Below are 72,089 nucleotides of genomic sequence, written 5' to 3'. Positions count from 1 at the left end.
AGTGAGTGAGATTGGAGAGGCCACAAGGCTGGACCCACAACAACTGTCCTCTGCTTCTCCTGGGTTGCTGCTGGTCCCTCCACACCTGCTCTGAAGCCTGGCTTCCCTGCAGGTGCCTCTTTCCTCAACGCCACGAACGGAGGCCTCTCCTCCCACCTGACGGCGGGCAGAAGGAATTTACTCACACGTGTAACCATTGCCACTTCCAGGCCATTGGATAGCATTTCTAAAACAAGCACTTCTTGTCCATGTAGAAGATCCCAATTTCCAGGACCTCAAAGGACACAGCTCCCTGCTGGGACAACTCCCCCCTTGGTTGGTGCCTCTAGTTCCCTTCCTTCTAGCAGTAATGCCCACATATCCAAGCCTCAGCCCCCTTCAAGTTTCAGGGCACAGCTCAAGTTCTCGCTTCTACAAAGCCTTCATGTATATGCTCAGAGGCATTCTCCTGCACTTTGCCCTACTGTCTTTTTTTATTGTGTTTCTTATGAAGCCTTGATCTGACTGACCTCATGGAGAAGAGAGTCCTATGGTGGCAGCATCTTGGACATTAGGCATTTGTTACATTACTGGATAAATGAAATGGGGGTGCATATTGCTTCTCTGGAGCAGTATTTTACAGCTGTGGGTGGGGACCCATTAGTGGGTTGTGAATGATAACCATCACTAAAAGCAATGGGACATGTCAGAGTGGATCACCTTTAGTGATGACAGCTGTTATTTCATGAGACTCCTGTCATTATGCATGTGTGTGAATGTGTGCACTGAGAATTAGAAACACTATTCTAGAAAATGTTGAGGTAATAGAAGTGCAGTAAAGACTAAGTTTTTACATCTAACTGAGGATAATGTATTAAATGTGGATATAGTGTTAAAAAGTAGCAGTGGTGGGGGGCAACATTTCATAGGGACACATCCATCTACTTTAGGTTGGATTTATCAGACTTTTTTTAATTGCAGGGAATGTGTGTAGTCCATTAAAGCAATCTGACACTGCATAAATAAAGTGGCTAGAAATAGATGCTTCTGCCATTTGGTTATCTGGGCTGAGCCACTTCCAACCGCCCCATGGTTGTCTCTGTCCCATTAACATCAGTGAAACCTGAGTTATCTGACCATCCTGGAGACTCTCAGCTCTCAGGGTCAGAGAGTCATGAAGTGCAAGGAAGGATGGAACTAAGCTCAGGTTTCTCAGGTGGTAAATATTTCCTGATGGGGTATATGTGACAAGATCTTTCAATCCTAATTCTGAACAACTCCAGAGATAGCCTCTGATACATAAAAGCAAAGTTCCTCAGAGACTTAGGAATTTAAATTAACTTTAAATTGGAATTTAGAAAATCGACAAATATTTGAGTCTTATATGATAGAGTACCAGATAATCTTGGACTAGGAATCAGAGGCTGAAATTGTAAGTTAGCTTTGTTCCTCTCTAGTTGACTAACCTTGAGTAAGTCACTTCTCTGAGCTTCATTTCCCACCCCCCCCACCCCCCGCCACCAAAAAAAAGATAATACAATTTGCCTCTCCTACCTCACAGGGTGATAAAGACTTGGAATACCTTCAGGATACCTCAAAGGAATAACAAGTAGATTGGGTTTTGAGAAACCAATTGCTTATTGATTAACATTGAGAAGATGAATTAATTACTTTTGTGTGGACTGGAGCAATTAGTTGGTAATTTACACCTGTAATTAAAAGACCATCCTGGATATTCAGTTTCTAGGACATCAGCAACTTAAATTTTCCACATTGATTATCGTAGAACTCCATTAATTTTTCTGAAAATGGTAGGAAATAGGATTGGTGGTGGTGATCATCTCTAATAATAAATGTTAAAAAATTAGGTGAGGATAAACAAAAGAGTGCCCTGGCCAGTGTGGCTCAGTTGGTTGGACATCGTCCAATGCACCCAAAACGTCTCTGGTTCGATTCCCAGTCAGGGCACATGCTCTAGTTTTGGCCTTGATCCCTAGTAGGGGGTGTGCAGGAGGCAGCTGATTGATGTTTCTTTCTCACATAGATGTTTCTCTCTCCCTCTCTCTCTAAATCAATAAAAACATATCCCCCCGCCCCCAAAAAACCCCCACAAAGGAGCAAAACCATTTGTTTAGGAGGTAGGTGTGGTTATTTCTATGGTTTAAGCCTGTACCCATTTGGATGCATCACTTGATCATCCTCCTCATCTTCTTCGTTTCTTAGAGAATCCTGCTCAATGGGGACTTGCTCTTCACCCTAGAAATCAAACATTGGAACAGAGATGCTATAAAGAAAATCTTAGGCATAATGGACCCTTTCTGGACTGTTGCCTACAATCAATCCAAAGGCAGCAAACACTTCTTCCTTATGGACTATGCACCTATCCCACAACTTTCTTTGCTTCCCCTTCTCCTGCCCCACCCCTGTCTATAGCCAATGTAAATTCTTTTAACACAACTTACATCTTTCTTTCCAAATTCATTGTATAAAAGAGCCCCCTTGGCCTCAGGATGGTGCTAATGTTGTCTTGTCCATCTAGCTCCGCTGGTGGTGGTTTGGTCTGGGTGCCCCAGGACCTGGTCCTTTTTTGGGCTGGCACATGGCTCAATAAACCCTTTCTTTCAGAAAATCTGTTTGCCACAGAGATCTTTGTTTAACAGTTTTATATTCTACTAGAGGCCCAGTGAATGAAATTCGTGCACTAGTAGGGTCCCTAGTGGCTGCTGGCCTGGTACTCCCTCCCTTTCCCTGGCAGGCCCCGCCCCCCTGGTTGAACTTCTGGAGGAACTCCTGGTTGAGGGGACAATTTGCATACTATGCGTTTATTATGTAGGATGGGTTTGGACAAGTATTTAATAGCATGTATCAACCATCATAAACAGTCATTTCACTGCCTTAAAAATTCTGTTCCTATTCATTCTCCCTCCCCTCTAGGCAACCACTGATCTTTTCACTGTCTCCATAGTTTCCCTTTTCCAGAATGTCATAGAATTGGAATCATACACTATGTAGCCATTTCAGATTGGCCTCTTACACTTTGTAATATGCACTTAATGTTCCCCCATGTCTTTTCATGGCTTGACAACTCATTTGTTTTCAGTGCTGAAGAATATTTTATTGTCTGGATGGACCACAATTCATTGAACCATTCACCCACTGAAAGACATGTTGGTTGTTTCCAAGTTTTGGTGATTATGAAGCTGCTATAAACATCCATATGCAGGTTTTATGTAGACAGAAGTCTTGTTTTCTCTTTTTTTTTCTTGAATAATATTTAGTGAAATGAACACTTTTTATAATATAGTAAATAAAATAGACAGTAATAATATGTATAGCATGATCTCAATTAGGTAACATATGCATGTGGATGTATATAGTATTTGCCTTATTACAAGATTTTCCTTAAAATGGAAATGCTTTTGTTTAGGCCATGCACTGATTTTTTTCTGAAATTACAGGTCACTTTTTTTTGTCTTCCAAATTTTGCTGCAATAATTTTCCTCTTTTTTCCCTAATTCAAACAAGTTATTCTTTTTATCATGAGAATAACTATCCCCCAAGAAATGGCTCCATAGTAGGCAATTACTATAGAGCCAGAATTACTAAAAAGAACAACAAAAAAGGATGACTGACAGGGAGAATTTGCTCACTTTTAATAGCAGAAGGCTTTCTTCAAATGAGATCCTACCCAGATCCAATATATAAGAGAAACAGAAGTGGCATTGTGATGGAGCGCCTCGGACTGCTATGTAACTTAGGTGTCATTGAGGAGCCCCAGGGCTTGATGGACACAGTTTTAGAACCACCTCTTAGAATCTTTCTTGTCTGCCTCCTTTACCTTAAAATTAAAATGCTTTTGTTTAAGCCCATGCTTTCTGCACAGGATGGAGCTTGAAACCTGTAGTAGTGACATGTCAGAGAAAGCCTGGGTACTCGCCCCATCAGAGAATTCTGAGGACAGGTATGTAAACAAGACCTTTATTTGGGCACGAATGTTTTCTTCATGACTTGGTTTTATACACTCTAATTATCTCTTAACTCATTCCTCTGAGTGCCAGCTGAGCACCATGCTTTCTGTCCCCATAGCTCTCAGGTGCCTGTCACACAGTGGTTACCATGGTAACAGACTCACTCACCAATCTCGGGCCATACCTGTTTGGCATTTACATGTTTGCTGTTTTGCACAACTCTATTCCTTATGGAGTTGTTTCCTGATGTGTTCTGGTTTTCATTAATGTCTTCTTCATTCTAAAAACAAAGTACAGTTTGCAAAAATAAAATTTCAGAGCCAAACAAATATATGTTCTTTCAATGAGTGGTGCCTAGAAAACTTGATTTTCTTTTTATTAAAATTGGAATGACATTGGTTAATAAGATTATATAGGTTTCAAGTGTATATTTCTATGATACATGATCTTCATATTGCATTGTATGCCCACCACCCAAAGTCAAACCATCTCCCATTACCATATATTTGATAGCCTTTACCCTTTCCTACTCCCTCCATCCCCTACCCCAGCCGTGGGCAAACTACAGCCTGCGGGCCGGATCCGGCCCGTTTGAAATGGGGGGTAAGAGATCAACCGAAGGACTTGTATGCATGCATATGAGCATAACCAATGGACATAAGACACTGGGGGGTAGGGGAAGCCGGGGTATTGTCAAGAGCGGGGGAAAAAAAAGGACACATATGTAATACCCTTTGTAATGCTTTAAGCAATAAAAAATTTAAAAAAATTGAAATGAATAAAACTAAAAAAAAAAAAAAGACCGTACCCTTTTATGTAATGATGTTTACTTTGAATTTATATTAGTTCACACAAACACTCCATCCATGCTTTTGTTCCGGCCCTCCGGTCCAGTTTAAGAACCCATTGTGCCCCTCGAGTCAAAAAGTTTGCCCACCCCTGCCTACCCTCTGATAACCACTTCACTGTTGTCTGAGTGTATATGTTTTTGTTTGTTTGTTTTTCTTATTTGTTCATTTATTGCTTTCAGTTTTATATCCCACATATAGTGAAATCATATGGTTCTTAACTTTTTCTTTCTGACTTACTTTGCTTGGCATGATATTCTCAAGGTCCATCCATGTTGTCACAAATGGCAATATTTCATCTTTTCTTATGGCTGAGTGTATTCCATTGTATATATGTACCACATCTTTATCCAATCATCTATCAAAGGACACTTGGGTTGTTTCTACGTCTTGGCCATTGTGAATAATGTTACAATGAATGTAGAGATACATATGTTTTTGTGAACAAATGTTTTCAAATTTTTTGGGTAGATACCCAGAAGAGGGGTTGCTGGGTCATCTGGTAACTCTATTCTTAATTTTTTGAGGAACCTCCATGCTGTTTTCCGTAGTGGCTGTAGCAGTTTACATTCCCACCTCCTTTTTCTCTGCAGCCTCTGTAATACAGCACATACATAAAATCTAACTTCCAGCACATACATGACTTATGCCTAAGTCTTGTTGCCAAAATGCTCTTTTGTGTTAGCTGTTTATATCTTACTTTAGCATAATTCCTTGTGCTTAGCAGACACGAACAATTATTTGTTACATTAATAAGCCACAGTGATTTTAATGTTGCACTAACTGGTACAGCAATGTAGTATCTCTTGGTATTTCCTATCAAACCTGATAGGTGTGCAGGGACAATATGTATAATAAAAAAATGACAAAATATTGCTAATTGCTGAAGCTGGCTGATGTGTACTTAGGGACTCATTTTACTATTCTTACTTTCATGGATGCTGAAATTTTCTTTAATAAAACATTAAAAATAAAATCCAACAGGAGTTGGTAGAAAAATGGGACACAGGTAACATAAGGGGCTGGTCCCCAGGGTCCCTAATTACAAGTGTGACCCTGGGCAGGTCATATCTTTGTAAGTCTCAGTCCACCCATTTATACAACACAGTTTCTGACTTGGTGTTCTCATGGCTCCTTCCAGAATCCTGACATTTTCTGGTTCCATGAGGAACTTCAGCTTCTCGATGCTGATTATTCCTGCCACCTGGTGGCAGAATCTGAAGCTTCCTTGTGAAACACAAGGGTGGAGCCTGCCTTTTCAGAGTTAAAAAAAAAAGAGTAAGGGGTGTGTTTGGGGGGGGGAGCAGGACGGAGGGAGTGGTGGTGTATGAGGTGGGGGTGCAGAGTGGGCATGAATGATGACAAGGGTACCTCTGAATGTATTTTGTAACATGTAATGGGGTTGTTTTACCCCCAGTAGAGTGCACACCTTAGTTTTTTAGCATTTTCAGGAAGAAAAATGCATCCTATTTGAGGATTTCCAACAGAAATAATGGGAGTGTTGTGTGGGTGTTGATTGGTTCCTGAAAAATAACCCTTAAAACACATGCTTCTCAGCTTCTTTTCAAATTGGAGTTGTGAGGCTGTAATAGGTGGCTCATAATTACTTCTGAGCCTATTGTTTTCCCCCCATCTATTTAGCAATTCAGATTACTAGCAGTTTAGTAGTCTCCTGGACTCCTACAATCCTGGCTGTGTTCTAAGTGCAAACCTGTCACTCCACAGAATAGTTACAACACAGTGTGTGTGTGTATGAGCTTTTCTAAACAGTTTGCAGCACGACACATTTCTCAAATCAACGTTCACTGCGGGAATCCTGAGGGTGATGATTCTGGATAGAGCCCCCTCTGAAGGACAGATCCTTGACCAAGGAGTACATGTGCCTGGGCTTTTCTCTTTGACGTTGCATTCTCCATGCTGCTGGACCAACAGTGGGTGTTACGGGGAGTATAGATGGACAGAGACCTTTTTATTGATTTCTTCTTTTTACTCAGTTTCGAAACCATATTATAACTTCTAGAATATAGGAAATTATTGAAATCATTCCCTCCCCCTAATCTATTTGTGATTTTAGCTGAACACATGGCCACCCAGAATAAAGGCTACATTTCCTAGAGTCCCATTTCACTAGATTCTGGCCAAGGAAATGTAAGTACAGTAGGTCCTCGGGTTACGTCGGAGATCCGTTTGTACAGCGCGACGTAACGCGATTTTCGCCGTAAGTCGGAACCCACCTACATAAGCACCTACGTCACTCACATGGAGCACATACACAGCAGTAATGAAGTGAAACGGTAAAAAAAAAATTAAAAAAAGATAACAATTCCTGACCTATACTTGTGGTGAATAAATAATAAAAAACATAAAACACATATGTACACACGTCAAAATGACAGAACTTTTTTTTTTTTTAATAAATAAATGGGAGATGGCCATATAACCACGAAACAACATATGTCGAGTCCGACGTAACCCGAGGACTGTCTGTAGAAGTGGCAGGTACTCTTTGTCCCCTTGATCTTTTCTTCTGTCCTGCTGCCTGGTGTGTGGATGGTTCCATCTGGACCAAGAATCCAAGGGCCCATCCTAGTGATAGCAGAGTGGTGAGTTGGGGTGGGGGGGAACTTGAGTCCCCGAGAGCCTTGAGCAGTGCTCCCACCCCAGCTCTGTACTACCCACTTCCAGCCTGTTACCTGCAGGAAACAAACTTTTCCTTTTGTCTCTTTTGGGTTTTGCTTTTATTCGCACCTAGCCTGATATACTAGGTTAAACCCTTTAAAAGTTTTGTTATTTGACCCTAAGAGGCCTGTGAGATGGGTTTCCTGGTCTGTAAAAAGTTTCCTCTTTTTACAGATCAAGAAACTAAAGCAAAAATAAGTAAATCACTTGACGTGGTTTGCACAACCAGAAATAGCTGAGATGGGATCTCAGGCCACATTGTGTCTGCAGAGTTTTGCCCTTGGGCCAAGGCCCTTTGGCTTTGGAGAGATGCAGACACAGTGGTATACCTACAAAGTAAATTCCCTTTTGATTAGGAAACTTGATTTGACCCTAGACCTAAAAGACAAGAGTAGAAATGAAAGAGGTGGTGAAAGATTCCAGAATTGCTCTCGGCCCCTTTTGAACAAATTTGGGCTCTGGAAGTCATTTCTCAAGCCAGAATTTTTCAAGCCCCACGGTACAGTCTGATTTTAAGTAGATTCTATCTTTAAACGATGTGTGTGGACACTCTTGCATTTGTGGACATGTCATGTCTCTGTGATTAGTTTGACATTTTTTTTCCTTCCACTATGTCTGCTCCACTCACTCAGTCTCTCCCACCACGGTGGCCCAGAATTCACAACGTGACTTCCATTTCTCAGTTTTGTGGCCAGGATTTTTCTATTGTGAGAGGAGAGCCTCTGTTCCCCCTTCTCTATAGAAAGTGCTATGGCCTGGCGTTGCTCTGAATGTATGAATGGCAGAGGGGATACAGCCGGGCTTGAGGACTGGGGAAGAATGGCAACTGATACCCCAGGGGGACTTTCATCCTGACCTTTGGTGGGACACAGATCATGTAAGTTTATGGAATATGGGGATGGCCCAGTGGGCAAATGCAATGTGGACATGGAACCTGAGGAGTTGCTATGAAGATGTTCAACTGGTTTTAGCACTTGATACTTCACAGTGAATTCTATGAGGTGCTTGATAATATATCTTAGCTGGAAGGCATACCACCAGAACAGATTTAGATTGGTGGTTAAAGTTGTTTATTGTATTATGCATGTATGTGTATATGTATGTATGTATGAATGTATATATGTATCTGTCTAGCTATCATTTACACTTCTCTGTATACCTTTAAAGCAATCTTCCTAGAAACAGTCAACATGGAACATACTGAGAAGGAGTGATGCCTTAAATATTGCCAGGGATGTCAAAGTCTCAATCCCCAGATCAAAATGGGGATATGATATTAGTTGAACTTGGGACTGTTTAAGTCTATATATTTCACCCACTCGTCTGTTAATCTAAGAAGCCAGATCTTTACTTTGTCCCCTGTGATCTGCTGAATATCATGTGCCCAGACATAGAAATGCTTGATACTGTTTTTGAATGAATAGAGAAGATATTCTCAGGGGCTGTTGAGCTGATTATAGTAGCAGCTGAAACAGTGTCTCTACAATTAAGTAGAGACCAAATGGTATAGGACTGCTTTCTCTATTTCTCCACAAGGTTACCTTATGTTCTAATATTTTAAGCCTTAGGTATATAAATAAAAGTGTTGGAAATACATCTCTAATTTCTGTTGTTTTTTGGAGCTTCTTCAAGTGATGTAACCTCTCTGTGTTCATTTCTCTGAACATGAAATGAGACTAGACTAGAGCAACTGCCTCAAATAGTAACTTAATTCCAAAATGCCATGTAAAGAGATTGTAGGGAGTGGCTCAACTTATGCCTTAAGATGACTGCTGTTTGGAATATTGATAGCTTACCTATATTAATTAATGCTGCATTGCAATATAAAGCTTGGGTTCCATGGTCAGACCTGGGTTCTAATCCAGCCTTAATATTTTGAGGCCCTGTACCCTGTTATACGGGAATGTAGCACTCATTACTTGCCTGTGGGGCTGTGTAGCTGTTGCAGAGCCACTCATAGTCAGAGGTCATTGACTACTATGTTATATAATTTTATGGTTTAGTTTGGTACTTGCTTGCTTGCTCTGCGGCATGTACTAGTACAGTCATTTTGTTCTCTATTAATATTTGGCCTGTAAAAGTCAATATCTGTTTTGTGAATCTGATTTCTCCAAATTGTTTGAGATCATTCCTTCCTTATTTATTTATTTATTTATTTTTTCCCAAAACTATAAATGTCAAATATTTTAAGTCAATTTCTCTATAATGTTGTTCTCTAAATTGCATGGGCTGTACCTTGAAGGATTGCACTTCCAAAGGCAATATAGAGAAATATTCCAGAAGCCTTTGATCTTTATCTATTGCTCCTGGCCTGCTTGGTTCACATAACCTTCTGACACAGGTCTTGGGTTTATGCAATCTTTACTGTGAGTTAATGGGCACTAGCTAGACCCTTCTTCCCTGCGATCCTCCTGTTCTTCTTGCCGGCTGGTGAGGTTTGAAGACTGGGTAGGGAGCAGCAGTGCTGTGGGCTGAAACCACCTGGTAAGCCTGGGAAGCACTGTTACACTTGCCTGGCCACAGTTCCCTGTCATCTCTGAATGCTCTGAAGGGAGCTTTGAATTGGGTGCAACATTCTCCCCTTGTGATCATGTGAGCTTGAGGCAAACCAAACCATGTAAGAAAATGGGAAAAGTGGCAGAGTTCTGTCCCGAAAGGAGAAAAAGGAAAGGTTTACAATCATCAGGTTAAAAAAATAAATGTAATCTATGAGTTCATTTCTGTTTAATCATTTATTTTGTTTTTTAGATTCCACATATAAATGAAATCGTATGGTATTTGTCTTTCTCTGTCTGACTTATTTCACTTAGCAGAATTCCCTCTAGTGCTGAGGTCCAATCCCAGCAGGTCCAGGGGTCCCCAAAGGTGTGGACGGAGTCGGCGAAGAAGGAATGACACGAAGACAGCCTTCAGTTGGTCAGCAGCCTAGTCAGGACCTATAGCCAGGATCTCCAGCCAAAGTTCTGGTCGGAGTTCTGGTCAGGAACTGATGAGGATCTGACGTTTATTGTCTTATTACATCCGTATTTATACCAGCCGATTCCAATCCCGTCAATTTCTATTACAAGGGTTAAGGTGTTTCTCATCTCCATTCCAGGGAGTAAAGACCATGTAGCTTAATTACCCGCCTGGCACTTAATTAAGGGGTTGTATCCCCTCCCTAACCTCAGGGAAAGATCCCCACCTGGGGAAACAACCTTTCTCGGAGAGGTGACCTTGGTTAAAACACATGGCGCTAAAGGGAGCAAACATATTAAAAACAGTATGCTACATACGCCAGGTCCACTGAAACACATGCTGTGCAGATGCCTCTTTCCTGCAGCGACTGCGTCAAGCAGCAAGGATGGACCGGCCTCCGGCACTCTAGGTCCATCCATGTTGCTGCAAATGGCAACTGTAATTGAAAATTTTTTAAAGAAGTATAAAAAGTTTTAAGTATGCATATACTCATAGAATATGGTTTCTATGACCTTTCTTGAAAATACTGTTAGAGGAAGAACTTCAGCCAAACAAATGGTAGATGGAGAAATTATGGCAAAAGGAGTGATATTTTGGATCTAATTAGTGAAGTAAAATAAAAAACATTTCCAGGGATTCCAGAACAAATTTTAAACATTCTATCCCTGACAATGTAGAAAGATGACCAGAAGGAGAAGGAAGGAAGGGGGAGAAGGTGAAGTACACAGGTAAAGTACCATTTCCTCATCTGTTAATTTCTGGGAAGCTGAAAGAGATTATAAATAGCTGTGTTTAAGATAAAAAGGTAAACACTACAAGATATATATTCAGTTAAAATCAAGTGGTGGAAGAGAAAGAAAGAAATTATGGAAGGTGGAAAACATATCAATTTTGTATTACTCATAGTCTTAAGCTGGTTATGAAAGGAACCATTAAGACAAAACAAACAAAAAACCACACCAGTCTTCCGTAGAAACCAAACAAAAATAAAAGATACAAACCATACAGTGAAAAGATTTTTTAAAAGCACAATATAAAATATGATGAGAAGAGCGAAGAGCAAACACATATACTTGGAAAATCAATCATTGGATGTGATTGAGTCATATAGCAAACACACCACAAGCATATCCTGAAGATGATCCAAGAAGACGAAACATGCAGTGGTCATGACCTTAAGCCACCAAAGCTGAATACAGGACAACCGTCCCTCCCCCCCCCCCCCCCAACAATAAGCATGTCCAAAAAGAAGCAATGGGGGGGATACAATCTCATGTTTTGAGATGTACAAATGTGATAGATTAACATAAAGGAAACACAGAGAAATATCTAGAAATGCATTTAGAAAGAGTTCTGTCTATGACAGATCAAGTGGGCAAAGGTAAAGATGAAGACAAAATAACAATGAATAATAGGAATCTAATTAACATCTATTGAGCTCTATAACCCGGAAAGAAAATTTATTCTGGCCAAGATCGCTAGTTGTCCCCAAATCTATTCTTCCTCATTTCCTTTAAAAACAGAACTCTGAGTTTTACGGAGCCTAAGATTTCCCAGAATAAAGATACATTTCTCAGGCTCCCTGTGGCGTTGATAATGTTCTGCCAGTGTGGTGGATGCTGGGAGCAACTTCTCGGAAATGTTCTCATGCAGGATAGGTAGTGGAGCCTCTAGACCACTTTCTAGGTGTTTTAAAATACACAAAATTAAATATATAGGATTCAAAGAAAGCCAATTATATTGAACTAGTTATTAAAATAAATTTGTGATAGAATAGTGTATATGAATCTTTATCAACACATTTAAAAACAAGGAAAAAACCCAACCAGGTCCAGTGAGAAGTTTTAATAACTACCTTAATTTCAATGCCTTGAGATAATTTTAAAATATTAAAATAATGAGGTGATAATTTCAATATTTTGAGATATCTGCAACAGATATGAACTCTTTGTACTACTTGTATGTATTAACTCCATGGAGTGAGGGTGCTTTTGCACCTTGAACGTTCATTTCAAACTAGGGGTTCTCCTCCTTGTGGTCTGTGGAATAGAATGGAATGTGTCCTTTCCCGCCTCAGACTTATGTGGAAGTCCCACCCTTCCTTCACCCAAAGTATCTCTTAGTTATGAGGTAACTATAAATGGGTACATTGGGAGAATATAGATCTTTTTTCTTATTTGTAATTGGATATCTTGGTTTCATTTATGGACCTGTTCATAAATATAATATAAGTGGGGGAAATCAAATAATACCCAGGAGTAAAGGCCTTAGCATCGTCTTCACGTAGATTTTTGAAATAGACAGCAAATGAGTAATGTTTAAGCATTCTGCTTAATTGTGTGTTAGGCTGACTTCCATTGATTTCATCAGAGTCCCGAGTTCCATACAGTGGTTCTCAACCTTGGCTGCACATTAGAATCACCTGGGAATCTTTTTAAAATCCTGATTTCTGGGCTGCATCCTCCGGAAATTCTGTTTCTTTGTTATGGGGTGGGTCCACAACATTAGTAACAAAATCAAGATTTTAAAAAGATTCCCAGGTGATTCTAATGTGCAGCCAAGGTTGAGAACCACTGATTTAGAAGATGAAATGCAAATTAACCAATGTAATTTGGGTGCCAGCCCACGATAGTGGTTGCTGCAAGAGATGTCCACTTGATGGCACCACTCTACTAAGGCTGTAAGATTCAGCTGCCACGAAGGCCAATGCTTGCCCAATTTCTGATTGCAGCGGTATGTTGGCTTTGGAAGCAGGTACCTGATTAAAGCATTAATATGCACCCTGGTCGGTGTTGCCCAATGGTTAAAGCATTGGCCTGAGCGGGGAAGGTTCTTAGGTTTGATTTCTGGTCAAGGGCATGTACCTGGGTTGCAGGTTTGACCCCTAGCCCTGGTTGGGAGGCAACCAATCGATGTGTCTCTCTCACATTAATGTTTCTCTCTCCTCCCTCTGAACCTCCCTCCCTTGCACTCTCTCTAGAAATCAATGGAAAAGATATCCTCTGGTGAGTATTAACAATAACAACAACAGAAAGCATTAATATGCTAAGCCATAGTCTCAATTTTATATACTGTGGACGAAAGGGGCCACATGCTGACCTGACAAGCTCAGGGGAGGCCTGCGTGGCAGCCTAGCAGACTCAGAGACCTAAAATAACCACAAAGGATGGTCTGAAATTAAACTGAAACTGAAAGCAGTTATGGTGGGCAGTTACGCCCTAGGCCAGTATCTTCACTGACAAGGTCCACTTTACCGTAACTGAGCCTATCTGTCTTTTTGCATCTAAGATAACATATCCTTGGGATATCTGGGTAACTTGTGACTTCCCTTTTTATGGAACCCCTGGGGCACAACCAGGTGTGCTGGGCCCAGGACAGATGCAGCAGATTCTTTCATTTATCATGTTAATCGTTCCTGCACCCACCTAAGTATGTGTCCATCATTTTACTTTTTATCCTATCCTAGAGGTTTCCCCGCCTCGCTTAATCCCACCTCCTTAAATCTGTCACCAATGAATTTCATGTATAAATATGGATGTAACCCTGCCATTCTCAGGAGCACTATCTCAATTCGTTGAGGTTCTGCTTCCCGGCATATGTCGACAGTTTGGCTCAAATAAACTCACAAAAATTCTTTACAGGTTTCAATGGTTTTTTTACGTTGACAATACTATAAATGTTTACTTCATATATTGTCTAGGATGGTTATATCTAGTAAATAAATTCAATCCTTGTCAAAAAGCGTTCTGAGATTGCTGGCCGAGTTTGATACAAATTGAGCACCAAAAGTAAAAAACATGAGTAAAGTATCTGCAACTTGTGTCAAAAATAGATGGATTGATGGGTGGAGAGAGGGTAGCATAGATGAATAAATATGTGAGAAAGCAAATACAGCAAAATAGTAATTGTAGAATGCAGGTAGTGAATATACAGGTGCTCACTATGAAGTTCTAACTTTTCTGTATGTTTGAAATTTTTCATAATAAAATGTTGAAAGAAACAAATATCATTGATAATTGATTATAAAATATTGAATAAAAGGAAATGTTAGTCTCTAATGAAACTCAAAAAGGGAGAGCAAGTCAAAAAAGGGAAATCTATTATTTTCAGAAGAATGTGAAGTAAGGAATATTGAAGAAATGAAAAATCATCATTTTACAGATCCCAGTAATAACTGATTTAGAGAAAGGTCATCCATGGTTGCTAAAATCATCGAGTGAAGTGCATGGGAAACTGGATATTCACATAGCCTTGAAGTATCACCCCCTCAAATTGCTTATTAATTAGAAAGAGAGATGTATACTTTTATAATAGAATGGTCTGCTCATCACACCCTATCCCAGTCATTATCAAGAGGGGAGTTAAGAGGGGAGTTAAGTTCCTCCAAATGCATGTATGTGCATTTATTTCTTTTTTACATTTGGAGTTTTTAGAGCTGGGAGCTAGCTAAAAGTCACAGAAAAATAGAATTGTTCACTCCAAGACATCACTGACCTTATCCTGCTGGGTTGCCTTTCACTCTTCCTATGCTTTTGGTATTTGTGTTAATAATTTGTGTTTGATAAGGTGTGATTCTTTAAGCCTTGTTCTAATTTCCTACTATTGTTCCTTGTCTTTCTTTGATTTAGTCTGATTTGTTTGAATAAAGAAAAATACTCCCGTAAGGATTTCTACTATATGTTTGAGAGGGAGAAGGCCAGAACTAAGTCTCAAGACACCCAATGAGAAGCTAATCCCAAGAACAATATGGAAGTGCCTGGACTTTTTGCTCTGAGCCAGGCATAGGCACAGTACTCTGTGCTTCTCTATGTACTATAGGCACATTACTCTGTGCTTCTCTATGTACTACCTTACTCAACCCCTCCTCCCCTTGTTTTCTAATATTTGCATCTTTATCAATTTTTTATTACCCTGAAGCCAAGAATTCATAGATAAGCATCCTTTCTCCTCCCATTAAAAACCCGTCTTCTTTCTACCCTTACTGCTCGCTATGATCTAAATGTTTGTGTTCCTTCAGAATTCATTATGTTGAAATTCTAACCCCCAAAGATGATGGTATTAGATGGTTGGGCCTTTGGAGTTGCTTAAGTTATGAGGGTGGGACCCTTATAAATAGGATTAGTGCCCTTATAAAAGAGACCCTACAGAGACCCTAGTCCCTTCTATCATGTGAGGGCACAGTGAGAAGATGCTGGCTGTGAAATAGGAAGAGGGCCCTAACAAGACTGCCACCATGGTGCCCTTGATCTTAGATTTCCAGCTTCCTGAACTGTGAGAAATATTTTGTTGTTGTTTATAAGCTACTGAGTCTATGATATTTTGTTATATCAGCCTAAATGGGCTGACACTAGGTCCATATTTTGCCTCATATTCATTCTTCAACCCATTCTAGTATGGCTTTCATCCCTACCATGCTATGGAGATCACCCTTGTCAAAGTCATCCATGGTTTCCATTTCCCTGAATCCAGTTTTCCTTGTATTAAGTGTTCCTTAAAATACTCTTGTCCCTGACTTCTGTGATAACATGTTTTGCTAGTTTCCTCTTACCACCCAGACTTCTCTTTCTCCTTTTCTTGTACCGTATCAACCTTTCCATTCAACCTTCATTGTCACATACAGTTCCTTGAGGCTCTGTCCCAGGCATTCTCAGTCATTCCTCTAACAAATCTTAGTATTTACTGTGCACCTACTGTGCTGGTTGTTGGCATTGCATATATGATTCCTGTTCTTAGAGAGTTTAGAAAAAAAGCTGTCGACCATAAATTATACAATTGATTATTTAAATAGTAGGGTAAAGACTATTAAAAGGTTCAAGGTACTATTTCTACAGGTTAACTGGAGTAAATTGTTGTGTTTGAAAGTCCAAAGATGCAACCCATTTAGCCATAGGGAACTGGAAATACTCTTACTAGCAAAATATCTTCCTACAGTTGAGAGGAAAAAAGAAAGAAAGAAAGAAAAGAAACAAGTATATAATCACTTTGAATCTATTAATTCTCCTTAGTCTTATTTCCTTCTCTGATTTGTTTTTAAAGGCAAATCTCTAGTAATCTGAAGGGATCAAAATTTTGCTGTCCTCATGATTCGTTCAGGATGTGGCTTTTAGCCTCAGCATCTGTGCCGGCCTGTCACCCTTCCCCCTCCCCCTCATGTTCCTGGCCTCACCCTTACCCTCACTCTCCTACTTCCTCTTTAATGAGAGCCCCCTTGTCATTTCCACATACAGTAGAGTTAGTGCCTGGAACATTACAGGCTACCTCTTATTCCAACCTGTGCTTTCTAAAGTCTTCCTCCTCTATTTCTTTGTTCCCATTCTCTGACCTAAAGACCTCATGGTCTACAGGGGAATGAGGAAGTGGACATGTGGGCCAACAGGAAGCCTAACATTTTGTTGGCTTTGTGTGCCTTTGTCTCTTTCCCCTCCTTGCTAGATCCAATATACCATGCAACTGGACCTTTGTTCTCCATCGCCTTTATCTGCATGGGTCTGGCCCTCAATCAAGCAATTCTTTATTTTTTAAAAAATTATATATATATTGATTTCAGAGAGGAAGGGAGAGGGAGAGAGAGATAGGAGCATCCATGATGAGAGAGAATCACTGATCGACTGCCTTCTGCATGCCTCACACTAGGGACCAAGCCCACAACCCGGGAATTGAATGGTGACCTCCTGGTTCATAGGTCAACGCTCAATCACTGAGCTACTCTGGCCGGGCAACAATTCTTTATTTTAAATCTCCATGGCTGCACAAGTCAGACCTGTGCCCTCTAACCAACTTTCTCCTTGCAAATGTTCCTGAACCAATGGATTTGGGTGATGAGAAACTCATGATGCAATAATTTGAATTAGAAAAATAAAAATTCTTTAAATGCTAGCAAAGTTGTAAAGTTATAGAACTGAAAGGGCAGGACACTGACAGGAAAGTAGAGCCCATCAGTGGACAACTCCACAACTGTACAGACTGCTGTGAGGAACTTTGGTATGCTCCCGAAGATGAGCGTGTCAGGAGGGTCAGGTAATGGAGAGTGGGGAGGAGAGCAGATATATCTGTGCTGGCCCCTTCTGGATTATGACCTACTCTTCCTCATGGTGTAAAGAGCCTTGCCTCACATTAATGAATTACTTTCTGATCATGTTTCATGGAGGAGTTACAGCCCCTTATAAGCCGGCAGGCTAGTTTTTTTTTTTTTTTCCCCTGAAATGTTCCTGAGTCCACACAGTATAGAAATTTAGTTTTAAACCTAAACCGTATCATTGGTTTTGGATCCTTGGGGCCAGGATTTTGAGGTAAATCAGACCTGACTGGCCCCTCTACTCCTGTGTGCCTGTCTTCACCAGCCTTTCTGTCTCCCTGCTCGCGTCTCTCATGCCTTCCCAGTCAGGCCTTGCCTTCTCCACACGATGCAATATGGAAAAAATGGTTCTTGACATGGTAGCTTGGGGAGTTACTTCTGCTCTACTGGGTATTTCCTTCCACCTACCACAGAGTAGATGTTCAATGTACATTTGGAATAAATGAGGGAAAGAATGAAGACCTGTAAGGGTTCATTTGGAATATCAGAAATATTCTCCAACCCTCAACCTAGGTGAGCTCACCTTCACTCTGCATTGTACGACTTGGCCACTATTAACTGCTTTTAATCAAACAATAGCGCTCTATTTCCATCTCCTTGCATAATGCCTGGCACTAAGTCAGAGCTCAATACATATTTGTTGAATCAATAAATGTCATGGCTTATGTCAAAGAATTTTGGCTCTTGGAAGAAAAGAAGCAAACAGGGCCTTGACTTTGCAAACCCAGGAAACGAATGAATATTAAGAAGTCTCCCAGTGCATTTCCCTGCTTCCTGATTTAACCATTCCTAGTAATCATCTACTTTGTTCCTGACCACTCTGGGAGGCTCCTTAACCATGTGATTCATAGGGTTTTCTTAAGAAAACTCTATCTTTATTTACTGTCAAAGGACACATGGTGTGCATCTTCTTCCTCTCTCTCCCTTTTAAAGGAAGAACAGTTAGACATGCCAAGACTGTAAGTGGCTTCTGAGTCAAACACGTTAGCCCATGCGTGGAGTCCAATTAGACACCTCCAGATCCAGATCCCGGTTTAGAGTGAGAACCATGCTGCACTCTGTCTGCCTAAATCTGCAATTTGAAGAAAGAATTCTATGCTCTGTGGCACAATAGGGACTTCAGGTTCATGCTCACAATAATCTGTTCTATATAAAATTCCAAATACTCCCACCTTTGATTTTTTTTTTTTTTTTTGACAAATAGCAGTTTGGATAGCACCCAAGGCCCAGCTTCTCATCAACATCAGCAGTGTCTGGATAAGATGGGTCAGCGAGCACCACCACCCTCATTTTAAATTAAGGGACTGTGGAACGAAAGCTTTATTCCTGCCCTTTAAGGGCCTGACCACAAAGTTTAGGTCACCAAATTAAAAGTAAAGTAACACGTTCAGATTTGCCTGGTGTTAGTAATTTATCTTCTCTCTCTCTCTCTCTCTCTCTCTCTCTCTCTCTCTCTCTCGCTCTCTCTCTCTCTTTCACATTGGTCTTTTAAAAATTTTTCCTGGACTTTTCTTTTTACTTGTTATAGGTTTTTTTCCCCCAACTGTTATCACTGCTTCAGGTAAACACCTTTATTAACGGTTGGCTCCAGGGAAATCATGGTGGGTGAGCTATAAGTCAGATCAAAGACAGACAAGCCTTGTGGGATTTTCTAAAGGAACTGCAAGACAGGTCAAACAATGGCAGTTACCTGGGAATTTTGCCCCCTCCATAGGCTGTTAGGCTGCTAGTTTTCATTGTGATTTCAGAGTTGTTTTTCAAGACTATCCTGAGTCTGCGAAGAGTGGAATAGGACTAGGAAATTAAGACACCAGAATGCTTGCTGTTCTAATTGGAATTTAGTTGTGTTACATGAAAAAAACACACACACACACACACAAGATACTCTCCAGATTGCTATGAGGCTTTGATTATTTTCCAGAGTTTTAAAAAAATGATTTTGACAATTTTTCCCAGCATTCTTGTTGCTTTTATGAAAGAGAGCTTTGGAGGTCCTTACTCCACCATCCTGTTAATGTCACCAACAACCTCAGATTTAAATAGAAAAGTCAGATATGTCACAAGGGAGAATCTGTATGATCAAGTGATAATATCAGATTTTTTTTTGTATCCTCCCAAACCAAAAAATATGTATATTACCTGAGTCATCAGTACATGTGGCTACTAAGTATTTGAAAAGTAACTAGTGCCACTGAGAACCTGAAAGTCAATGTTACTTAAATTTTAACTAATTTAAATTTTAAAATGAACATGAGAGATTCATTCATTGGAAAACATTTAAGTATGTTTGAAACTTGGGTATGAATCTACTTTTTCAACTATACATTTTATGAAACCTAAATACAGATTAAGTATTTCTGATAAAAATTTAGCATTAAAATTGGCGTGTACTGTTAAGTATAAAAACACACTGGATTTTAAAGACTTAGTATGAAACAAAGGATGTAATGAAAGCATCTCAATAACTTTACATTAATCGCGGGTTGAAATGATAATATTTTTAGTATTTTGGGTTAAATAATCTATATTGCTAAAATTAATTAAACCTGTTTCATTTTACTTTTTTTTAATGAAAAAAAAATTTTTTTTTATCCTCACCCAAGGACATTTTTTCCATTGATTTTTAGAGAGAGTGGAAGGGAGAGAGAGAAACACCAATGTGAGAGAGACACATCAATTGTCCCCTATGAGGGTCAGGAACCTGCAACTGAGGTACATGCCCTTTACCAGAATTGAAACTGGGACCCTTCAGGCCACAGGCTGATGCTCTATCCACTGAGAAAAACTGGCTAGGGCTCATTTTACATGTTTAATGAATTTATAGAAAAATGTGAAATTACATATGTGGGCTATACATACATATTGGACAGATCTGTCCTAGTTAGTCTTCAGTTAATATCTACTTTTATCCACATTATTATGCCACATTCCAATGCCTTAATTACTAATGAGTAAGTGCCCTTCCTTCCCCCAACACACACACACACACACACACCTTTTTTTGAAGGGAATCATTTCAGGAATGCTTGAATGAGGAAAAAACAAAATCATTAAGCACATCCCCTCTGAGATGTCATGGAAATGACATGGTTCATAGTCATGTAGGTTATTTTCCTTTAGAATCAAGTAGGTCTAGGGATGATCATACAGATCTGAGGAAAAAAACAGAGAGTGCAATTTTTTCAATTTTTTAAATGTCCTTCACAAAAGCAAAGTACTGTATTGTCATGGGTTTTCTGTGTTTTAATTCACTGATGGGGGGGGGGGGGGAGCATCTGATAGCTCCAGCCAAGCTTGTCCTGAACTATGTGAAAACCTACTTAATAACCTGAGTGTGATTACGTTGACCTCCCTGACTAGTGTGTTGGAGAAACAATACTCTTCCTCTTCACTTTGCATAATTTCTTCCAACCTCACAACTATTATATTCAGAGAATCTGGGTTAGAAGTCCATGCCAATGTTCTTGCGCTTATATGGCCTCTCAAATTTTAACCTCCATTGAACCAACTCTCCATACCTGACTGGCACACCAGACAATTCACGGAGCAGGTCAGCCTTCCTCTGCGTGTGAGCAGGATGGAGGCACATTTCCCGTCTGGTCTGGCCTCCAGACTTTCCTAAGTGGTTTCCACCCAACTGATTTCCTCATGAGCATAAGGCAACCTGATTTGGGATTCTGAGGGACATCTTCAGTAAAGGTGTTCTTTCAAAAACTTGCCTGAATTTTCACCCTTGGAAATTCTGAACTTTATCTGACTTCTCTTGCTGTCCCTCTCTCTCTTCTCTGGATCCTTCCACCTCCATTGAGTTTGGAAAAATCTTTCAGTCACTCTATTCTAAAAAGTCAGACCCCAAATATGAAGACTTGGCAAACGTGGTATTTTTCAAATGGGGAAACGATGGGTTTTTTAAAAAAGTGATGCTGAAATAATTGGGTGTCCAGGTAGAAAAAACAAAACACTTGACTCCCACTTACTCTATACATAAAAATCAATTTCAGGGAACTAGAAGCCTTAATGTAGAAGCAAGGACAAGGTTTTAGAAAACATGGGAGGGTATCTTCATGATCTTGCGGGTTAGGAAATGATTTCTTTTTAAATTTTTCAATTACAGTTCACATTGAATATTGTTTTATATTAGTTTCAGATATACAGCATAGTGGTTAGACATTTATATAATTTATGAAGTAATCCCAAGATAAGTCTAGTACCCACCTGGCACCATAGATGATTATTACAATATTATTAACTATATTCCCTAGGCTGTCCTTGACATTCCTGTGACTAGTTTGTAACTGCCAATTTGTACTTCTTCCTTTTACCTTTTTCATCTAGCCCCCCAACAATCCCTCCCATCTGGTAACTATTAGCTTTTTCTCTCTAAGGAAAAAAATATTTTTTAAAAATCTATTGATTTTTAGAGAAAGAAAACATCAACTTGATGTTCCACTTACTTAGACATTCATTGGTTGATTCTTATATGTGCCCTGACTGGGGATTAAACCTGCAGCCTTGGCATATTGGGAGATCCACTGGGCTATGCAGCCAGGGCCAAGGAAAAGATTTCTTAAACAGGCTATTTAAACAGAAAAAACACCTGATAAATGGGACTCAATGTAATTCACTCTGTTCATCAGAATATTCCAGTGAAAGACAGCTTCAGTGATAGAAGACATTTGCAAACCATATAACTGAGAAAAGGTTTGTATTTGAAACATGTAAAGAACTCACTTAAACAATAAAAAAGGGACAAAATCCAGTAAAGAAAATGGGCAAAAGACTTGAACAAGTATTTCATAAAAGAGGCATCTAATGGCCAATAACCAGAAATTAAGTTTAATTATAATTTTGTTTAACAGTGATATACTACTATGCATACACCTACCAGAACCACTGAAATTAAAAGCCAGATCAATACTGGCGAGGCTGTGGAGTAATAGGAACTCACACTGTGGATGGGAGTGTAACTTGGTAAAACCACTTAGGAAACCGGTTTGGCCTTATTGCTAAAGGTGAAAACGTACTAGTGTATATGCATTTCCAATAACCTAGCAATTCCACATCTTAGATGTAACTCCAGAATAAACTTGTTACATAGGCATCGGGAGACATGTACAACAGTATTCATAGCTTTGTTGTTTGTAAAAGCTCCCAAAAGCTCCAAATTTAACTGTCCACTAAACAGTAAAAATAAACAGTGTAATATTTATGGAGAATACAGTATATCAATGGAATTGGATGAACTCCAGTTTACATGCAACACTGAAGCAGCCGAATCTTAGACATTTTAAACTGGACCAAAGAAGACAGTTACAAAATGATTCAGCTTGCTTACTTCCATATAAACATTTTGCAATGAGCAAAGCATTTTTCTTGTATATTTCTACTTGCAAAAAGTTAAAGATCAGGAAATGGTGGTGCTTGGGGATTCATAACTAGAAGTTAAAGTGTAAGCAAAGCAGGGAAGCAATGACCATCAAGCTGGGGTAGCTGTGACCCTGGGGGAGGGCGGCGGTTATGACAGAAGGCTGGCAGTTGGGGCTTCAGGGCGGAGGGATGGCAACATCCTGTTTCTTAACCTGGGTGGCACTTTATAGTAAGCTGTCTATTTGGTTCTGTGTATTTCTGCATGTCAATTTCACAATGACAAAATTTTATTAAATAAAATCTCTCCCCGCTTACAACCCCAGTCTTGTCTCCCCTGAGCCCGTCTCTCTCTCTCCCCTGTTCTCTCAGTCAAAGGAATGTTCCTTCTGCCCTCATTGTCTCCAGTCTCTTAACTCCCACTCATGACATAAACTGCCCCTACCCTCTCCCCCACATCACGAGGAATTGGCAAATCAAATGAACTGATCTCATTCTATGTGCTCCTCTGTTCCCCAGGGGAGGTTTTGCTGTTGACCTGGTAGCTCTCTTTTCCCTTGGCTCCCCCGACCCTTCCATCTGACTTCTCCAGTTTTTCTGCTCATCCAACACACGTGCCTCCCAGCTTTCCCTCCAGGAGGCCCCCAGGTGGATGATGCCTCCTTCTAGGCTCCAGTGCAGCTCTGCATCCATTTCCTGCTTCATCTCCTTCTTAATCCAGGCGTAGAAATAACCTGAATTTCAACCAACAGGCCTCACAACGAATTCACTCTCTTCCTCACTCCAACCCTATTTCCGGATTTCCTATCTAATAAACTTCCAAGTTGACATCTGAAGCTAGAAATGTTGACTCACCACTCTCCTTACCCTGCCCCAGCACCAAAGGCTACATGCTTATGTTCATTCTGTATGCGAGGCTCTTACTATGGTCTTACATTTCCGTCCCCCACAAATCCATCTGTTGAGACCCTAATTCCCAATGTGGTGTAGGAGGAGGCCACTTTGGGAGGTGATTGCATTATGAGGGAAGAGCCCTCATGTCCAGGAGTAGTGCGCTTATAAAAGAGGCCCCAGAGAGCTTTCTTGCATCCTTCTTCCATGTGAGGACACAACAAAAAGACGGCTGTCTCTGAGGAGGTAGGGTAATTCACCCCTCTATTCTGTTAACATTGTTTCTGTTAAGTGTTTTTGTTAAAGATGAATTGTGTTCATCCCACGGATGAGCAGCATATGTGTGTAAGAGTTGCTGGAACTAGCTTCAGGGCGGAGCCTGACTCCAGCAACTGGATGTTCTGGCTCCGGGAGACTTGCTGACTCTCAACCATAAAAACTGTATCTTCCCTTGACCAGTTTTGAGATAATCATCAGAATGGACTGTGCTAACTTACAGTAGAGAACTGGCAACCCCCTAACCACTTTGTTATTTGTTCTGCTTTCTCTCTCCCTCCTAATAAAAACCCCGGCGTGCACTGAGATGTGAGGATGGTCTTTGGGACGGGAGTCTGCCCTCTTCTCAGGCTGCTGGCACTTGGATAAACCGTGTCTTTCCTTGCACCAGCATCTGTCTCTTGAGTATTGGCTATAGAAGCGGCAGCCGAACTTGAGTTCCGTGTCAGTGGGTCCTCACCAGACACAGAACCTGCTGTTGCCTTAATCTTGACTTCAGAACTGTGAGAAATAAATTTCTGTTTATTAGCCACCCAGTCTGTGTGATATTTTATTATTCAGCTTGAATGGAATAAGACAGAACTATGTTGTTGTTGTTTTTAACATATATGACATATTTATGACATACATTTTAAAAACTTATATTAGCTCACTTAATTCTCTCAACAACTCTAACATAGGATATTATTATCCTTCCTTACAGAGGAGAAAACTGAAATCTTCAGAGCTAACAGCTCTTATTCCAGACTCCCATCAATTGCAGTGCTGATTCCTCTCCTGGGCATATACCTGAAAACCTTAAAATCATGTATTTGCAAAGATATATGCAAATGCCCTATGTTCATTACAGCATTATTCATAGTGAGAGGAGATTTGACTTTGGGTAGTGAGCACATGGTGCAATATACAGATCTTGTAACATAGATCTGAAACCTATATGTTCATGTTGACCAATGTCACCCCAATAAATTTAATTTAAAAAAATTCTAGTGCTGAAGGCCTTCTTATCAGCAATCGGACTTTCCTACCTGACATCAGTTTCCACTGCCTTGAACCTAGTTTAGATTATTATACTAATCTCCTAACTGGTGTCCCACTGCACACACATACACACACATCTCTTTCCGTTTCTGTTCACCTTCAACAGGGGTAGTAAAGTACTCCTAAAAAATGTGATAGTATAGCCCTGGCTAGTTTGGCTTAGTGGATAGAGCATTGGCCTGTGGACTGAAGGGTCCTGGGTTTGATTCTGGTCAAGGGCACATGCCCAGGTTTCGGGCTCGATCCCCAGTAGGGGCCTTGCAGGAGGCAGCCGGTGGATGATTCTCTCTAATCATTGATGTTTCTCTTTCTCTCTCCTTTCCTCTCTGAAATCAATAAAAAAATATATTTTAAAAAATTTGATAGTATTAATTCTGATTGGTTCCTTCTCAAATGCCTTATCGCACACAGAGGCCATGTGATCTAGTGCCAGCCTGCCCTCTTGTCCCTGGCACACATGCTCTTTCAGGCCCCTGGGCCTGTGCACAGACAGTTCTTTTTGCTTTCGATGCTCTGTTCAGTTGGGGACTCCCTGCCTACCCTTTAAGCCCTATCTGATATTCTCTCTCCCTCTGTGATGCTGTCACAGACTCAGTCACCCAGCTCCACCTACATTTGTTTACAAGGTATTTGGTGCCAACCTCCAGGGTTATATTTCTTTTGTTTTTGTTTTCCATCACATTATATTATAATTACAATTGCTTATTTGTTTCTGCCTGCCCTGTTCCTTGAGGGCCAGAATAGTGTATTATTCCTTCTTGAACTGGGATCTCTTCCTAGTGATGGCCATGTCTAGAGGGTAGTTAATGGTTTCTCTGAGTAAGTACCTGTCCCTGGAAATTCTTGTTGAAAAGCAAGCATGGGAAGAAATAGCCTGGTCACCATTGATTGGTGTTGGTGTACAGTGATCTGCTAGGTTTGAGATGCCCTGCTCTGCACCCTGAAGCCTGGAGATGCTCTGTTTTGATAGAAGAAGTGAGGGATAGAAAACAGGGCATTCAGTCATTAGCACCACCACCACCAACAAAACAACACAAAGAACAGAACAGCAGGGCCGCCGCTGATGTGTCCTCCTCACGGACTGAGCAGCCAATTGCTTGTGACATGGACCTTTCTCCTTAGTAGACACTTTTGTCTTGCTGCCGTGTTCACTTTGCCTCTTTATCCCATTCCATCCCTTTAATACTCTTGGACCATAATCGGCCTTTTGCTCTATGCTTTTCTTCTCATTTAGCCCTTCTGAAGGTGATGAAGATATGCCAACCCAGATCTAGCTGGTTTGGCTCAGCGGATAGAGCATCAGCTTGTGACTGAAGGGTCCCAGGTTCTATTCTGGTCAAGAGCACATGCCCAGGGTTGCAGGTTTGGTCCCTGGTGAGGGGTGTGCAGGAGGCAGCCAATCAGTGATTCTCTCATTATTGATGTTTTTTTTTTTTCTCTCTCTCTCCTTTCTCTCTGAAATTAATGAAAAAATATATTGAAAAAAAGATATGGCACCCCAAATATGACGCTCGGGCATACGAGTTTTTTGAGAAGATGGGAAAACCAAGATGGCAGCATAGGTAAACACCAGAGATTGCTGCTTAGCACAACCACTTCAAGAATACAACTAAAAGATGGAATGGACATCATCCAGAACCAGGAAGGCTGGCTGAGTGGAAATTCTACAACTAGAAGGAAAGACAAAAGCATACCGAGACTCAGAGGAGGTGTGGTGTGGAAGTAAAGTACAGAGGTACAGAGGCGCACACAGAGAGGGCTGGCGGCTGAGGACATGGTTGTCTTTTTCAATCGGGAGGGAGTCTCAAGCTCTGAGCTCCAGTTCCGGGCGAGTCTCTGGGGACCCAGACTCATACGAGAGAAACTGGACTGTCTGGCATCGGTCGGAACTTGAGGGCGGCTTTCTCTCGGAGGTGCTTGCAGTGATTACGGGACACTGAGACGCGGGGCCTCTGAGGGCAGCCATAGCTGCTTGCTCCGCCCTGTTGATCCCCTGGGACCCCCACCCAGCCCAAGCTGTGCACCTGCTTTTGCATATGAAAGGCCTGGCCCTTTGCAATCTGAAAATTACCCAACAAACTGCAGCTGGCCCAAGGCCTCAGGGAAACTTGCATTGCTTCACAGCTGAGCTCCTGCTGGGTAGCCTCAGGAAGAGGCTAGATTAGCACCTCCTTAGAGATCCAGGGGCCAGTGTGCCCGGTGGTCAGAGTGGGACCATCCAGATTGCAGCTCCTCGGATCCATAAAGGACACACTCAGGGGGTAGACTCAGTGAGCACCAAAGCCCCACTGAAGCAAGTCTTGCCCCGGAGGGGTGTCTCCAGCACAGAAGTTCTCCCACTGCAGACACAGCTGATTCTCACAGCCAATTGGCCTGGAGGTCAATTCCTCCCAGTGATACCAACTACAATCAAGGCTTAACTACAACAAGACTGTGCACAAAGCCCACAAGGGGGTGCACCAAGAGTGTCCACCTCAAGTAATTGGGGAGGCTGAGCCACTGGGCCCTATAGGACACCTAGCAGAGAAAGCCACTCTATCAACACAGGGAAGCATAAAAAATGTGGAGACAAGGAAGCAGGACACAAATGACAGAAATAGAGAAAAGCAAACTACTGGATATAGAGTTCAAAACCACACTTTTAAGGTTTTTCAAGAACTTTCTAGAAACCACCGATAAATTTAGTAAGACCCTCAAAAAGTCTGGTGAGACCGCCGATAAATGTAGTGAGATCCTCAAGAAATCTAGTGAGACCCTCGAGGTTATGAAAAAGGACCAACTAGAAATTAAGCATACACTGACTGAAATAAAGGATATTATGCAGAGTTCCAACAGCAGACTAGAGGATTGCAAGAATCAAGTCAAAGATTTGAAATACAAAGAAGCAAAAAACACCCAGCCAGAAAAGCAAAATGAAAAAAGAATCCAAAAATACGAAGATAGTGTAAAGAGCCTCTGGGACTGCTTCAAGCGTACCAACATCCGTATTATAGTGGTGCCAGAAGAAGAGAGAGGGCAAGATATTGAAAACCTATTTGAAGAAATAATGACAGAAAACTTCCCCTACCTGGTGAAAGAAATAGACTTACAAGTCCAGGAAGTGCAGAGAAGCCCAAACAAAAGGAATCCAAAGAGGACCACACCAAGACACATCATAATTAAAATGCCAAGAGCAAAAGACAAAGAGAGACTCTTAAAAGCAGCAAGAGAAAAACAGTCAGTTACCTACAAGGGAGTACCCATATGACTGTCAGCTGATTTCTCAACAGAAACTTTGCAGGCCAGAAGGAAATGGCAAGAAATATTCAAAGTGCTGAATACCAAGAACCTACAACCAAGATTACTTTATCCAGCAAAGCTATCATTCAGAATTGAAGGTCAGATAAAGAGCTTCACAGATAAGGAAAAGCTAAAGGAGTTCATCACCACCAAACCAGTATTATATGAAATGCTGAATACCTCCTTTAAGAAGAGGAAGAAGAAGAAAAAGGTAAAGATACCAATTATGAACAACAAATACACATCTATCAACAAGTGAATCTAAAAATCAAGTGAATAAATAATCTGATGAACAGAATAAACTGGGGATTATAATAGAATATGGGACATAGAAAGAGAGTGGACTGACTATTCTTGGGGGGGAAAGGGGTGTGGGGGATGCGGGAAGAGACTGGACAAAAATCGTGCACCTATGGATGAGGACAGTGGGGTGGGGGGTGAGGGCGGAGGGTGGGGTGGGAACTGGGTGGAGAGGAGCTATGGGGGGAAAAAAGAGGAACAACTGTAATAATCTGAACAATAAAGATTTAATTTAAAAAAAAAGAGTTTTTTGAGCTAAAGGCAATTGACAAAAAGCAGACATAGAAAGAGCACTTTCTTTTCCCTAACTGCCCTAAAACAGGGCATACATTTTCCTGGTACATGTGTCACCCTCTCCCAAACTAGAAAGAGGTAAACAACCCTTATCACTGGAATCAGAGATGGCTTTGAGGTAAGATTGCATAAACAAACCTTATCTTCCATTAGTTCCCCCTATTTACTTCCCAGTTTCCTGCCCTTAAAGTCCAACCTCTCTTTCCTTTGTTTAGACACTTCTTCACATTTACCCATTCTTTGTTAAAAAGGTATATGATGCCCTGTTTCTCTATAGATGTTGCTATCTCTCTCTTCCTCTCTCTCTAAAAAAATCAATAAAAACATATATATATTTTTAAAAAGGTATATAAGCCCCTGAATCTTACTGCTTTCTTGAGTTTTTTTTATTTCTTTTCTATAAAGCCCAGTGCAGGTAAAATTAAAAATATTAATAAAATTTGTATAACTCTTTTCCTGTAAATCTATCATTTATCAGTTTAATTCACAGACCCCAGGCACTGAATATAAGAGGGTAGAGAAAATATCTTTTTTCCTCCCCCTACACTTATAACTTATGGGATGAGCATCACTGTGACCTCTGTGCAGGCAACTGGACTGAAGCTCCCGGAAATTTTAATAACTTGTGAGTGAAAGAGTCAGGATTTATGTCACAGCCCTTTTACCTTCCTTGTTCCTCTTTTGCTAGTGCCTAAAAGTTTGTTTTGCCTGTTTAGTGGCTCTGAAGTCCAAGGAATTGCAGGCTTCCATGTTGAATATCGGCTCAGGAAAGGAAGCACATTTAGGAACAGCCCTGAAAAATCCCCAGGCCAGCCCCAGTTGGAGCAGCCTGGTGTTTCCCAATGACGGGACTCCTGCAGCTCTGTGGCACCCAGCCCTGGGCCGAGCAGCATTAATCACTCAGCGAGTTTTGGTTGATGACATGAGACTGGTTTGTTTAACCCGGTTGCACTGGTGTGGGCACCAGGTCACCATCTCTCAGAGACTCTGGGACCTGGATTAAGAGAAAGAAACCCTGAGGTGTGAACTACATTCAGGATCTGAATTTCCTCTGTTCTTTCTCTGTCACCCAGCCTGTAGGTACATACTGTGTCCCTGCCTGGAGCTAGTTGGACAAAAGCAGGAGAAGAGTCTTGTTTCCAAGTGATAAGGCAAGTCATCGATCAAAACAGGTTCCGGTTAAAAGAGACTTTTCAGGTTTGTCCACCCAAGAAGGAAAAAGAATAGGTTTAAAAAGTGCCATTAAAAATCTTACTGGGTCCCAATAACTCCATTGCTTTAGTTAAGCAACTTGCCAAAGAGGCAAGGAAAGAGGATTATTTAAACTTACTTGGTCTTAAAAACAGATGAAAGTTCTGCTCACCTGGAAGGCAGTGTTTTGGTAGCTGTCGGCTTCAGAGGCGGTCACAGTCCTCAGCTCCATGCTGCTCATGGAATTGGCTGCTCTCTGAGGTCCTTTCAGATGTCTGGTTGGAGGTCCTCTGTACCTGGGCAAAGGAACACAGCCTCTGCTAATGCCAGAATGCCACCTGCTGTTGTAGAAACCCGGGCACTGCTTCAGTTTGAAAATTTCAAGAGTAACCTCCTCATTGGGGCGGGGCAGGAAAGGTGGGTGGGGTGGAGGCTTTCAACTCAGGTCCCACCCACCTCATTAATCCTCCCTATTTCCCCATGACTACCAGCCCATTTTCACTCCAGGGAGAAAACTCACGTCCTGCACAAAACAGAAGAGGACACTCTCTTTACATCCATGAGTGAAATAGTCTGTTTCCTGTGGGCAGGGTCGGGGACTAGGAGTGGTGGGGGTGGCAGGGAACGTAAGGGCTGGCTGCAACCCAGTGACCATTGCGCTGTGCTGGGAAGATGCTCAGCACTTTATATATGGTGGTCTTGATTATTTTCAAAGCAAGGCAAAACGGAGGTGTGGGAAGTTAACAATGTGCTCAGGATAATTTGGCTAATGAAGGCATGAAGAGAAGCTAAATCCAGGTTTGGTGGATTCCAAAGCCTTTTTTCCTCCATCCCTGTCTGTAGACCAGTTGCTTTTAAAAATCCACTCCTAGAGAGGCAACTATGTGGGAGATAAATGAAAGGTGACCAACGGCTCACTTAATAAAAGGACCCTTTGCTTTATGAAATTATTAGCTGTAGGATTCTTTCAAAAACAGTATATTTAAAATGAATTATTATGTATCTATTAACTATGATGATTGTGTGGCCTATGTGGAAATGTAGAAAACGCTTATGAGAAGTGAAAAATAGAATTAATAAATTGAATACTACATACAGTGGACAAAAGAATAAAAGAAACTATCCAATATTACTAGTTATTTCTGAGCTGTGATTTTATGGATGGTTGTTAGTTTCTCCTATATACTTTGCTGAGTTTTTTTTTAAATAAAGAACACTGTATGATTATCATCATGATATAGCCTGCATGTGCACATGTGTACATGTGTACACACACACACACACACAATGGTTAAGAGCTTGCTGGAACCACACTGCCTGGGTTCAAGTCCTGGCTCTACCACTTACTGCAGGAAACTACAGCTCAAGAGTTAAACCCAGTCTGCTGACATTTCTATACAACCTGGGAGTTAAGAATGCTTTTTAGCCTGGCTGAAGTTGCTCAGTTGTTTGACTATAGTCCTGTGCATTGAAAGGTTGCCCAACTGGTTTAATTCCTGGTAAGGGCACATAATTGGGTTGCGGGTTCACCTGCAGAAGGCAATCAATTGATATTTCTCTCTGTCTCTCTCCCTTCCTCTCTCTAAGAATGCGGTTGGATGAGAATTAAATAATAATAATAATAATGATAAAAAATAAAATGCATATCCTTTTTTTTAAAAAGAATGCTTTTTTAGTTTTTTAAATGGTTGAAAAAATCAAAAGGATAAATATTTCATGACACATGCAAATGATATGAAATTCACATTTCAGTGCCCATAAATGAAATTTTGTTAGAATGTGAACATACTCATTCATTTATGTATTGTCTTTAATGGCTATTGCTCCACAAATGTAGGGCTGGGTAGTTGCGACAGAGACCGCATGGCTCAAGGCTAAAATATTCACTTCCTGGCCCTTTACAGAAATTCTGTGCTTACTAACCATGTGAACTTGGACAAGTCACTGTATTCTCTAGGACTCAGATTATTCATCTACAAAATGGGAATAATAGTAACCATTTTACACTATTATTGAGATGGCAAATGTGTTAATATACTTAAAAACAAGTGGACTAATGCCTGGCATATAGTAAATTTGTTGTAAGATAATACTTACCTTAAAATGCTACAAAAGAAAAGTGATCTCTACAAAGTGATTTGCATGTGTTTTAGTACACCTTTTTATTTTTTGATTGATTTCAGAGAGAAAGAGAGAGAGAGAGAGAGAGAGAGAGAGAGAGAGAGATTTGTTGTTCCACTTATTTACACATTCATTGGTTGATTCTTGTATGTGCCCAACCTGAAGATCAAACCTTAACCTTGGTGTATGGGGATGGCACTTTAAGCAATTGAGCTACCCTGCCGAGGCTAGGTACATTTTTTTAGTTGAAGCCCGGTATACCTAAGTGTTGTGCTGCATTTGCACAAGAAAGCATAGCACCCCCTGCTGAATAGGGTCAGGTCAATATCTCCCCCAAACCCCTATTGGCACTGTGGGAAAGATGACCCCTGACTTCTTGTTTACTTTGTGTTCTGGGACCCCTATTCCAAGTCCTACCCATTTATCAACACTATCCATGCTTTCCTTATGCTTTATCTCTGTATTGATTCTTTATGGATTCTCTGATGAATAGAGACTTGGGAATTTTTTTCAATTCTGTCCCCATGATTGTGATTTTCCAAAATAAGTAGTCCCTGTGTTACCAAATACAAAACATCAGCGTGGAAGTGATCAAGAGAGACGCAGAGAAACGGAAAGTAAACAATGTGGGAAACTACGTGGTAACGTTGTTGGAGCAGACCTGTTGTTGCAGCCAGATAGATGAACTCAAGACTAAATCTACTTTAAGGTCATGGAGGAAACTTAGTCTCTGGAGGAAAAGGAAAATCTCATTCTGCCGCTTATGGTTACTTATAATTGCACAAACATGACTCAGATGCCTGACATTCTTGTAGATATTGTCACATGAACCTTTTAAAACACAACAACTCCTCTGGCCAGGTGGCCCAGTTGATTGGAGTGGTGTCAGGTCAGGGCGTGTGTGGGAGGCAACAGATCTCTCTCTCTCTCTCTCTCTCTCTCTCTCTCTCTCTCTCCCTTCCTCTCTCTCAAAATCAATAAAAATACATCTCAGGTGAGGATTTAATATAAAAATGTAACAACTCATTGATTTTTCTGCCCCTTGGCTGTAGACAGTAAACTTGAAGAGTACAAGCAAAATGGGATGAAAGACCCTTTAAACTTTGTGACACACCATCTTAACCAAACAGCTACCCAGAATATGGCAGAGACATTATGTGCCTCTTGATATGATGCCTTGGACACATTGCTACTGTGGTATTCTTGCCCAAAAGGCACCTTCTGTGGTATTCTTGCCCAAAATACAACATAAGTAAGATCTATAGTTTTCAAATTGTTAAGGTCATGAAAGACAAAGAAGACAAACACCATTCCAGATTGCAGGATACCAAAGATACATGACAAATAAGCGCAACACACCATCCTGGAGTGGGTCCATTGTTGTAAAGGACCATGTAGGGACAACTGACCAAATTTAAATTTTGGACATAGTAATGTCTCAACATCAAATTTCCTCATCATGATAATTGTACAATGGTTATGTCAATAAAAAGAACCTGAATCTCTGAAAGTATTGGAAAGATTTTTATTTAGGCCTTCCCAAGGACTATAGCCCAAGAGAATAACTTCAAGAAATTGTAAACAGTGCCCTAACTTTGGAAAAGTGGGGGTGCTTATCTAGGCAGAGGAGTAAGCAAAAAGTACATCTGGTGTGTCAGAAGTTTCAGCTAGGGTGCATACATTTTAATGATTAACAGTTTTACAGCAAATGGAAGGAATGTACAGCATAGGAAAGGTAAGGTGCCCCCTGGTGTCCGGGAGTCAGGGGATAGGGTCTGAAAGTAATTAAACTGTATTGAAACTAGTTTATTTCCAGATCACAGTTTTTAAAATATATTTTATTGATTTTTACAGAGAGGAAGGGAGAGGGATAGAGAATTAGAAACATTGATGAGAGAGAAACATCCATCGGCTGCCTCCTGCACACCCCCTACTGGGGATGTGCCCACAACCAAGGTACATGCCCTTGACCGGAATCAAACCCAGGACCCCTCAGTCCGCAGGCCGACGCTCTATCCACTGAGCCAAACCGGTCAGGGCAAGATCACAGTTTTTAGCACAGTAGATTGAATGGAATTAAATATCAATATTAATTGAGGAGTGTGGAAAAGCAAAATCTAGCCACAAAGGTCATTTTGTTAGAAAAACAAATCCCAAAGTGCTTTTTATTTCAAATACACATTTAAGTTGTTTTTTCCCCTCTCAGGTGAATTCTTATCAGGATGTACCAAGAACAGGGCACTGGTTTCCATACTTATTGGTCTTTTGAGTTGAAACTGTAAAAGATTGGAGTGGTGAGCACACAACAGAATATACAGATGATGTATTATAGAATTGTACACCTGAAACCTATATAATTTTATTAACCAATGTCACCCCCATAAATTCAATTTAAAAGGTTAAAAAAAGAGAAACTATAAAAGATATGACCATCCCCCTGATTTGTGCCTTAGTAAGAAATGTTAGGGTAGCTCATTGTTCTCCGTTGGTTATTAAGCTGAGGCATCCTTTCTTTTCTCAGTCATGTAAGAGAATGTCCTTAGTTAGACATTGGAGAATTTAGGAATAAAGGGAATATGATGTCTGCAATTTATTCCCAAGTGGTTCAGAAAGAAAAGCAATGCCCTGTAAATGTAAATGACTCTGAGAGAGAATACAGAAAGCAAACGAGGCAGCTTGTTACTTGTGAATCTGATTAAATTATGAGAGTTTTTGTTATTCTAGCAACTTTTCTCTAAGTTTGAAATTATATCAGAGTGAAAAATTACAAAAATGTTTTCTGAATTAGTCACACTTATGCAAATGTATAAATTTAGCCTCTGTCAGTTATGTATGTGGACAGTGAAATGGTTAATTTATATAAGACATATTTTTCTCTTACTATCTTTATTTTGCACTATAAAAAACAACAACCAATAGTAGTGCTTTTCTTCACATTTGTATGGATTTGAGGAAATTACTGCCTTTTCCTCTGGGGAAATAATCTTCAGACAAAAAAGAAGTAGTACCACATTATGAAATCTGCAAATCCCAGAACTCAACAGCCTACAGACAACCCTGGGGTGGGGAAGAAAACAAGTCTCACAGGAGACAGACAAGCATGGGTAAGGACTGCAAGCTTGGGAAATCGTAGTTCCATTCCAGAATACATAGCAGGGACCTCTCTTTCCTGCCCTCACTGCCACCACCTCGAAGGGGTGATTGGAGGTCTACGGTCGAAAGAACTCCTTTCAAATGACACAAAAGTTGCTGGGAGGAGAGGTGCAGGGAGAAAGGTTCAATGTGAATAAGAATCATGCTGAAGTCCAAGGAAGAGCCCACAGTGAAAAGGCCACCCAGAAGGGCCAGCGTCTCCCTACTTCAACCAACTGCCTCCATTGGACCCAAGAGGGAATCTCCAAAGCATTTAAGGCAGCGGTTCTCAACCTGTGGGTCGCGACCCCTTTGGGGGTCAAACGACCCTTTCACAGGGGTCACCTAAATACATTCCGCATATCAGATATTTACATTACGATTCATAACAGTAGCAAAATTACAGTTATGAAGTAGCAACGAAAATAATTTTATGGTTGGGGGTCACCACAACATGAGGAACTGTATTAAAGGGTCGCGGCATTAGGCAGGTTGAGAACCACTGATTTAAGGGGTCAAATCAGAACTTATCTGGTGTCCGACGAACCCTGCAGGGTTACTTGCCTCAGAAGTTGGTGATCAGCTTAGGCCCTGAAGCAGAGACAGACACTGAGATTACCAAAGCAAAAAATAAATAAGGTGGAAATAGTGTTTCCGTCCAAATAAACTGGCTTTGTAATCACCTTTCTTCAAGCCTAGCAAGAGCTTTCTCCCCTGTTGCTGCAGGTACGCATTGCCTTACACTAGAAGTGAAAAGGTGAACTTTGCAGTGCCGGGACCGGGCAGCTTGAATGGGCAGGAAGTCTGCAAGTACAGGAGTCAGCCTTCCATGTGCTCTCACAGGCTTGGCTTTCCTTCCTTTGGTCCCGAGACCTGCCCCCAAGGTCAGCCTGAACTTTGTCGATAAGCCTGGTGACTACTCAGTCACACTGGCATAGGATTACACAGGTATGAAATGCCCACCAGTTTAAAAAAACAAAATTGCCGTTGCTCTTGGGCCTGGGTTGGTTCCCCACCCCAGTTTTTGCAGGATGTGGCCGTGGCCATGGGGCTCTGGCTGAGCTCTGAGACTGTGGACGGTGGGCACTGGTGCCACATGAAGGTAGGGCAGTTGTGCATGTTCAGTAGGAGCCCTGCCCACCGGGGCTCAGTGTCTGCATGTGGGCAGTATGGAGCCTGCAGGTGGGCATGGAAGACAGGATCTTAGATTCCTGTTGCAAGAACTGGTCCAAAAAGTCAAAGCTGGGCGAAATCACATGCCTCCTCTGCTTAATGTCATTGAAGGCCTCCTGCAGGTGGAGCTGCTTGGTCTTCATGAGGTAAGCCATGCAGGTGGCGGGCAAACGGGAGATCCCAGCTTCACGGTGGACCAGGACCTTGCCTATTGTTGCTTAAAAGTAGAAGCTAATGTCAGCCGCGATGATCCACTTGTAGTGTAGAAGGGTAGGCAGGCCTCAGAGGTCCTCAGTGAGACACTCAGCAGGACCACGAGGAGCAGGTTGGTGAGGATCTCAAACTTGGATGCATGGTTGGCACTTCCAAGGTTGAGGAATGGCAGGGCTCAGAAGATGGCCTGCAGCTGATGTTGAGCACCGGTTTCTCACCCTGGCTAATGAGGGCTCTCTCAAGTTTCAACTTCGCTTGTGAAATGGGCTTTGCATTCATGCTACACTCAGGATGTTCTGAGTAGAAGGTCTCATAACCCCCTTGGAGGAAGTAGATGTGACCAGAAAGATTCCGGGCCACCCTGTAGGCTCAGTGCCCAACCTGACCAGGCTCCTCAACACCTCAGAAGCCCTATTTTATACTTTTATAAATCTCTGAAACGGTAGATTATCCCACACATTTCCCCCAATGTAATTAAATACAGATTTCATGCAAATTTTATTATTTCAGTTTGAGTTGAGATGGATTCATTAGCAATAATAACAACAATTATGCTATTGATGAGGTTAATGTTTCTGGTATAGTATAGAGGTTTCCCCTCACATATTCATAAAAAGATAAGATTTTTCATTACTGGCTATATGGCTCAAAATCATAGAGATGCCAAGTAATTATGAGTGATGTTAAATTTAAAGAACTTTAGGATGTACCCCAAATGTTCTAAGTTGGTCTTAAAAGTTGCTTTAAGTCTAAAAGTAAATGTTTAAATCACATCTTGAGCTCACTTATATTTTCAGCTTCACTCATCTCTACCCCGTTATTTCACATACTGATGGAAGCTTGAGGTGGTGGCAGGGCCCTTAAACAAGATGATAGAACATCTGGAAGATGTAGTATATTTGGGAAATATTGATATTTAATTCTATTCAATAAACTGAGCTACAAACAATGTATGAGAAGAAAAAGACCATGTCCTACATATGCAATGTAACAATCACAAGTACACAAAACTATGTAAAATTAAGGAAGAAACCCCCATTTCTGAATTTTCTGTTTACTTCATTTTGCTACTTCATCATTTGCTTTGTTAGTATTCATTAGCAGGATTCCAAACTCCATTCATTCATTCAATTCAAATTACAATTACTAAAAGGAAAAAAAGACCCCATGCCAAGCTTCCTCTTCTGAGATTGCAGGTACTCAGATACTGTGCACCTTTGTTCTCTGTTAGTAGAGAAACAGGGAAGAGGCCCGGCCCTTGCCTCATTGTATCCAACTCTCTTCCTTGTTTGCAAATCTTCCAGGCCCTCCAGGCTCTGTTCTGCCTCGGAGCATTTTTCACTTGAACTTGACTGGCCTCTGGACTGGTTCTTTCTCATCGCTCGGTTCCCAGACCACCTAGTCCTCTTGCCAGCCCACCTCTAGTGGAGGACTGACTGTCTCACAAACTATAGGGTCCTGGAGGCAGCACAGAGAATAGCTATACAGGACTCTCCCGATCCAAATGCACAATTTGCTTCAATACATCCACGAGATATTGTGAACTGATGTGGGACAATATAAAGCACATATGATCACTTCTGTTTTTTTGCATTTGTATGTTTTGGTTTCTTTTTTTCCTCAAGACTTCTGAAGTTAGACTGTTTGATACTAATCCGAATTCCCTCGTCGAGGTTGAGATTTTGAGTAGTGTATGCACTCCCTCAGAGCCACAGCTTCCTAGACTCTTAGGGTTCTGTGAGGACCTAATAGGAATATTTGTGAAATTGTTGGATCAAGGCCTGGCACTTTCAATACTCAATAAATAAGCTATTGTTATTGTAAATATCCAGTTATTCCCGGAATAAATTAAATATGACAGTCATGGTAGCTAGATATGTCTATCTTTCTTCTCCACTCCCTTATCCATAGCCTTCCAGCAGGGGAAACTTGAGAACCTATAAAGGTATCAGGACCCAGGTTCCAGATTCTTCCATAATTAACCCATCTATAGGACCTGAGTTAGTCCCTCAAGGCCCTTGACCCTGTTTCCTCATCATGAACCTGAAAGAGAGGTGGGCAGGGTGGAGGGACCTCAAATGTGTGGCACATAGGGAAGACAGATGATACAGACCAGGGTAGGAAGGTATTATTCAGCATGATCATATTCTAAAATCCCAGGGCACAAGGTATGTGAGATAAAATGCGGTGCCCTCCTACCCCCAACAGGAGGCAGCACACTGACCCTATTTTTCTTAAATTTTCCAAAATAAATTCCACTCCTTCCATAACATTGGTTTACTAAATCCTTTACATTTTTTATGATCATAATTCTTATTCCAGAATAAAAGTTTCATAGCACTATCTATTTATATAAAAACCTTGGGTGTAACGTCACGACCGAGGCTCGACCAACCGGAAGGAAGTCAGTCCTGCAGGGGTTGTCTTGGCAACGATTATGCCCTCTCTGAGCTGTTTCCCATGAGGGCGAGGTTTGAGGCAGGAAACAGCCCTCTGAGTGTGGAGGCATCTACACTAATAAAAGAGAAAGATGCAAATTAACCATCACTCTGTTACTCTGCTACACCCACAAGCCACGCCCACCAGCCAATCAGAGCGGCTATGCAAATTAACCCAACTAAGATGGTGGCAGCCACGGAGCTGGAGTGAGCAGGAGGCTTGGGTTGCCCCCAACGATGGAGGAAGCCAAGCTTCCCACCTGCCCTGGGCGGCCCTGGGCTCTGCTCAAGGCTACAAAGTTTCAATTATAGAAGACAAATAAATCCAAGATACCTGCTTCTAGCCACCCTGGCCTTGGCTCAAGGAGGAGCTGGGGTTGCCAGGGGCAACCCAGGTTTCCAGCTGGACCTGGGCTCCGCTCAAGGCTACAAAGTTTCAATTATAGAAGATAAATAAATCCCAGATACCTGCTTCCAGCCCGCCTTGGAAAAAAAGAAAAAGAAAAAAAAGAGAGGCTGGGAGCTTGGGTCACTGGGGGGTGTGGCCAGCCTGAAAACAGCCCTCAGCCCCTCATCCAGGCTGGCCACATCCCCATGGGGTGAGGGTCCCCTCTGGAGGGTTTGGCCAGCCTGCAAACAGCCATCAGCCCGTCACCCAGGCTGGCCAGGCACCCAAGCGGGAACCCCACAATGATCCGGGACACCCTTCATGGCAAACCAGCCACCCCCATCCATGCACCAGGCCTCTATCCTATATAATAAAAGGGTAATATGCAAATTGATCCTAACAGCAGAACAACTGGGAATGACTGGTCACTGTGACACACACTAACCACCAGAGGCAGACGCTCAATGGAGGAGCTGCCCCCTGGTGGTAGGTGAGCTCCCACAGGGGGAGCTCTGCTCAGCCACAAGCCAGGCTGATGGCTGCCAGTTCAGCGGTGGTGGTGGGAGCCTCTCCTGCCTCCTCAGCAGTGCTAAGGATGTCCGACTGCAGCTTAGGCCTGCTCCCTGCTGGCAAGTGGACATTCCCCGAGGGCTCCCGGGCTGCCAGAGGGATGTCTGACTGCCAGCTTAGGCCCAATCCCCTGGGGAGCGGGCCTAAGCCAGCAGGTGGACATCCCCTGAGAGGTCCCAGGCTGCGAGAGGGCACAGGCCGGGCTGATGGACCCCCCCACCCCAAGTGCACAAATTTTTGTTCACTGGGCCTCTAGTATCTTTATAAAGTATGCCGCGCCAGCATGGCAAGGGTGAACTTGAGTGGGTGCGGCTGAAAGGCTTAGAAAAGACAGACAAGAGAATGAAAGCTGGGTCTCAGTGGGACGCTGCTTCCCTGAGAGACAGTGACCACGCCCATAGCCATGTCTTTATTTTATAGCAGATGCCACGAGGCAAGGTAAGGGCGTGATCAAGATGTTTACAACATTCTCCTGGGTTTTAATCCTACTCAACAACATGCACCTGAATTCTATCAAGCCTACATCACTCAGGCACGTGGGGCCACGTGTTTGGACTGTAGGTTCAAGCTTACAACTACAGCTGTTGGCTATAATTGGGCTGGGAGGGCCCTGCCCTCCAAGTTGGGACTTGCACGTGGCAATGAGAGGACTGTGCCCTCTTATCAGTGCAAGGCTTGAACCTGTCCAAAACACTGTAGCAGCTCCCCACAATAAAGTTTTAATACATTATATTAGAGGTTGTGGTGGTACTGTTTTACCCACAGCATCTATAGGAATTACTGCAAATTTACTTCTTGGTGGAAGAATCTTTCATTCCCAATATAAATGACCAATTCCATTAAATGAAACTTCAATTTCTAGACTCAATATAAACAGTAAAGTTGCTAAGACTATTAAAAAGGCCCAACTTCTCATTATTGATTAATGCATCATGGCATCCAGTCATGCTATAAACGCCATAGACAGATTACTAAGAGAAATTATGATTTTGAATGTTGTATTTGGTGGGAAAGTTCTCCTTCTTGGAGGGGATTTTTGACAATGTCTCAGTATTGTACCGCATGCTATGGGATCGGCCATAGTACAAATGAGTTTAAAGTACTGTAATGTTTGGGGATGTTTCAGAAAGTTGTCTCTTAAAACAAATATGAGATCAGAGGATTCTGCTTATAGTGAATAGTTAGTAAAACTTGGAGATAGCAAACTTGATAACAGTTTTCATTTAGGAATGGATATTGAAATCACCTGTGAAATGATTTGTAATGGATCTATTATTGAAGCTACCTTTGGAAATAGTATATCTATAGATAATATTAAAAATATATCTAAACATGCAATTCTTTGTCCAAAAAAATGAGCACATTCAAAAATTAAATGAAAACATTTTGGATATATTTGATAGAAATTTTCACACATATTTGAGTAATGATTCCATTGATTCAACAGATGATGCTGAAAAGGAAAATTTTGCCATCGAATTTCTTAATAGTATTATTACTTCGGGAATACCATGTCATAAATTAAAATTGAAAGTGGTGCAATCATCATGCTATTGAGAAATCTTTTTTTTTAAAATATATTTTATTGATTTTTTACAGAGAGGAAAGGAGAGGGATAGAGAGCTAGAAACATCGATGAGAGAGAAACATCGATCAGCTGCCTCCTGCACACTCCCCACTGGGGATGTGCCCGCAACCAAGGCTCATGCCCCTGACCGGAATCGAACCTGGGACCCTTGAGTCCGCAGGCCAACGCTCCATCCACTGAGCCAAACCGGTCAGGGCTATTGAGAAATCTTAATAGTGAATGGGGTCTTTGTAATGGTACCAGATTTATTATCAAAAGATTACAATCTAACATTATCGAAGCTGAAAGTATTAACAGGATCTGCAGAGGGAGAGGTTGTTCTGATTCCAAGAATTGATTTGTCCCCATCTGACACTGGCCTCCCAGTTAAATTAATTCGATGACAGTTTCCTGTGATCCAGCATTTGTGATGACTATTAATAAATCACAAGGACAAACTCTAGACAGAGTAGGAATATTCCTACCTGAACCCATTTTTGCACATGGTCAGTTATAAGTTGCTTTCTCTCGAGTTTGAAGAGCATGTGACGTTACAGTTGAAGTTCTAAATACTTCATCACAAGGGAAATTAGTCAAGCACTCTGAAAGTGTTTTCACTCTTAATGTGGTGTACAGGGAGATATTAGAATAGTGTACAGGGAGATATTAGAATAAGTTTAATCACTTTATCAGTCATTGTTTGCATCACTGTTGTTTTCATATCATGTTTTTGTTGTTTTTATATCATGCCTTTGTTGTTGTTATATCCTTTTGTTACTGTTTATTTATTAACTAGAGGCCCGATGCATGAAAATTCATGCACTGGAGTGCGGGGTCCTTCAGCCCGTTCTGCCCCCTCTCACAGTCTGGGAGCCCTCAGGGGCGGGAGGCGACCTGGCGATCAGGGGAAGGCGATGCCGCCATCACACCTCTGTTACTGCCACTGCTGGCAGCTCAAGCCTTGGCTGGCCCTGGTTACCTGAGCCTTGGGCGGCCCTGGTTACCTGTGCCTTGGGCTGGCCCTAAGCAGCTGGGGGGCTGAAGGTACTGGGGAACTCCAGAGGCAGGCATGTGGGGTGGGCCTGGCCTTGCCACACACCTGCCACCCCTGTGGGGCTGAGGGGACTGGGCACCGCCATCTTGTGGCTGTGGGTGCCGCCATCTTTGCAATGGCGTGAGGGTCAGTTAGCATATTCCCTTTTTATTAGATAGGATAAATTTATATATTATTTTCATATACATTTTACTAATTTCCTTTCATCTCTCACACTTCTATTATAGCAAAAGGGCAAATAGCAATATTAAAATATTCCTACTAATTAATTCCCTTTTAATGTGCACGAATTTCGTGCACCGGGCTACTAGTCTCCTTATAAACAGTACAGTGTACTCATCACTACATTAATTGGTTGGCTCTCCTGCTAAACTGTAAGCTCCGGAAGGCAGAGATCTTTGTTTTGTTCATTGACATATCCCCCACCAGCGGGCAGACAGTTGACTGGTCAACCAGTTGCTATGACATGCACTGACCACCAGGGGGCAGGCGCTTTGACCGTTAGGTTAGCTGGGGTCTGGCCCATCCGGACTGGGCGAGATGGGCCTGACATGCCCTGGAGCCCTCCCTCGGTCCCTCACCAGCCCTGATCATGCACTAATGGGGTCCCTCAGCCTGGCCTGCGCCCTCTCACAATCTGGGACCCTTCAGGGGATGTCAGAGAGCTGGTTTCATCCCTATCCCACAGCCCACTCCCCTTGGGAGGGTACCAGATGCAGGGACTGATCTCCTGATCAGGACTGATTGGGCATGAGCCCATAGCAGGTGCAGTGGGGCCAGGATGAGTGAGAGTGGCAAGTAGGAGCTGCAGGAGGTGTTTGACTGCGGGTTTCGGCCCAATCCCTGCAGGCCACCCCGAGGGTCCTCACCCATGCACAAATTTGTGAACCGGGTCTCTAGTTACAGAATAAAAGTTCCATAGCACTATCTCCTTATAAGCAGTACAGTGTACTCATCACTACATTGATTGGCTGGCTCTCCCACTAAACTGTAAGCTCTGGAAGGCAGAGATCTTTGTTTTGTTCATTGACATATCCCTAGCATGGATGACCTTCCTGTGCCTTGTGCCTGACCCCTCGACAGTGTCTGACACATAGCAAATGTTTGCCGAAGCTGTTGAGGAGCTTGAGTGAGAGGCCTGAGGTATGTGCAATATGTGTCCCGGCATATGATAGGTTGGGGTTTTTCCCATAACTCTCCCTCGCTGTGTGAGTCACGAGTTAGTAGGAATTCCCATCCTCAGCCCTCTCTCTCTTTGCTTCTTCTAAATGTGTGTGACTAACCACAAGGAGCCTATCAAGGCTGTGAATCTCAAGTCCTCAGGATTGGGGTCGCGGAAGGGATCAGGGAGTGGAGACTGCTTAGCACGGCCTTGGCAAGAGATGGGGCAGGGTGTATCCTAGGCAGAACTGCCTGGTCAAAAGGTTGCCCCACCCAGTAACCATGATGGAGCACTCTGTCCGGGCCCCAAACGTTAAACACTGTGCCCTTGGCCACACAGCTAGAACCTGCTGGAGCGAGACAACCCCACCCAGCTATCTGCCTTGTAGGCTTGGGCTTTCCCCTCTGTCCCCTTGTCTGCTTTTGCCATCTCCAGCTTCCAAACAATTATTTACTGAGCGCCTGTCATGAGCAAGCCACTGTTCTTGACATCATCAGCGAACAAAGATCCCTGAGCTGATCTACAAGATTTGAAAAAAGCCAAAGATCACATTACCAACTGTGCCTTGAGCTCCTGGATGGAGATGCTGTCTTCCGAGAGGGGTGGGGGGCTCTATGAGGGGCAGTGTTGGGGGGCAGAGACAGAAGTCCAGCTCTTTAAACTTCTGTAGAAGACCTTCGTGCTTCTCCCCTGTCCACCTGAACAACCTTCCACACACCCTGGCCTCAGCCTTAGAACCTGCTCTCCACACGCAGCCCTTGCACCTCAGGGTGGGCCGTGTCAGTCTGTGGTTCAGAAAAAAGATGGGTTTCAGTGTCGTGGGTTGAAACAGACAGGAGACCGTGTGACCTGACACTGTCTATGGTATCACTACAGATCAGACTGGAAGAATAGGAATTAACTTTGACACTGTGATTGCCTCTTTAGATCAAAAGAAGGAAGGCTGGTCAGACAAAGCAGATGAATTTTTTAATTTTTAATTTTATTTTTCAGATGAACTTATTTATTTTCCATTGATCTTTTAGAGAGAGTGGAAGAGAGAGGGAAAGATCAAGAAAAACATCGATGTGAGAGAAACACATTGATTGGTTGCCTCCTGAACGCACCCCGACCAGGGCCCCGGGCCGTGGAGGAGCCTGCAACCAAGGTAGGTTCCCTTGGCCGAAATGGAACCCGGGACCCTTTGGTCCGCAAGCTGGTGCTCTATCCACTGAGCCAAACCGGCTAGGGCAAAGCAGATGAACATTTGCACATTTCACATGACCCCACATTCAACTTGTAGACTCTTTTTTTATGGAAACACACAAATCCTCAGGGACAGGTACAAGGATGTGGATGTTCATTGCAGTGTAATAAAAGAAAAACATTAGAATAACTTATAGGGGAAATGTAAGAAACGTCCAAACTTGTAGAGAATTTTTATAAGTTTATTTGGGCCAAATTGATGACATATGCCAAGGAGCAAGATCTCAAATGCTCCAGAGAATAAGAGTTTTGCAGTTTCTTTTATGCATTTGAAATTAAGGAGGGAAAGGAAGGAAGATTGGAGAAAGCATGGTGGGGATTGGATTACAGGAGAGTTAAGATCTTGTACTCTCTTGAGGGTTAATACTCCCTTGAAGGGGCATTAGTTTTTAAAGGTATTACATTTACAAGGTGTGTAACCTAGATGCACAAGAACAGTGGACAGGGCTGGCTTACAACCTTTCACTAAAGAAGTTATAGGCCTGGGGCTTGTTGGCCTTTTGAATGTCTCTGGAAAAGTTCAAGAACTATCTAAGTTCTTTGCCTATTTTTTTTTTAACTCAGATATTTTTTGGAGGGAGGGCTACTGAGATATGTGAGTTCCTTATATATTTTGGACCTTAACCCCTTATCAGGTATATGGTTTACAAATATTTCTCCCATTCCTAGGCTGCCTTTTCATATTTTTGGGTTGTTTCTTTTGCTGTACAGACACTCTCACATTTGATGTAGTCCCATTTGTTTATTTCCGCTTTGATTGCTTGTGCCTTTGGTATCATATCCATAAAATCATTGCCAAGACCAATGTCTGGGAGTTTTTCCTTATGTTTTCTTCTGGGAATTTTACAATTTCATGTCTTACATTTAAGTATTTTAATTCATCTTGAGTTATTTTTTGTGAGTAGTGTAAGACAGGAGCCCAGTTTCATTCCTTTGCATGTGGGTATCCAGTTTCCCAATGCCATTTATTGACGAGACTATCCTCTCCCCATTGAGTATTCCTGGCTCCCTTCCTTGGCAAGTATTAGCTGACTGTGTATGCATGGGTTTGTTTCTGCTGAGCCCTGGGTCTTAGTCACTCGGTTATAAACACAACAGAGGTCCTGCTCTCTTGTGGTTTCTATTGTTAGTGAGTCAATATACCAGTGAATTCTCTAGCACATTACTTTCATAAAAAAGAAAAAGAAAAACAAAATCTCGAATTCTCCCTGACCCAATTAAGAAGTACAAATTGGCAGTTATAAAAAGTTATGGGATGTAAATTCAACATAGGAAACATAGTAAATCATAATGTAATAACTATGTGTGATTGTCAGATGGGTTTATTGGGGTGATCACGTGGTAAGTTATATAAATGTCTAATTTACTAGGTTGTGTACCTGAAACTAAAAATAATGTTGTATGTCAGTTGAAAAATAAATATAAATTTTAAAATATTCTCCCTGACCCAACACCTCCCCCTTTCTCTATTTCAACCCTATTTTTCTGCCTTTTTCAACAACTCAACTTCTCATATATATATATATATATATATTTAATTTTAATTTTAATTTTTTTATTTTTTTAATTTTAATTTTAATTTTTTTATTTTTTATTTTTTTTGTCTAGTGTCACTCTGGCTCCTCTGACTCCCCTTATTCTCCTCTCCATCTAATGCCAAACACATTCAGACACTCCCATTTCTCTGAAGCTGCTTTTGTCAAAAATCCTATGACCTCCATGTTGCCAAGTTCAATGGCTACTTCTCTGTATCTCTTCACTATCTCTCAAATGTCCACTCACCTTTTTGAAGCACTTTTTTTTTTGTTTCTATGATTCATCACTCTCCTACCTTATTGCTCTTTCTCAATCACCTATACCCTATATCAGTGGTCGGCAAACTGCGGCCCCTTGAGTGTGGCTCTTCCACAAAATGCCACGTGCGGGCGCACACGTACAGTGCGATTGAAACTTCGTGGCCACACTCAAGGGGCCAAACAACCGCATGTGGCTCATGAGCCGCAGTTTGCCGACTACTGCCCTATGTAAATAATTCTCAAACTTTATACTGCATCAGAATTGTGTGTTTTGTTGACAAAGTAAAAAAAAAAAAAAAAAGATGACTGGGCCTCACTCCAGGCATTCTGAATGAGAACAGGCAGTCGGGGTACCCATGTTCTACTATGTTTTAAACTAGAAATGGCACAAGTAATTCTGGTACAGACTAAAGTTTGGAACCTAGCACCATCCAGGATTTTAAAATTACCTTTGCATAGATTAATTACAATAAAATTAACAAAGCATTCCTTTCACACTTTTGGATGATGTAATAATACCATTTCTAAAATATTGTGCGTAATTGAATGTTATGACAATCTCATTTCTAAAATGAGATTATTTCCATGATTTCAGTCCAGTTGTCAAGGATGCAGGAAAGCACACATTCCCAAACAAAACAAAACAAAACAAAACAAAACAAAACATACATTCCCTTGGTTCCATCATATGCCAAAAATCAAGCAGCAGCATCCCTGGATCTGGGGTCAGAAGATCCAAGTTCAAGTCCAGATGTGATTTTCCAGTTCTGGATAAACCTCAGCTTTGTCTCATCTACAATAGGAGGATTGTCATAATTCTTGTCTAGACATGATTCATTGTTCTATTGGCCTCCCTCCCTCTCTACCTTAGAACCACTTGTTTAAAAGTCCCAGAAGGACTGCTGTAAATGTATCTATTCATCAGTTTCTATCCCTGGAGAAGTCAGAAGCTTTATCCAAGGCACTGTTTTGATACCTATGCTTGTCTTTTATAATTACTTGAATATACTGAAAGGGGGTTTTGATGAAAAATGAGCGATCATAGTTTTATTGCTTTCGGGCACAGACTTTTTACAAGTCTAGATAGTAAAGAAGAGATTAAATGTAAAATTAAAAAAATTTATGAATATGAGAGAAAAGTAAGACTTAGGTTCATTTCTAAGTAAAAGGTCTGACAAATCTCAAAAAAGTCTATGCTCATCTCCTTCTGTTCCATTTGTGTGTGTGTAAGGCACAATCCCTGCAGAATTCTGATTATATGTGGGATGTGACTGGATGGAAATAGGTGCATAAAACAGAGGAACTGGGCAGATCTGGTTGGAGTATTTTTTTCTTCTTCCTCTCAATTTATAAAACAAACATTTGGTAGCAAGCTGCCATAAACACAGTTCATACGACGTGTTCTGGCACCTTGATGAAGTCTCAGCTCTCTCCTCTTTATGTGATCTGACCACCACCATCTATGAAGTCAGGTATGATAATATTCCAGGCTTGTGTGGTCCATTGTGGTAGCTTTTAGCTACATGTGGCCATTTAGATTTTAAAATAAATGAATTAAAATGAAATAAAATTAAAAATTTACTTCCTCAGGCACATTAACCACTTTTCAAGGGTCAATAAAACACATGTGACTAGTGGCTAGTGTTGTATTTGGAGATGTTTTTGTTTGTCAGGCTTGGGTGCTGTGGGTATCTAGTGAGTGGGGCCATGGGTGCTGCTAAACATCCTACAATAGATAAGACAGACACCTCTCCCCCCAAAAAGAAATTTCTGGGCCAAAATAACAATAGTGCCGAAGTTGAGAAAGCATGCTCCAGAGGTAAGATTCTGTTAGACTGATGGTTGGCATCAGGCAACCAGCACAATCTGAGATCGTGATGGGACACAGATCACTTAGGATTTAGCCCAGGCCATTATCTCTAAAACTGCAGGCTACAGACTTTACGGAATTCTTTTACGGAATACAAAACAGATGTACCATAACTAATTAGAATGAAATTGGTTGGGTAGAGTCCCTGGAATATTTAAACCAATCTGCATATCATGAATTCTATTAATTTCCTTAAATAAGAGCTCACTTTTCACAACTCTTATGCTGATTAACAAGCCAACTGATTTTACCAATGAAAATCCACTTTGTGACACTCATTATGCTAATCAGCCAAACCTCTGGTACTGATGGCCAAGAGGAAACTGGAGTGGTTGAACTATAGTTTTGAACTATGACAAAAACACATGAGGTTTTTAATTTTCTTTTTAAAATTTTAAAACAAATAAAAAGCAACACTTTAACTGATTTAAATATCTAAGCCACCTATTCATCCCACAATATTTATTGAGCGCCAACCATATGCTATACACTGTTCTGGGGGGTAAACCAATGAACAACAAAGATTCCTATCATTCTGTCTTAGATTCTAAAAGGTACAGGTGGGAAAAAAAACAACTAGAGGAAATATGTTAATTATATTATGCTAGAACAGCATAATATAATTATACTAATTATATTACTAATATAATTACTAATATAATTACTAATATAATTACTAATATAATTACTAATTAGTAACTTTGTTACTAATGTTGTGGCCCCATCCCATAGCAAAGAAACAGAATTTCTGGAGGATGAGGCCCAGAAATCAGGATTTTAAAAAGATTCCCAGGTGATTCTAATGTGCAGCCAAGGTTGAGAACCACTGTGCTAGAAAGTAATGAAGTGCTAGGGAAAAAAGGAAAAAGTTGAGAAGAGTAAAGGGCATTTGGGTACCAAGGGCAGGAGGGCTCTTTTCAGCATTCACTCAGCCTCATTGAGTATTCAGTGTTCAGCCTCACTGAGAACCATGCAAACAGGTATCTGGCAGAAGTGTGGTCAGAGGATTGAGAAAAATCTAGAAAAAATGCCCTATGGCAGGAATATGAAGGTGTGTCAGGAGAAGGACAGGTTGCCCAAGGTGGTGGAGCTGTGGAAAGGGGGATGAAGAGATCACAAAGGCGAAAAGGGACAGGGGAGGGTCCTATTGGACATGACACAACCTAATTTACATTTTAAAAGCATAACTGGCTGTCCCCTGAGAGCAGACTAACTGAACCCATCTTTTCTGAGTAGATGTGCTTCTAGGGCTAACTTCTGCTTTTGATTAGGTTATTGAAACCTAATGAATTGTAAATACTGGCCCTGTCTTGCCTGGTTATAGGTGAGGTCAGATCCTAATTTTCCCCCTAGTAGCCCCCATTTATCTTTATTTTTGCCCATGTCACCTTCTACTTTAAACTTGACATTGCTGGTAGGTTCCAGTTAGGACTCTGGTTTCCAGAAAACTTTCATTCTAATTAGTTACGGTACATCTGTTTTGTATTAAAAATGAATTTTATGCATCTTTAAATCTTTGAAGTCAAAGATTTAAAGCTTTCTCCCAGGTTTGTTCTCTTCCATCCCTGTAGACCTGATTAAAGCTTTGGAGAATGTGCACTCTGACAGCATAATTAAGGCATACTTTTATTGTATTGTCTTAACCTCTGTCACTCAAAGAGGAAGCAAAATAGAATTGATGTGGCTGGAAGAACGAGGTGGCAGTGACTTGTTTTGTTATGTCAGACTGGAGGAGGATATGAGTATTTATTGAAAAAATGGAAAGATGGTAAATGGTCTTGTAGAGAGAACCTGCTTAGCATCATGCACCTGGGAAGGTGGGGGAGTGACTGGCAGAGCCCTGGAGAGGCTCCTATTTCAAATACAAGGGATACAGTGTCAGAGGGAAAAGATGGCATCGGATAAAGAATGGTCCCCCTTACTCGGCAAGGCTGGTTGCTGAGTCCTGTGGCTGGATTCAGCAGCTGACACCTTGCTCATGGAATCAGGGCTGAGTGCCTAACCATGTTCTTCATGGCCCTCTCCGGGCCTGTATTGCCTTTGCAGACAGACTTGGGAAGGCAGTGTGCCCTTCAGACACCTTGGGCTTTCCTTAACTCCAAATTGTTGCCTTTACCTGAATTCTAAGTGACCAATTTTGTGAAATGTATTCCTCTTGGAGGCCCAAGACATAATGAATGGGTCACTTCCCCCATGGCACTTTGTAATGATAGGAATGGTTCATGTATCAAGGGCTCACAGTGCACCAGGCACTGTAGCTTACTCTCTAATATATATATCCCATGTTCAAAGGCTATTAAATCGTGTTGTTTACCCATATCTTCAGAAAAAAATCACTTCTACTGTCATGGTGTCATGGTAAACAACCTGCTTCCCTATTTATAATGGTCTGGCCCTCTAGCAACTTCAGCGCGAAATTATAGCTAATTTGTCTACAAACGTCAGGTGGTCATAATAATCTGGCCACTCAGTGTACATGTATGTTTCATCCATTTCTCTCATTAACAATATGAGGTATGGTTTTTATTCTGTTTTTCAGATGAGATAAGGGAGATCCAGAAAGATATGCTAAAGTCTATACAGAGTTGGGCCAATTCCTCACCCCTGCATGAATAGTTCTGATCATGTTATGACTTGTATTCATTTATTTACCCAGTAGCTTACAGCCTCTTCGAGGAATGGGACAAGGCCACACTTGTTTTTAAGTTGTGTCTATAGCTCCTGGCACAGCCCCTTTACACACAGGAATTACCAACTGTTTGATGGAGTCAGTGATACTTAGAATGCCTATCATCATGTTTTGAATTCTCAAGGTTATTTATTTGGCAGAGGATAAGGGTAGTTTAATAATAATTGTAACAGAATTTAACTGAAAGAAAAATTTGCCAAGAAACTCTGAAAGAGTTTTCAGATTGGTTCTGAGGCTAAGTCACATGGCAAGGGAAGAGAGAGACTCTCTCTTATGCCTGAGTTCTGTTCTTTTTTTTAATTTTCTTTTTTTATTGATTAAGTTATTACATATGTGTCCTTATCCCCACCTACCTGCCTTCACCCCACTCATGCCCTCATCCCCCTGTTGTCTGTGTCCATTGGTTAGGCCTATATGCTTGCATATAAGTCCTTTGGTTGATCTCTCCCCTTTACCCCCACCCTCCCCTACCTTCCTCTGAGGTTTGACGGTCTGATCAATGCTTCTCTGTCTCTGGATCTGTTTTTGCTCATCAGTTTATGTTGTTCATTATATGTTGGGGTCCAACCCCAGCAGGTCCAGGGGTTCCCAAAGGTGTGGACGGAGTCGGCGAAGAAGGAATGGTGCAGAGACAGCGCTCAGTTGATCAGCAGCCTAGCCAGGTTCTCTAGCCAGGTTCTGTGTGTTTTATTGTCTTGTTACATCTGTATTATTTATACCAGTTGATTTTAATCCTGTCAATTTCTATTCCAAAGGTTAGGGCGTTTCTTATCTCCATTCCAGGGAGTAAAGATTATGTAGCTTAAGGGTGATTGTTCGTAGTTAAAGTGATTAACTACCCGCCTGGCATTTAGTTAAGGGGTTTTATTCCCTCCCTAACTTCAGGGAAAAATCCCTACCTGGGGAAACAACCTTTCTCGGAGAGGTGATCTTGGTTAAAACACATAGCGCCAAGAAGGTGAGCAAACATATTAAGAACAGTATGCCATATACACCAGGTCCCTTGAAACATATACTGTGCAGATGTTTCTTCCCTGCAGCAACTGTGTCAAGCAGCAAGGATGGACCAGCTTCTGGCAATTATATTCCATAAATGAGTAAGATCATGTGATATTTAACTTTCTCTGACTGGCTTATTTTACTTAGCATAATTCTCTCCAGTTGCATTCATGCTGTTGCAAATGGTAAGAATTCCTTCTTTTTTACCGCAGTGTAGTGTTCCATTGTGTAGATGTACCACAGTTTTCTAATCCACTCATCTACTGATGGGCACTTAGGCTGTTACTAAATCTTAGCTATGATGAATTGTGCTGCTATGAACATAGGGGTGCATATATCCTTTCTGATTGGTGTTTCTGATTTCTTGGGATATATTCCTAGAAGTGAGATCACTGGGTCAAATGGGAGTTCCATTTTTAGTTTTTTGAGGAAACTCCATACTGTTTTCCACAGTGGCTGCACCAGTCTGCATTCCCACCAGCAGTGCATGAGGATTCCTTTTTCTCCGCATCCTCTCCAGCACTTGTCATTTGTTGATGATAGCCATTCTGACAGGTGTGAAATGGAACCGGATTGTCATTTTGATTTGCATCTCTCGGATGATTAGTGACTTTGAACATGTTTTCATATGTCTTTTGGCCTTTCTTCTGTCTTCTTCCGAAAAGTATCTATTTAGGTCCGTTGCCCATATTTTGATTGGATTTTTTATCTTCCTTTTGTAAAGTTGTATGAGTTCCCTGTAAATTTTAGAGATTAAACCCTGATCGGTGAAAACATTTGCAAATAGGTTCTCCCATGCAGTGGGCTTTCTTGTTGTTTTGTTGATGGTTTCCTTTGCTGTGCAAAAGCTTTTGATTTTGATGTAGTCCCATTTGTTTATTTTCTCTTTAGTTTCCATTGCCCTAAGAGCAGTATCAGTGAAGAAACTGCTTCGGGATATGTCTGAGATTTTGCTGCCTATGGATTCCTCTAATATTTTTATGGGTTCCCATCTTACATTTAAGTCCTTTATCCATTTTGAGTTTATTTTTGTGTATGGTGTAAGTTGGTGATCTAGTTTCATTTTTTTGCATGTACCTGTCCAATTTTCCCAACACCATTTATTGAAGAGGCTGTCATGACTCCATTGTATGTTCATGCCTCCTTTGTCAAACATTCAAGGAAGAACTAAAACCTATCCTCCTCAGACTATTCCAAAAAAATCAAGAGGAAGGAACACTTTCAAGCACATTCTATGAAGCCAGCATCAACCTAATACCAAAACCAGATAAAGACAACACAATGAAAGAGAATTATAGGCCAATATCCCTCATGAACATAGATGCCAAAATCCTTAACAAAATTCTAGCAAATCGGATCCAGCAGTACATCAGAAAAATCATACACCATGACCAAGTAGGATTTATCCCGGGGATGCAAGGATGATACAATATCTGCAAATCAATAAATGTGATACATCAAATAAACAAATTGAGAGATAAAAATCACATAGTCATATCAATTGACGCAGAAAAAGCATTTGACAAAATTCAACACCCCTTCTTGATAAAAACTCTCAGCAAGGTGGGAATAGAAGGATCATACCTCAACATGATAAAAGCCATATATGAGAAATCCACAGCCAACATCATACTCAATGGGCAAAAACTAAAACCATTTCCCCTAAGAACAGGAACAAGACAGGGATGCCCACTCTCACCACTCCTGTTCAACATAGTACTGGAAATACTAGCCATTGTGATGAGAGAAGAAGAAGAAATAAAAGGCATCCAAATTGGAAAAGAAGAAGTAAAACTGTCCTTATTTGCAGATGACATGATACTGGACATAGAAAACCCTAAAGACTCCATCAAACAATTATTAGACTTAATAAATGAATTCAGCAATGTAGCAGGATACAAAATTAATGCCAAGAAATCTATGGCATTTCTATACACCAATAATGAACTTACAGAAAGAGAGACTAAAAAAGCAATCCTATTTACCATCGCACCAAAAAAATTAAGATACCTAGGAATAAACTTGACTAAGGAGGTAAAAGAACTATACGCGGAAAACTACAGGACACTGAAAAAGGAGCTAGAGGAAGACATAAACAGATGGAAGAACATACCGTGTTCATGGATTGGTAGAATCAACATCACCACGATGTCCATACTACCCAAAGCAATCTATAGTTTCAATGCACCCCCATTAAAATACCAATGGCATATTTCACAGACCTAGAACAAACTTTCCAAAAATTCATCTGGAATAAAAAAAGACCCCCGAATAGCTGCAGCAATCCTGAGAAAGACGAACAAAGTAGGTGGGATCTCAATACCAGATATCAAGCTGTATTACAAAGCCACTGTTCTCCAAACAGCCTGGTACTGGAACAAGAACAGACATATAGATCAATGGAATAGAATAGAGAACCCAGAAATTGACCCAAACCACTATGCTCAATTAATATTCGACAAAGGATGCTGAGGTTTGTTCCTATAGGGCTGAGATCAAAATCCCTGTCAGTAGATGAACATGCAGCTAATGCCGGCAAGCCATAGCAGATCGGCTGTCTGGAGAGGATGTGCTTTGTTAGTCCAGCATCAGACCGTGCTGGGCATTATTGGAACCCAACCTGGGAAGGGCTTTCTGATCATTGTGATCTGGACTCGGAGAAGGTTGGGCCATCTCTAGGTGACCTTTTCATGAACATTTATGAACACTTTTAGTCCTTTTAGTAATTAGCTAATTGTAAGTAGCTGTCTTAGTAATGCCGTTAAGGAGGACTAAAATGGGCAGGTTTTCTTTGCTTTGTGTTCCAAAGCTATAGGTTGTGTTTGACAACAGACAAGGTCCAGCAGATGAGGAAGCATGGATTCATCAGACCCAAGTACATATAGGAATTTATTACATGAAAAAGGTGACATCAAATCAGAGGGGACAATATGGCTTACTGAGTGCCTAGTGCTAGAAAACACCCGACTGTCTAGAAAAAGAAATGGCATCCCAGTTTCATGTTAAATACCAAAATAAATTGCAGAAAGATAAAAATATTAAATATTAAAAGTGAATTCATTAAAATATCAATAGAAAATGGGGGAATATTAAAAAAATCTTAGAATGGCAAAGACTTTTTCGAGCATGAAGAAAACCATAAACAAACCCACAAAAAGTTTGATTAATTTGCAATATTAAAAATTAAAATTTTTTGCATGGAAAAATACCATAAACAAAATCAAGAGATAAAAGAGAAACTGAGGGAAATGTATTTGCATATGAAAAAGAGCTATTTAAAAATATTAAAAGGGGCTCCTACAAATAAATGCGGAAAAGCTCAATAACTCAATAGGAAGATGAGATGGTTATAGAATGAGACAGTCTAATATAATGGCAACAATCTAAAACAGAATGCAGAATGCTGTGTGTTTTATGGGACCATTTGAAGGGGGGTATTAACCCTCAAGAGAGCACACCATCTTCTTAACTCCAATCTCCCTTACCTCCCCTCCTTAATTTCAAATGCATAAAAGAAACTGCAAAACTGTCATTCTGGGAAGCATTTGAAATGTTGCTCCCTGGCATATGTCATCAGTTTGGCTCAAATAAACTCTTGTAAAAACTCTACAGTTTTGGACATATTTTATATGGACATAACTATTAAAAAAATTAAAAATAGTTTACTAGGAGTCCTAAATGTTTGTGTGTTTGAGAATTGTAGTGAAGGGAAAAAATCTCCTTGTCCCTTTTAGGGCTCTCACTCAGTCTGCAAATTAAAGGGACAATGACAGATTAACAGGAGAAATGCGTACAATTTTTATTGAATTTTCATATGTACATGGGAGCCTTCATAAGAGCATGAAGACAGGAGGAAGTGACCAGAGCAGGAAGCTTTAATAACTTACAGGCAAAAAATTCATACATTTGTGAAGAATTGACGAGACAAAGGGGTTTGGTTTGGGGTTGGTTCACCTAGGCCGCAGTGGTTCTCAACCTTCCTAATGCCGCGACCCTTTAATACAGTTCCTCATGTTGTGGTGACCCCCAATTTCATTGTTACAAATTGAACATAATTAAAGCATAGTGATTAATCACAAAACCAGTGTGTAATTATATATGTAATTATATATGTAATTATATATGGTCTTAGTTTTCCGATGGTCTTAGGCGACCCCTGTGAAAGGGTCATTCAACCCCTAAAGGGGTCGCGACCCACAGGTTGAGAACTGCTGACCTAGGGTGAGACAGTCCTTCACTTCCTTAACTGGGAAGATAAGGGTTAGTTTAACAAGGTTTGTTCACAGACTTCTCTGGTGCTGGTTCTGGTCTGAGGACAGTCTCTCCCCAGTCAAAGGAGAATTTAATTCCTGCCTTTAGACAGAAAAGAAGTTTTTTCTGTGTTTACGGTTTTTTAATTGCCTTGAGCTTAAAATAATTTTCATGTGAAAGAAGCATATTTTGGAGTGACATTCTGGTTTCCTTCAGAATCATCTGAGAAATTAAAAAAATGTATGTTTCCTGACCTCAACTCCAGAGAGAGTCCAATACATTACGTCTAAGGAGGGACCCAGCAATGCACATTTTTAATAATTAAGTTAATTCTAACCATCCTTGGAGAAATGTTGCCTCAGAGGGTGTATTGGGAGGGGACCATTGGGGAGGTAAAATTGGGCAAGAGAGGAAGTGAGAAAATCCAGAGAAATTATTTGGTGAAAGAGAGAAGTCTGGGGGGCAGGGGTTAAAGGGCATTTCCTTTCTAGTATAGTATGAGGACAGTTGGATGTTGAAGGTGAGCAGGTTTCAACTACAAATGTGAGGACAAGAGATAAAGTTTAAAGCAATGCCAGGAGGGATAACTCAGGTAGCCACAATATGAGAAAGTTGACTCAACAAAAAGTAAATCCTCAACCTAGAGGTATTCACTCATTCATCTGTGTAAGGAATGTTCAAACCTGCAAAGAATTCTTGTAAGAGTTTGAGTAAAAACTGATGACAATTGCCAGGAAACAAAACCCCAAATGTATTGGGGCCCAGACCCAGCGAGTCCAGGGGTTCCCAAAGGTGTGGACGGAGTCGGCAAAGAAGGAATGACACACAGACAGTGTTCAGTTGATCATCATAGCCAGGTTCTCTAGCCAGGTTCTCCCTTTATTCTCCTGTTACATCTGTATTTATACCATTTGATTTTAATCCTATACATTCTATTCCAAAGGTTAGGGCATTTGTTATCTCCATTCCAAGGTCACTACTCTACTGTAAGGTTAAAAAACAAAAACACTCTAAAATATTCTTATAGCTGCCGTGGGAGTAGATCTTAGTCCTTCCACATAGAGAGATGACTTCATATTTGCAGGAAGCTCTTTGGACTAAACCTAAACTGAGTCCATTACTCATTTCTTCTCCGGCTCTTCTTGTGGCTTTTCTTAGATCTTTCAGGAGATTCTGAGTGGCTCCTGTGTCTATGACTACGGTGATGACCTGGGGACTTGGAGTGGGATCTGTGCCGTCTATCTCGGGACCTGCTGTGGTGACGTCTTGGACTCTTGCTCCGATGCCTCTCTCTGTGAGGGGAAGGGCTCCTCCTTTTTGGAGACTGGCTCCTACTTCTTCTGTAGTGCAGTGTGGGAGAGCGACAGGGCTTGTTCAAGTCTCGGTAGTTTCTCCTGCGGTGATCAGGTGATGGTACTCTCTCCAACTTCTCATCCTCTTCTTCCTCTTCTTCACTGGACTCGACATCATCCATGTCCTCTTCTAGAGTGCTAACCCGAGGCTCCTCTAGCACATAGAGTTTCTGTAGCCGGGGAAGAATGATATCACAGACTCTCTCACTGTGTAGTAGTTCATCAATGAACTCATCTACATGCATCAGTTCAAACTCTCCATTTCGGTTCTGGCTCTTAATTTTTCTATGATCATTGTACAGAGGCTCCAAGTATTTGTAGCCATCAATTGCAGTGCCTGTCAGCCTCATATAAAGCGCTCCCAACATGCGTACATACTTGAAATCTTCATTTTTTTATAAACTCAACAATGATATCCTTCTCTGGTTGAATCTGAAGCAACTTCAAGGTCAAACACAGAAAGGGAGTTGGCTTTATGTTGCCACCATAGATGCCACCGACAAACCTTAACTCCATGGCTTTATCAACTACAAGTTCAGCCATAAGTCCAAAGCACTCCTCTTTCCAGTACTTGGACTCATAGATTCGAGTCCGAATGATCTTCCCCACCAGATACTGTGGGTTGGTGCCCTGAATGCTGTGGGCATCCTTCACCGTGATTGTTCGTAGTTAAGGTGGTTAACTACCCGCCTGGCACTTAGTTAAGGGGTTTTACTGATTTATTCCCTCCCTTAGTCCTGTTAATCCCTAACTCCAGGGAAAAATCCCCACCTGGGGAAACAACCTTTCTTGGGGAGGTGGTCCTGGTTAAAACACATAGCGCTAAGAGCGGGAGCAAACATATGCCATATACGCCAGGTCCCTTGAAACATATGCTGTGCAGATGTTTCTTCCCTGCAGCGACTGTGTCAAGCAGCAAGGGTGGACCGGCTTCCGGCACAAATGCTCCAGAGAAGGACAGCTTTGCAGTTTCTTGTATACATTTGAAATTAAACAGTGAACATAAGGGAGGTTACATGAAGGTGGGAGAAGGCAAGGGGTGGGGGCTAGATTTATAGGATAGTTAACAAGACTATGCAGTTTCTTGGAGTTGATTATTTCAAAGGTGTGTTGATGTAGATGCAAGGAACTGGGCTTGCTTAAGGCAAAGGTAAATTTTTTACTAAAAAAGTTATATGCCTGGGGCATGGTTATCACCATGACCTGACCATTAAGAAATTTATGGTCAAATGTGTGGGAATGGCACCAGGTGTCTGACCCATAGGGTCAGACCACACCTGGGTTTAGCAACTTTGGTACTTGGGTTGTGGCCAGGAAAGAATTCAGAGGAAGACCCAAAACTGTAAGAGAACATTTATTGTGTAAATCACAGAGGTAGGAAAAAGTAATTCCTAGAAGAAATGGGCTTTGGAAACAAGTTATAGAGATAAAAGAAGGGCCCTTGGAGCTTGGGAGTGGGGAAGCTAATGGTAATGTGCCTGGTATAGGAAGGGTGTGCTTCCTGGAGTGAGAGCCCCCTGGGTCCTCCGTCCTAAGGGTTTTAAGGGTGGAGACTTTAGGGGAGGTCCCAGGAAAAGATCTTAATAGAATAGTTAGAAATGTTCCAAGTGTGTCCATTCAGGGTTGTGGTCTCCACTGATTGATTGGCCGGCACCAGGGCAGGGGGTCATTATTCCATGTGGCTGGTTGTGACGTCAGCAGTGGTTGGTTTTGTTGCTTAACTGGGCCTGACACTGAAAATACAACTGAGGGCTAGATGTTATCTCCAGGGAGGACAGGTCAGGAATATGCTAGGGGAGAAAAAGTCACGTTGGTGGCAAGATCCCACCCTACAATGATTGTCCATTGCTAGGCACCTGGGGCTTTCCATCCTGGTGACCTTCTGTACCTGGCCCATTGTCCTTGCTCTGCTCATGTCTGTCTGAACTGCCTACAGCAAGATCACTCCATGAGGTTACTTTCTGTAGAACCCCCTTTTCATCCACACATTCATTCATTTTATGAATACTTGTTAAGCACTTATCACGTGACAGATGTTGAGCAACATGTTGGGAATGCACAGATAAATAAAAAGAGTTGTCCCTATCCTGAAAAGGAATGGGAAAGGTGGGTATACAAAAGATATAATGTAATGAAGTACACTAAGTACTGAACAAGAGTTTAAAGTGTTCTGAAAGTAATTGTTGGGGTTGGATCACGAGAGACATTTTTGCAAATGCTGTCTCCACTCCCATATAATTTTGTTTCATTCATTCAACATTCTTTATCGCATGTCTATTATGGGCCAGGTACAAGGAACAGGACAATTTCTGCTCTTGGAGAGGTTTCAGTAGGGAGAGTTAGACAGTGCAATGATCAATCCATACATGAACAAGAAAAAATAGCAGGTAGTAATAAGTGCTAGGTATAAAATAGAAATAGGAAGGGAAGGCCTCTCTGAAGAGGCCACATAGCAGCTCACATCTGAATTAAGAGCCAGCCAGCAAACATGGAGGGAGTGAAGTGGGGAGGTGGAGAAGGGGATGAGGTGGGTTTGGGTAGATGGGAGGGCATGGAGAACATTCTAGGCAGAGGACACGCTGGTTGCAGACACTCTAAGGTGGGCCTGAGCTTAGCTGGTGGAAAACAGAAAGGCTGGAGCACAGTGAGGGAGGGGAAATCAGCAATGCAGTGGAAAAGGAAATCAGCCAGATCCTAGAGGAGGGTTAAAGAGTTCTGTTTTATTCTGTGTGGTGGGAACCTACTTGAGGATTTTTAGGTGGGGAGTGGATGAGATTCGATTTACATTTCCAATGAACATTCTAGGGGCTTTTTAGAGAATGGATTGGGGTTGGAAGCAGGAAGAGCACCAGCAGCCTTTTGTAACAGCCCAAGACTAGGGACTGAGCAGTATAGATGGCAGTAGTAGCAGCATCGAGAGGCAAGAGGATCTGGGTACTTTGTGGTGGAGAAGGTAAGACCTACTGTTGGAGCAGATGTGGGCTGTGAAGTAAAGACAAGCATCAAGGCTGACTCTGATCCCAAAAGCTTTTCTAATCAACCTCCTAACTTCTTGAATGCTTGTATCCCTCTTTTTCCCGCCCCACTCTCTCCGATCTTACTATCTCTCTCCTCGAGCCCTGTTAGAAGCTGTCAGCTAATTTTTCTGGGCCTCTAGACTGTCCTCTCTTCTTCCATCCATCATTGCTGACTAAATGGTTTTTTTCAAACAGTGATTTTTTTCTAAGTATAGCTCATCGTATCACCCCCATCCTGAAAATTATTGAGTTCCTAAATGCTTTAGACCAAAAACCAAATTCCTTAGGGATTGAGAAAGGAATTACAATGCTAGGTACTTTCCCCACACTGAACCCCCATTTAATCCCTCCTGGAATCCCATGAGGAAGTGATTATCCCTATTTAATGGGAAATAAACTGAAGCCAGGAGTGAAAGAATGTGCCCAGGTCACAGGGTCACCGAACTATTAAACGGCACATAAAACAGCGGCTTCTAAAAATGGCCATAACAGGGGCTGTTGTTGGGGAGTGGGGAGCCCCCCAGGGTGACAATATCTGAATATCCTGGGGAGTAGAGGAATTTTCTTTTTTTCAATAGACTTTATTTTTAGAGCAGTTTTAGATTCACAGCAAAATTGAGTGGAAGGTACAGTGATTTCCCATACATCCCCTGTCCCTACACATGCACAGCCTCCCCATTACCTACCCCCCAGCAGACTGGTATATTTGTTATCTGTGATAAACCTCCAATAACACAGTATTATCACCCAGAGTCCACAGTTTATATTAGGGTTCACTCTTGGTGTACATTCTATGGGTTTGGACAGATGTATATTGACATATAGCCATCATAAAGAGTAATTTCACTGCCCTAAAAATCTTCGTGCTCAGTGTATTCCTTCTTTCCTCCCCTCTAATGCTTGGCAACTACTGATCTTCTATCTCCATAGTTTTACCTTTTATAGAATGTTATATAGTTGGAATCATAGAGTATGCGGTCTTTTCAGATTGGTTTCTTTTACTTAGTAATATGCATTCAAAATCCCTCCATGTCTTTTCATGGCTTAATAGCTCATTTCTTTTTAGTGTTGAATAATAATCCACAATCTAGATGTTCCATAGTTTCCTCATCCATTCACCTACTGAAGGACATCTTGGTTGCTTTCAAGTTTTGGCAATGATCATTAAAATTGCTATAAACATCCATGTGCAGGTTTTTGTATGGACATAGATTTTCTTTTCTTTTTTTTTCATTTATTCTTACCTGAGGATATGTTTTATTGGAGAGAGAGAGAGAAAGAGAGAGAGAGAGAGAGAGAGAGAGAGAGAGAGAGAGAGAGAGAAAGGAAAGTAAAGAGAAAGAAAAAGAGAGAGACATTGATGTGAGAGAGAAACATCAATTGATTGCCTCCAGTATGCACCCTGACTGGGGATCAAACCCACAATCTAAGTATGTGCCCTGACCAGGAATTGAACCCACAACATTTTGGTGTATGCAGTGGTCGACAAACTTTGGCTCACGAGCCACATGCGGCTCTTTGGCCCCTTGAGTGTAGCTCTTCCACAAAATACCGACTTCTGCACATGGGCCACGAAGTTTCAATCGCACTGTACGTGCTCGCCCTCACGTGGTATTTTGTGGAAGAGCCACACTCAAGGGGCCAAAGTGCCGCATGTGGCTCGTGAGCCGCAGTTTGCTGACCACTGGTGTATGGGATGATGTTCCAACCAATTGAGCCATCTGGCCTTCGCTAGTCATAGTTTTTTAACTTTGTTAAGTCAATATCACGGAGTGTGACTACCTGTTTATATGGTAAGAGTAGAGTAAGTTTAGTTTTGTAAGAAATTGCCAGTGTGTATTCTAAAGTAGCTCTACCATTTTGCATTCACACAACAATGAATGAGAGTTCCTGTTGCTCCATATCCTCGCCAGCACTTAATGTTGTCAGTGTCTGGATTTTTGCCATTGCAATAGGTGTGTACATGATGTACTGGGTATCTCATTGTTTTAATTTGCATTTCTCAAATAACATGTGCTATGGAACATCTTTTCATGTGCTTACTTGCAATGTATTCATCCTCTTTGGGGAGGGGTCTGTTCAGGTTTTTGGCCTATTTATAACCAGATTGTTTGTTTTTTATTGTTGAGTTTTAAGAGGTGTTTTTTGTGTGTGTGGACATTTTGAATAATAGTCCTTTATCAGGTGAGTCTTTTGCAAGTATTATCTCCCAGTCTGTGCCCTGACTGGGGATCGAACCTGCAACCTTGGCCTATCAGAATGATGCTCTAACCACCTGAGCTACCCAGCCAAGGAAGCTCGGTTTCTTTAAACTGTGTTTTCTTCTTCATAGCCAGACATGATGTAGTGGGCAAAAGGAACTGTTATAAATGACTTAGAGTAACTTGGTGGTACGGTGTGGGGGGAGGGGAAGAATTCCACTGTCCTCGGATGAGCTCTCAGTCTTTGGGTGATCCTGCGTCCCTAGACTGTGACCTTCACAGGTGCTTCTCAGTTTTCCTTCCCTTAGGTGGGACAGGATGGTTAGAACGAGCTGGGTTATGTGTTTCCTTTCCTTCACATGCAAGGCCAGAGGGGGCTGGAGTTGGGTATTGCCCTTTCCCTGGGTCAGTTGGGCTCTGATAGAACCCCAGCAGGTTAAGCTCTGGTGAAGCAGTTTCTCCTGAGGGCACGGCCTGTTAAGAAGAACACGGTGCTCTCTTGTAGTTATAAATGGTTCCTTTCCCTCTCCCCCTGCCAGAAGCGTGAAAGGGTGAGTGTGATGGAGCAAAAACCTGATATTCATATTGAAGCCACTCCAGCTTCCAGCATTCCTGCCCCCCACCAAGTGCTAGTTCCTTACCAGGATAAAGTAGTCCCGTGTAATTATTTCCACTGAGGTGGAAGGTCTGTGACAACCAAATCCACTAAGTGTTCCTAGTTTTTAGTGTTAAAAATACTGTTTAATTGGACTTTACTGTAGGAAAAAGTCTGGTCATTGGAACTGGGGTTTAGGGGAGGATTAAGCCTTGTGGGGGTTCAAGTAGGCAGTCATGCTACAGGTCTCAGCATCTCAAAGTTGGCCGGAAGTCACAGGCTGTGACCAGGCACCATGCAAGGCTGGCAGTCTCTTTCCTCCTGCATTCCTGGAGAACCGTGCTTTTAAGGGAAACCAGACTTCCTCAACTTTGGCATCAGTGAAAGTTTGGGCTGAAGAATTGTGTGGTGGGGCTGTCCTGTGCATTGTCCCCTGCTGACAGCATCCCTGGCCTCTCTCCTCTGGATGCCAGTGATGCCTCCTCTGTCCCACCTCGTGACAACCAGGAATATCTCCAGACATTGCCAAGTGCCCCTTCCCAGGTCAATCACACCTGGTTGAGGACCACTGCAGTAAACACTCAAGATTCAACAGCAGCTTATGGAATTTTGTTTTTAATTTTATTACTGGGAAAACTGCTAGCTGGAGCATCTTTTGTGCTATTTGTTGGTAATTTCACTTTTTTATTTTTATTTATTTCTCTCTTCCCTTTGTGGACAAAAGGGGCTACTTGCTAACCTGACAAGCTCAGGGAAGGCCTGCACGGCAGTCTTGCAAACTCAGAGACCTAAAGTAACCACAACGATAGTCTGAAATCAAAACTTGAACTAAAAGCAGTTATTGTGGGTAGTCACATCCTAGGCTGGTATCTTCCTTGACAAGGTCGATCTTTATTACCTGAGCCTATAGTCTTTTTGCATCTACGATAACATAGACAACATATCTAGATAACATACCATTGAAATGTCAGGGTGACTTGTAACTTCCCCCTTTTTTTCCTGGACCCCTCAGGGCACAACCAAATGCTCTGGGCACCAGGACAGATACCACAAATTCCTTCACTGTTATTGTTATCATGTTACTTGTTGCCTGTTAACTATCTGTACCCACCTAAGTAAAAGAAGTATGTGTCTATCATTTTACTTTTTATCCAATCCCAGAGGTTTCCCCTCACCCCCGCTTTGCTTTCTCCCGCCTCCCTAATCTATCACCAATGGATTTCATGTAACCCACTTACATCTCCTCTTTTGATTGAAATGTATAAAAACAGGTGAAAAAAACCACCATTCTCTGGAGCATTATCCCAATCTGTTGAGATTCTGCTTCCTGGCAATTGTCAGCAGTTTGGCTCAAATAAACTCACAAAAATTCTTTACAGGTTTGAATGGATTTACATTAACACTTTCTAGGTTCTTTGGTTGACCTAATAATTAAATTGATACAAGACAGCTTAACAGAAGAAAAACAATTTTAATTTTAGACCATCGTTGTTCATCCTATCCCGATGATATTTTTCCATTGATTTTTAGAAATAGTGGAAGGTGTGGGGAGAGACAGCGAGAGAGAAACATTAAAGTAAGAGACACACATCCACCAGGCCTATGCTTCTTCCACTGAGCCAAACCAGCTAGGGTTGGAAACACTGCTTTTAGAACAAACTGTAGTTCTTAAATGAAACTCCTATAACCAGACAATCGATGGATCCGTGCTGCCTATCACTACTTGAGCCAATGAAGCAGAGACAGGGTTGAATCATATATGAGTGTTTATTCCAATACTGCCAGCAGGATGGGAGAGCAGCAGGTCATCCACAAAAACCTGCTCTGCAGTCCCCCATAAGCCAGCTGCTTATATAGGGTAAGACAGCGATTACAGGGGGAAATAGGGATTACAGGCATGGGGAAGTAGGCTATGCAGGCAGGAATGGGATTCCATTGTTTGGGCAGCACCGTTGTTTTATGCTTGAGGTCTGGGGAGGAAGGGGGAAGACGTACAACTCCCAGCCAGGTCAGAATGTCCTTTCTTTAACTAATACTAGGCCATCATGGTTAAGAGAGCATGATTAATATTTTTGCATAATCACAGCTAGTCCCCAATATTCTATTTTTGCCCCTAACACTTCCACTACTATATCATGAATATTCTACTATGCTCCTTCAGTAAATGGCTGCATATTAAATACTTCACAGAAGATATGAGCATTCTGCACATTAATTCACCTGTGTATATCTTCAAAGTTTGAAAAGTATTCAAATAGATAATGCAGGTATTAGTCTATGTCATAACATATAATCAATACATTTGTACATGCTTCTAGCAGTCTGTTGACACAAGTCTTATTTTAGTGTTTCAATGAGCTCTACATGGTTTACACCTGTAAGGGAGGTTTCCTACACTCATTTTATTTATTTTTTTCACTCATCTTATTTTTAAATATTTTGTTATTAAATTGTATATTGCACTATGTGCCCACCACCCAAAGTCAAATCTTCTCCTGTCACATTTTCACATATTATTAGAACCCACTTCTCCCCAACCCTCTTCCCTCTGGTAATCACCACACTGCTGTTCCAGTTCACGAGTTTCAGTTTTATCTCCCACATGATTTTGCTTTTTAAAATGGCCCTCAAGCATAGTACTAAAATGCCGCTAGTGTCCTTAAGGGCAAGAAGGTGGTGAAGTACCTTACTGAGAAGATGTGCGTGTTAGATAAGCTGCCTTCAGGCATGAGTTCTAGTGTTGCTGGCCGTGCATTCAATGTTAATAAATCAACAGTGATCTAAAATAATAAAAGCATAATATGCTAATTAAGACTGGATGTCCTTCCAGATGTCCCTTCTTCTGGACAAAGCCCCAGCAGGTGGGGGCTGCAGTGGTGGCAGGCGAGGGGCGGGACCAAGGCCCTCAGACAATTTCATGCATCAGGCCTCTAGTGTTAAATAAGGCTTCTTTAAATAGAAACACATATAATACAAAGTTATATATTGAACATTTGACCAAAAGTTTGGGACTAGAAACTTACAGAAACGAAAACTTACATTTCCTCTGGAAGCAATGGTTTAATATTCACTACCTCAGTGTTTGTAGTGAATTTATAGAACATAACTACCACGAATAACAAGAATTGACTGCATTTAAGCCTTAAGCTGAAAAACATACATTTTCAACGGCATTAGGAGGAGGCTTACGGAAAGTGCTGCATTCGAAGGGAAAGCGTGCTGACAAATTTGGTGCATTTCTGTCAGTGCCATAGATAGGCAGGGATAACTGTGCTTTCTGGGACATAGGAAGGGTTTATGTCCTTGGACCCTAGATACTATTTGTGATTTTTCACTCATTATATATTTTCTTTTGCTCATGCTTAGGAGAAATATTCTACTGATTGTAGAAATCCAATTCCAGTTTCCTCTTTGTGCTGCAAACCTGTGTAGGTTCCTGTGGACTTAGAGGCTCAGGAAAATTTCCTGTATTGAAGTGAATCTGATTTAAATTCAATCATGTGGGGGACACACACGGATGGCAAAGCATTTGGAAGATGCCCAGGTGTGAAGGACGACAGAAGGGGGAAGAAAACCAAGTAGACTGGTCTGGGGAACAGGATGGACTTCTTTGTCCTCTTCCCCTTGGGTTAGCTTGAAACGTCAAGAAAAGATACTTTTCCCACTTTCCCCTTTCAGTGTCATTTAAACCACCCTGCTGGCTGTACCAATCACGCTCTTGCTCCTTTCTGGTTGGATGATTGATTGACTGATGGCCTGTTGGAAACTTTTGCCTGCTTTTCTTTCTTTCTTTTTTTTTTTTTTTTAAAACCTATATTTTTATGGATTTCAGAGAGGAAGGGAGAGGAGAGAGAGAGAGAAACATTGATGTTGAGAGAGAATCATTGATTGGCTGCTTCCTGCCTGCCCCACACTGGGGATCGATCCAGCCTGTAACCTGGGCACATGACCTGCAGGGAATTGAACCGTGACCTCCTGGTTCATAGGTTGACGCTCAACCACCGAGCACACTGGCCAGGCTTGCCTGCTTTCCTGGTCACATTTTAGAGATTTAATCTCTAGAAGAGAAAGGGCATGCCTCTGCTGCCCTGGCGTAAGCAAGGAGTTGCATTCCTCCTTTGTTCTGCAGATACCACCTGGCACACTTTCCAGGCCTGCCCTTCCATTTCCAGGCCAGGAGCCTCCCCTGAGATGGTTTCACCTTTAAGTCTCATGCAAACCAGGGCTCTGCAGAGCAGGGACCGGGACCCAGCGAGGCTCCAGTCTTCCCAGCCCTGGGAAGCCAGGGGCTCTGAATCTGGAGTGAGAAAATATCTTACATGTTAAGGACAGAATCACAGGACTTTTAAGTAACTTTGACTAAGTTCTGTGAGGATTATCATTGATGCGGTGACTTCAATCACTACCATTATCATCTTAGTAGAAGTATTAAATAGAAGTATTACTTTAGTAGAAGGTCTTCCAGTCTTTCTGGTGTGTTCCCCTGTGGGACAGGAATGGCGTCCCCCACGGAAGTTCTCACTCCCAGAGTGGGTTACGGGGAGGCACACAGAAGCTGGGTCACTGGAGAGACCACTGGGGTCCTTTTCCAGCTTCACATTTGTAAGGAGCATAGAGTTAAATTAAAATAAACAACTAGCAATTTACAGTTAGCAATACTTTTATTTTATTTTATTTTTTAGGAGAGCTTTGAGGCATTGTGACCCTCAGGGCCAACCACCCCCCCAAAAAAACAAAACCAAAATCCCCCCAAACAAAAAACAACCCCCTCCTGCCCAAAACCCCAACCCCCCCAAAAAACAAAACACTAAAGCTGGATGAGATGGGTGTGTGGAAAAAGGATGACTGCAGCTCTGGGATATGCAGCTTTGGAGCAAAAGTCAGTTTTGTGCAGAGCAAAGTTGGCGCCTCCCCTGAAAGGTGCACTCCCCCCCCCCCCCGCCCCCACTTGCCAGGGCCCAGGGCTGGGAGCTGAGCAGGGCTGGTTGCACACCCTCACGCTCCGCAGGCCCAGGCTTGGCGGAACACTTTCTCCCATTTTCCACCTCCTGGATGAGCATCCACTTAGAGCAAAATTCTGAGCGCTCGTTCAGAACTTGGGAAGGACTCAGTACCTCGAAGTACCTGTTTTTGCAGAGAAACCGGAGGCCTTCGATAGCCCTGGCTGGGCTGACAGAAGGTGGGCTCCGCCTGAAGCATCCATTCATCTTTGCCGGTTGTTTCTAGAAACCCCTGTCATTCAAGCACTGATTCAGGCATTTAAGGCTCTCAGCTATTTATTGACAACTTAAGCAGAAATACCAGAAGATGGGGCTGGTGGTTATACTTGGAAGAAAGATGTGCGTGTGCAGGGGGTGGAGTGGGGGGAAGTTGGTGGGGGGAAGTGGTAGAGCTGGGAGGAAGGCACTTCAGCTGCTGAGAGTGAGCAGGAACGGGCTGTCTCAGAGTTACTTAGGGCTGTCTGCTTACCTGTAGCAGGTAAGCTGGTAACACCCCCCCCCCCACATCCCCTCCCCCCACTTCCCTCCCGGGAGCCTACCAGGTATCCATATCATAGCCAGACACGCTTAGGTTAAACTTCCCCCAAACCTTTCTGGCCGTCACAGGAGAAAAGATGATATTGACCCAGTGGGGGCTAGGACCTGCCCAGGGGCCATGCCAGCACCTTTGAGTTTTTCATGAGGGGATCTCTCTTTCCCTCTGATGGAAGCAGCTGGGATCCACATGATGGGTTAGTCTCTCTGCTTGACATCAGGGGCTTCAGAAAGTATTTCCAAAATATCTCCAGAAGCAAGTTACTTGGGAAGCATGCCCCTTAGCCCTAACCTGGTCTTGGTGGGAAGGAGGGTGGGCCAGGCACAGCTGTGGAGGAAATTGCGTTACAGCTGCAGCGTGTTGATGGGAAACAGAACGTGCGGGATGGGAGGGTCCCTGCTGAAAACGAATGCCGAGGGGCTGTGGCTGGTTTCTGTTTTACAGGTGATGTTGCAGATACGTGTACGCAGATTCATGTGTATTTAATGTTTTGTTGTATGAGGACGGGAGGTTTGTTTTTGGAGATTGTTGCATCATAGATAACCCTCTTGTCCAAACTCCTCATTTACTACTGTTGGGAACGGAGGCTTAGAGGGAGTAGATGATGCTCTGGGATTTCACAGCCGGAGAGATGCTGAGAGAGATTGAGAACCCAGAGACGCTGTGAGACATGAATGAGGAGCCCAGAGCAAGTCACTTCAGCAACCCGGGCCTCAGTTTCCCCATCTTACAAATGTTACGCTGGGGTTTCACATCTCAGATACCAGCTCTAACATCCCACAGTCCTATATTTCTTCCTTGTACATGCTTGGGCTTTTCCATTTTTCTAAAACACAATGGTTTGAGATTCCTTAAAGTCAAATGCTGCCAACTAGCATTACTTCCATTTTCACATCATAAAGAATGGATAATTCTTTGATTGATTTAAAAAATGATCCGTTATATAACAAGCCAAAAAGCCAAAACTTGCAATGCAATGCACCCAATTATTTATGAAACTATCAATTAAGAAATAAAACCTACTAATATTTGGGTCCCTTTCTTCATGAAATAGAAATGTAAATATTTTGTCTGATGACTTTGAGTTAGTGTTGTGGTAAAAGCCAGTGTAAAGTACGGCACATATAGTTCACCCAAATAGGCGTGTAACACATGCACATTTATATGAGTTGATAAAATATGCACAGGAAAATGCATCCAATCAGTGCATGTTGGAAAGAGAGTTTCAAAGACAAGGCAGTCCTTGGGCTCTCCTATTATGCGTTTTCCCTCATGTTTTATGGCATTACAGATTCATTATTACACACAGCATTCTTTTGTCACTTAAATCAATTGTAAAGATCTTCAGAGGAGGTTCTGTTAGTTTCCTGGGCCACCCAGTTCAGGACTGTAACGATTTTGCCCATTAAAAGGTCTTCTTTGTGTCCATCCTGCCTAAATTTCTCACGCTGCAGGGTCACCTGGACTATTAGGGCAGCTGAGGCTAATTTGGCCCGGCTCACCGCACGGGCTGGTGCTCAGGGCTGAGGACCAGGAAGGCCTTAGGGTTGCAGCATCCAGCAGCAGGCCTTGGATGCCAAGGAATTAGCCCGGATTTCTGGAAAACTGTGGGAGGAAGGTCAGTACTGAGCATATGGGAATAGGGGGCAATGCTGGTGAGACGGAGGGCATGGCTGAAGACCATGTAGAGACCCCCAACTAAGCCTTTGGTTGGATCCACAGGAGCCCAGAAGGCAACCACTGTGTGACTTTGGGAAGTCCTCTCCCTCTCTCTGATTTCTCATCTGTAAGATGACTAAGTTGGGGTAGGGCGTTTCTAAGAGTTGTTCCACGATGGGTGATCTGAGTTGATTTTGTGGGGGCTGGGATGGGCATTTGGTTAAAAGAATGCCTTTTCTCTATTATCTGCTGGTTTCTCCTGCTCTATCTGCGAGAGATGGGATTTTAGCAATTGACTGTGCATGAGATATAAGGAGGTGAAGAAACCAAGGCATAGACAAGGCTCATGGTTATTTAGAGTGACTTCAATGCACCATGGATATAGCAGTGAACACACAGGCAAGCATGCCGGCATTGGTGCTGAAAGGAGTGTGTGTGTGTGTGTGTGTGTGTGTGTGTGTGTGTGTGTGCTTGCATGTTTGCATGCTTGCTTAGAGTAGTCCGCAGGCTAAGCAAGAAATCCTCAGTAATACCTCTGGGGCCAAGGGTGAGGAGATTAACGTTCCATTGCGGAGCATTTGGAACTTATGAGCTTTGTATCAGGTGCATGTACTTCCATTAATACAAATAGCATAGTTTTAAGAAGGCAAGAGCCATGCACACCTGCTGCTCCATCCTGCCCTCTGTGTTTAACCCGGCGAAAGCAGAGCTGTGATGACCGAGAGCAGCCACGTGGTGGCAGTGTTTCACTTTGATCAGCCCAAGTAACCATGGGCTTGGTTTTAATGAATTTCCCACTGCGGATTTCAGGGCCCCTCCCTCTAGGTTCAATATGGGCTTCAAGTTAAGACGCAAAATAGGATCCTGAGTAGAAAATAACGGCTGTAACAGATATCCTCTGGCTCCTCCCTGTCTTCTC

The 72,089-nt window shown here is 41.9% G+C and overlaps 1 protein-coding gene and 2 pseudogenes across 8 annotated transcripts in view; all 3 read right to left on the bottom strand.

Annotated features, from left to right (window-relative positions):
- SLC28A3 (solute carrier family 28 member 3) overlaps window positions 1-30,509 on the bottom strand; it is a 54,117-nt gene extending 23,608 nt beyond the window's left edge. For 4 of the 8 annotated variants that reach the window (XR_002831980.1, XM_006100023.3, XM_023763627.1 and 1 more), the window contains exons 1-3: window positions 30,316-30,509; window positions 4,132-4,227; window positions 2,153-2,235 (exon numbers count right to left, since the gene is read on the bottom strand). Coding sequence is in view for 7 of the 8 variants with exons in the window: in XM_006100023.3 (XP_006100085.2) it covers window positions 2,153-2,235; window positions 4,132-4,227; window positions 30,316-30,384 (248 nt within the window). In the remaining variant the exon portion in view is untranslated. Of the gene's footprint in view, window positions 1-2,152; window positions 2,236-4,131; window positions 4,228-5,035; window positions 5,088-20,502; window positions 20,660-30,315 lie in introns of those variants that run through there. The other 4 variants (XM_023763629.1, XM_023763630.1, XM_023763626.1 and 1 more) reach the window with 4 other exon arrangements.
- A 5,811-nt stretch (window positions 30,510-36,320) lies between these two features.
- LOC102434004 lies at window positions 36,321-37,589 on the bottom strand (annotated as a pseudogene).
- A 20,247-nt stretch (window positions 37,590-57,836) lies between these two features.
- On the bottom strand, window positions 57,837-58,832 carry LOC102433703 (annotated as a pseudogene).
- Window positions 58,833-72,089: the final 13,257 nt, after the last annotated feature.

The sequence above is a fragment of the Myotis lucifugus genome, unplaced genomic scaffold (assembly GCF_000147115.1).
Source record: "Myotis lucifugus unplaced genomic scaffold, Myoluc2.0 scaffold_295, whole genome shotgun sequence".
Taxonomy (NCBI): Eukaryota; Metazoa; Chordata; class Mammalia; order Chiroptera; family Vespertilionidae; genus Myotis; species Myotis lucifugus.
Note: the sequence above shows the minus strand (reverse complement) of the source record. Positions and strands in the feature narration are given on the sequence as shown.